This window comes from Rhyacophila brunnea, unplaced genomic scaffold, assembly GCF_057557595.1.
Source record: "Rhyacophila brunnea isolate RB1 unplaced genomic scaffold, BYU_Rbru_1.0 scaffold_16, whole genome shotgun sequence".
NCBI lineage: Eukaryota > Metazoa > Arthropoda > Insecta > Trichoptera > Rhyacophilidae > Rhyacophila > Rhyacophila brunnea.
Window position 1 is genome coordinate 39,186,635 of NW_028232816.1, and position 72,089 is coordinate 39,258,723.

The 72,089-nt window shown below is 34.5% G+C and overlaps 5 protein-coding genes across 5 annotated transcripts; 1 reads left to right on the top strand and 4 right to left on the bottom strand.

Moving 5' to 3' along the window:
* Positions 1–410: 410 nt before the first annotated feature.
* Positions 411–6,546, bottom strand: Pex11ab (peroxisomal biogenesis factor 11ab). Its single transcript, XM_085943450.1, has 3 exons — positions 6,321–6,546; positions 5,313–5,428; positions 411–4,443 (listed from the first exon to the last, which is right to left on the bottom strand). The coding sequence occupies exons 1-3, from the start codon at positions 6,374–6,376 to the stop codon at positions 3,896–3,898; spliced, it is 720 nt and encodes a 239-aa protein (XP_085799576.1). The 5' UTR covers positions 6,377–6,546; the 3' UTR covers positions 411–3,895.
* Positions 6,547–6,786: 240 nt separating this feature from the next.
* Positions 6,787–12,951, top strand: mRpL13 (mitochondrial ribosomal protein L13). The gene is made up of 3 exons (XM_085944107.1): positions 6,787–7,029; positions 10,074–10,352; positions 11,402–12,951. Exons 1-3 carry the CDS (start codon positions 7,006–7,008, stop codon positions 11,633–11,635), a joined length of 537 nt encoding a protein of 178 aa, XP_085800233.1. The 5' UTR covers positions 6,787–7,005; the 3' UTR covers positions 11,636–12,951.
* Positions 12,852–36,594, bottom strand: LOC147074703 (leukotriene A-4 hydrolase-like). Its single transcript, XM_085944106.1, has 10 exons — positions 36,471–36,594; positions 27,385–27,500; positions 26,342–26,478; positions 21,061–21,172; positions 18,847–19,079; positions 17,716–17,914; positions 17,086–17,307; positions 16,592–16,736; positions 14,223–14,394; positions 12,852–13,414 (listed from the first exon to the last, which is right to left on the bottom strand). The coding sequence occupies exons 1-10, from the start codon at positions 36,514–36,516 to the stop codon at positions 12,964–12,966; spliced, it is 1,833 nt and encodes a 610-aa protein (XP_085800232.1). The 5' UTR covers positions 36,517–36,594; the 3' UTR covers positions 12,852–12,963.
* A 4,266-nt stretch (positions 36,595–40,860) lies between these two features.
* LOC147074704 (leukotriene A-4 hydrolase-like) lies at positions 40,861–58,910 on the bottom strand. The gene is made up of 10 exons (XM_085943480.1): positions 58,794–58,910; positions 54,870–54,985; positions 53,969–54,105; positions 52,824–52,935; positions 50,498–50,730; positions 48,768–48,966; positions 47,957–48,178; positions 47,585–47,729; positions 45,300–45,471; positions 40,861–42,006 (listed from the first exon to the last, which is right to left on the bottom strand). The coding sequence occupies exons 1-10, from the start codon at positions 58,837–58,839 to the stop codon at positions 41,559–41,561; spliced, it is 1,830 nt and encodes a 609-aa protein (XP_085799606.1). The 5' UTR covers positions 58,840–58,910; the 3' UTR covers positions 40,861–41,558.
* Positions 58,911–65,029: 6,119 nt separating this feature from the next.
* On the bottom strand, positions 65,030–65,972 carry Prosbeta6 (proteasome beta6 subunit). The gene has a single exon (XM_085943498.1). It carries the CDS (start codon positions 65,927–65,929, stop codon positions 65,123–65,125), a length of 807 nt encoding a protein of 268 aa, XP_085799624.1. The 5' UTR covers positions 65,930–65,972; the 3' UTR covers positions 65,030–65,122.
* Positions 65,973–72,089: the final 6,117 nt, after the last annotated feature.

Sequence of the window (72,089 nt, forward strand, 5' to 3'; positions counted from 1 at the left end):
GCCAGTTCCCATTATTTTTGTGTTCCTTTTTAAAACAAGAGTATGGTGTATCTCAAAATTCAGAACAAAACTGAAATACAATATTACACAGGTTTAAAAACATGTAAATTTTCAGCAAATACTTACCTATCATTCATGTCTGGATTTTTTTTCAGAAAGGTCTCGTGGTTTCTCTTATGCCTCCTACAGATGGCGTGATTTTTACGGCGGTCAGGCTGATTTAATCAAATTCTTATTATTATACATTAATTATTATATATTAACATATTATTATTATTATTCGGCCAACATCGGATTTATGTTTTTCCGATGATTTCTTTATAATATATAGATAAGTATATTCATAAAAAAAATTCAAATACAGAGTAATAAAACAACAAATCATTGAAAAAATTATATTATTCCTTATAAAAATATGTATTACATTCTAATAGAAATAGAATAATGTCAACACTATTCAAATAAATCCTTACTTGAATATGCTTATAGAAATAGTCAACAATAATTAAACGAATGAAATATCAATAGAATCTTATAAATGCAAATAGAATATTTTAAATGAGATGAGAAATCTTAAGCCTAGCACAGACCAAAATACACATTTCCGCAAACAAAATACAGTATAACCCCTACTTTACGTTTTTTAAGGGACTGAAGAAAAAAAAACCTAATTGGAGGGAAAATGTGAAAGGGGGGTATTGAAAAAAGAACATTTAAATTTTATGTTTCTAAAAAAATAACGTTTTATTAAAAAACAACATTCAATTTAAATTTTAATTTTTTTAAAAAATCATGTAGGTATATTAGTTTCTTGCATTTTTGTTTTTTTGTTATGTAATTCTCTTTCAAGACTATATAAACATTTAAAAGTGTCATCTTGAATATCAGTAAAGCTTATAAAGTAGGTTTTTAAACCCTCGATGAACCTCATTGCTTCTTCTTTTGTTGGAATATCAACCTCTTCTTCATCAGATAGTTCTTCAGCAGACAAGTCTGCTGGTGTTAAATGACTGTCAACAATCTCCAAACACCTTATGCCGTTCGAATGTCACGACCCAATCATTGTCAAGCGCGCGTAACTCGCATATTTTGAATATTTCCGACGTAAAACGTAAATGCGGGTATTAAATGTACTGAAATACATCGGGACTGAAAAAATTACACGCAATTGCCGGGAAAACGTGAATTCCGGGCACGTAAAAACGAGGTTATACTGTATACAATTTACTGTTGGTAAAGATTTCCTGCTAAAGAAATGCATGTGCACATACATTTGTTGAAACTCAACGAAAGTCCACACATGCAAACATTACTATCGAATTTAAAGTTTGGACAGCATTTCCAATCAAAACCACATTTCACGAAACCACTCTTAATTATTCTGATAAAAGTTTTTTTAAAAATCCCATATTTCTCATTGTACGTTTTCCACCCACGGCAGAATAAAAATATCATGTCAACAATATAAAACTACTATTAAAGTTTTTATACGTTTGTTTGATTCTGGCACATGGTATGTCAGTCCGTACTAGGTTTTACTTATTTAAATTCACCAATAATTCTGGAATAAGTGTTTTTTTTCATATTATGTAACATTTCTTTATAATAGAATGTGTTTTTTTTTACCTACAGGGAATAATATTATCCATCCTACGCCAATAGGCAATGTTTCATATCGTCAAATATTATGAAAATATAATAACCTTAATATCACAGAAATGAATATTAACTCATTCACCGTTGACTAGTTAATTACCACAATACGGTCACTGCTAAAGACATGCCTGGCATGTAGCAATTAGCATGATAATTAAATGTGGTAATTAACTCGTCAGCAGTGAAAGTATTAGTCTTTAGGGGTGTAAGACTTAATCTTATATAACAGCGAGTACTTGATTAATAAATTGTCAATCTGTGCTTTCAGCTAGGCACAATGTATTTTACCTTAAATGTACAAGAAAACATTGTTTAAATTTGTCAACCTGTAATGTTTCACATTATCAATTTTTTTTTCAAAAATGAGAGATACCTCATATTATGAATAGTAACAACGTATGATGGAGTTTTTAAATAAAGAATCAAGTCTGCCATTTGATATCAATATCAGAATAAAAAAGGTATGTAATATTAATATGTTTTACAATATCATATTATTATCCATGATTCAATTATGATAAAATTTTAAATGGATAGATATAAATGGATAGATATAAATGCATAAAATTATGATAACTAAATTATATCAACCAACACCAAGACGTATTTTAAAATAATTAAAAACTAGATAGCCCAAATAAGATTCATACAGATCTCATAGAAAAACCCAGACTGTATTCATTAATTACTCTTCCCCAAAACTCAAAAAACACCATTAATTCTATATAAATAATAAATTAATATCTTTGTATAAATAAATATTGTTAAGTCACCCTGTAAAATAACCAAAACAATGATAAAATAGATTAAAATAATATAATAATCGCTAAATAATAATAATACTTCACTATTGTACTCAAATTATTGTTGAATAAAACAACTAATACATTCTAATGTTATGTAAAATAATTGAGGTGCTGAATATTAAAGGAGTACAAGTGACAAAAAACAAGAGTATGAAACAGTTTTCACATCACCGCATACCAGTGATGAAGGATGGAGGTAAGCTGTAGAGATCCAACATAAATAGTGCACACTAACCCATTCACTGCGTCCAACGCAACTGGTGCGTTGCTTGCCCATCAGGTGGCCATTAGATATAATTAGCATGTTATTTAAATGTGGTAATTAAATATTAATTAAAAGGTCCGCAGAGAATGGGTTAATCTGTCAGTAATAGTGTCTGTATACGTGGATGGATTTACTTGCACCAATAGTGTGTATTTTAAACTATGGCGATAATAACTGTTTACACGTAAAAGTGGTGACTTGTCTCACCAATCTCATTCTTCAAAAGTAAGCGAAACACGATGTTGTCATTGTGTGGTGCTATTTGACAGGTCGTGAAAAACGGTAGACGTCAAAATGAGTCTCTGTGCGGTGTAGTTCGTTTTTTTCCGGCAGGTTCGCCGCTACCGTTCTACTGCGCAGGCGCAGATATCGCATAGTTCAATTGTCGCATGAAAATTCAGAAACTTCTGAACTTTTTTGATTCATGCATGCATGTAACTTGCACTATAATACGTGTTTGCACATGCATTTTTTTGTTATGGTTATAGTGAGAACAAATCTATTATGAAATTCACAAGATCAGAAACCCCAGTAAAATCCCACATAAACAATGCTCCCTACTTCGAATAAGTCTAAGCACACATGAATAATTAATTAATCGGCCAATCAACAATCGGGTAGTAACAATTGTAGGGTTATATTTTGAAGCGCGCATGAGCGATTGTAAATTAAACAGTTGATTTAAAAGTTTATGTCTAGTCACAGACTTTTGACTGATCGCGATCAGTAGAGTGCATTAATGTTTTTAAATGAGCGAACTTCATTCAGCTGAGTGACCTCATAACATGTAATTCGCATAACACAAAATGAACAAAATGGATGAAATAGTGTCAGAAAAATTTATTACTACCGTAGAAATTACCATCAGATTAAACAAAAATTAGCATATTGGCTAATTATTAATTAATAGTTTATGTTGAAGTTAATCGACCATGCTTTTTTTTCGACCATGTCCGATCCTAATAAGATCACATGGGCCTCCACAGGGTGGAGGTTTCTATTAACAGATTTTGTATTAACAGAAGTTAAGCAGTCAATAGAAAAAGATCCACGATCGGCCGTTGGATTAATCAATCATGTGTGCTTAGCCTAAAACTTATGATTTAAATGGATATTAAATATTCCATTTAGTATTTGATTCGTGACTATTTGGAGCTCCGCATCCATTTTACACTGGAGTAAGTTTAGCTGCAGGTTCTAGAATAGCAATAAGGGCTGCAACCGAAGAGATAGCACCCAATAATCCGACAGTACTCGGCTTGAGGTTCACCCTACCTAAGGCACTTAACGGTATCCACACATCACATGCATTTTTTATAACATCGGTCACAATGTCTTTTCGGAGGTGCACAACCGACACGGCTCGCTTTAATATTTCTAAATATTTTCTCAGTATAAATTTCCCATTGTAGAGTTTGTCATTCTGCAGGATAAAATTACGCTCACTGAACAGGATTTTTTGAACTTCATAGAAGTCTCGGGCGAGGTTCACTAATATGGTGATCAACCAATATCTGTTGGAGATGCTCAGCCACTTGTTGGAGTCGACATTTTTGAGGAATCCCGATCTAGCTAGCCACACGACATGATCGGCGAAAAGAAACACAGAGTTGGCCAGTTTGCTAAGGGTTAATGTCACTCTTACGGCTATATCTGGATAGTTCACTATTGATAAAATAGAATAAAACGCGTCTATACATTTGCCAAACCGGAGCACTGAAAAATAAAAAAAAGGTTAGTTTTGTCAGATTGAAGGTAAATTAAAATACAATTATTCAAAGATTACAGAATGATTTTGAAAAGTTATTTCTCTCTTCAGTTAGCTTATGAAAATGACTGCTGGATTTCATAATAATTAACTAGATTGAAAGCCCATCTATCGATGTACTAAAAATATCAAATTTTTTATTTTTTTTTCCGACCATGTCCGATCCTAATATGATCATATGGGCCTCCACAGAGTAGAGGTTTGTATTAACAGATTTTGTTTTTACGAGAAATGGATGTCAGCCACTTGCTCAACCTATAAGGTCCATACCCTGACTCACACACAAATTGAAAAATAGTATGTGTACTTGCCAGACCCAGGCAGGATTCGAACCTGGGACCCACGGCATGATAGTCCAACGCTTAAGCCGCGCGGCCACCGTGGGCGTTTTTTATTACTTATTAGGAACTTTATGTTGGTATCTCTAATTTAGAAATGAGCCTCACATAAAATAACAGAAAATATCTACTTAAGTCCCCCCATAAAGTTGGTAACTAATCCCATCATCATTTTTGCTGTGAGCACTTTGATTGCTACTGGCAAAATAACCATAATATGTACTTCTAGTATACGCTGCGATAAATGACTTGAATGTTTATTAAGAATGCAAAATGCTATGCATCGAGTGACGTTTTCTTATATAAATTTGTGAGGAGTACTGTGCACTTGTATGGTGTTAGAACAGCTGCCACTGGTTATAATACAAGTCATCCTTTTGAATAGCATATTATGATATCAGGTTTGATTTATATAATATAACATTGAGTGAACTAGAACGATAATAATGTAGTAGCAATATAGTAGCGAGTCCACTTACATTTCCGAAAAGAACTACAGGTTGACTCCAATCGTTTTAATTGATCAATCGAGTACCGGTCACATTTTGTATTTTGTAACTCACACCAAATGAACCTGCTTGAATATTGAACAATTCTGCAAGGAAATTAAAAGTAATAATATTAAAAATATATAATATATTGACTTATTTTAAAACTGGAATGGTTATAGCCCAATTATTGTACATAGCTCATTCAAAGACCAATATAAAATATGCAATTCAATATTTGAGGTAAACGATGGTTTTAATTTTAAAGTGACTGGCTTTAAGTTAATTTATTTTTTCCATCATATTGTATTTTCAAATTAGAACAATATGCTCATTTTATAACCGTTAACGCTCAATTACAATATATATTGGCAAAAAAATTACAAATCTGCATCTGTTTGTCATTGAGTTTTTAAACAATACATATTTTTATTGGATTTTCACCACAAGTGGACTTTGTATACCTGTCGATTTTTAAACAATAATTATATTATAACAAAATCTATTGTCATATTACCAAATTATACAACCAGTTGTGGTCGCTCGAAATGCCAATTTACCGCTTTGATTGTGGTATGCCTACCTAATAAAAAAAACTATTTAACAATGAATAATATCATGTAAAATTACATATCTACCTATAGAATAAGTACCTACGTATATTTGATAGATTTTGAAAATATGTACTAATTGTTTTTTTTAATATAAATAGATGCCTCATTTGCATTAAACAGTATCGTCAAAATAAACAACCATAAGTTCAATATTCAAAGTACATAAAAAATCACTCAAATTAGAGTGTATCATCATTTAATTTTCGTTTATCCTGAATGACAAGTCCTTAAAAGAATTGAATTAAATGTTCACAGTGAATATTGTATTCGATAAATATAAACTTTGATCGATTGCATGAATAAATTATGATACTTTTCAGTTTTGAGCAAGAATCTAGATCACTGAGGAAATTATTGAGTACACTGTCGATTTTAATTAATTTACCTGGCTAGTTTATCTCTCCCTGCCGCTTGACTATTTAGCTTTACAAGAACCTCCATTATTTAAATAGTCTTTTGGAATGTATTTTATTTACTGTTACATTAATTAGTTGTTAGGATTGTAAAAATAACAATAGCTTCGAAACGTCTAGTTGACATTGATTTGACACCTATCAGTATATAGTATGATATTAGTCTATGCACCTATCCAAAGGTCCATTTTCGAAAACGGCATTTAAAATGAAAGTTACAAGCACGCAAAGTGTATTTTTTATTTATGATTTTTTTTTCTGGAAAAATTCCATTAATGTGAATAAAAATTGTTTGTTTTAAATATGATGTTGATTGAAGTGTAAATTGCAGCTTTGTTTATATGAGTTATAATTAGTATTAGTGTATTTTTATAATTTCCGACCATTTATATCCATAGATTAATATAGGTAGGTACGTAAAATTTATATCTAGAGATTAATATTTTACCCTCACCGATTTGGCGCTTCTATATTGTGAAAGCCGCACACACAAAGCCGAAGATTTTCATACCTATTATCTTCAAATTCAAATAGTTTATTAATTAGCCGAATGTGGACTGAATAATAATTAAATTAATTTATACATCTGGCAAGACGATCGGATTGGTACAAAGTGAGGTTATATTTGCTACTGTCAAAATTAATTAAGAAGTTGAAATGTCTGCATTTAACAGAGTCCAGGTAAATAGAACATGGTATTCAAACATAAAAAATGTCCAAGACATTATGCTTTCATAGATACGTTGTTATTTTCACAGATTAGTATTTGGAATAAAATTCTGTGGTTATGTTGGTTCAAACATAAGTGAGATGAACACAGATCACAAATTTGATCTAATAGTAAAAAAAGTCGCCTACGGTGCTATTTTACTTCAATAACATTAATAGTTTAAAAAATTTGGTTTTACGATGCAATTTTTAACTGTGTGCCGATACTCGACAACTCCATAATTCAAATGGATGTACATATTAAAACTACAAAAAATCGCTAAAAATGTACTTTAATTTTACCGCGTACGCCATTTGGAAAACACTACTGCAGTGCGTCACACTGCCTTTACCCTTAGCGATAGGTAGGGAGGCCCGCCAAACATCCTAGCCTGGGGGCCCGCTTCAGGATGTGGGGTCCATGAAATGCATACTTTATAATTTTGTTGGTTGAAGTGTAGACAGTCTCATCATATTAAAATGTTTTAATGTGTACAATTCTTTTTTTAACTTTCTGTGCTGCCATCAATGATTACTTCTTTGTTTAACTATATTATTCAATGGTTGTGTCGTTGTGTGTACTAGACCTAACTTTTCGATGGATAATTTGACCGGACGTTATGGAGGTATCGCAAAAGTATTTCACAAGGATTGGTTAATAACCATTCCATTAACCTTTTACGCATGATACATTACAGTCAGGCAAAATGCACACTGAAGTTGTGGAAATACAATGCTTCTAGACCCCGCAGTGCGGTGGGGTCCACGCGAGCCATTTTTTAAAAATAAAATTACATTAATTCTAAGTATGTAGGTACATTATTATAATTAGTACAATTCCCTTACATCCATCGTGGGTAACTATGGGTTCTATTTTTTGAGGCAGTTTACGGTAATAATGTGCAATCCTCACTTCAGAGATAGTTCAAAAGGTAGACATTCTGAAAGATACAATATATTCCAATAAAAGTGTCCGCCAATAACTACAAAATAACCAAAGATGTTGAAAAAATTCTTCTTCAGAGGTGGAGCCTAAATGTATAAAATTGAAGCAAAAAACAACCTCTGGTCCACTGATTAAGTTAGCTACAAATGGCCATATTGCAGGTTCATATTATTTGAACACACTATTCCACTATAATTTCTGATTCACCCAATTAATTGATTACACACATACTTAACTGATTCTATGTGCAGATATTACCAAAAGAAACCTCGAATAGCTAAATTTGTTTCAGATTTTGTATAAATATATTATATCTCAATTAAGGCTATACTTCAGCTGAAGCAAGGTCTAAAACGATGCGTGACGAACAAAACATAATTTGTCATAAAAATTCAACATGCGTCCATTTAATGTTATGTTTATTGTTATTTAAGTAATAATAATAATATATTCATTGACATGTTTTGTTTTTCGAGTAAATACGTAACATTTTTTAGTCATCTTTACACGATTTAAGAATTAATTCATCCGACGCCATCACAAAACAAATTTACGTCCGAACAGTTCGACCATCGTTCTCCGACTGGCAACGCAGTTGAAATTATGTCCCACCTATTGCTGAAAATTATTTGCCGTTTCACTGAAGTATGCTCTTAAACATTTCATGCATCTCACATATTGCTGTATCAAAGCAGACATTTGATTATATAATTTAGCTATAAATAACTGCGAAAAGATATTCCCTCAACAATTTTATGTAGACAACCGAAAGCAAATACATTGACTGTTATTTTTGAGATGAATAATCACATGAAACACCGACAAATGCATACGTTGGTTATGTAAACAAAGCAACAGACTTCACACCAGAACGCATATCACCATTTTGTTTTTGGGACTGCCAATAGAAAAAAATAATGAAAAATTGTTTTTGCGCAATACTACATATTTTTAAAATTGAATCTTTTAGATCAGGGGGGGGCAAACTGCGGCCCGCCGGGTATTTTTTTGTGGCCCGCCATCATTGTACTTCTGATTACGAATAACTTTTTTAAATAGATTAAAATTTGAAGAATTTGTTGTCTCGTAAATGTATTATCTCAGTACGTCTTTCTTGCGCCTCGTCTCACACTATGTAACAATTATTTTCTACGTTGAAGATCGTGACACATTTAAATACTTTTAACTCCGCATTTTTAGGAAAAAAAATATATGCCCATGATATGGTAAAAAGTTTGAATGGATTTCAATTAAAACTCAAGTTATTCCTTCGACAAATATCGAATAACGACGTGGACCACTTTCCAACTTTGAAGTTGCTGAATATATCAGAATATAGATTTGAAGAATATGGTAAAATTATTAAAGCTCTGAATGACGATTTTTCACAAAGATTTGGTGTCTTCCAAAAAATTGAGACAAGTTCAGCAATAGTACGCGATCCATTTTCAATAGATATTGATAGTGTACCGACAGAGCTACAACTTGAGATTTTTGATCTGCAGTGTGACACTGATTTAAGAAAATTGCATCGTCGTGAAGAAATCTCCAAACTTTACAATGCCCTTAATTCAGACAAATTCGACCAACTTAAAGATTATGCAAGAAAAATGTTCGTTATTTTTGGATCAACCTACATTTTTGATCATGAACCTCGATAAAAATTCTTTACGATCAAATATCTCCGATGCCCATTTACAAGCAGTTTTGAGAATATCAACTACAAAATTAACACCTGAATTTAAAAAAATGTTTATTTTTCGTGATAATAAATAGTGTACGTATATCTAAAAATGGTATTTTACTTGCGGCCCGCCGCTCATTTTGAATTCTTGAATTTGGCCCTCCATCCAAAAAGTTTGCCCCCCCCTGTTTTAGATGGTTATGAAATGTTTTTAAGATAAAATTATTTGAAAAATTACTTTAGTTAAGATGTAAGTGTGGGTGGGTCAGAATTTTTGTTCGGGGAGTCCACGATTTGAAGTTCCGCTACTGGCATACTGACATTATTTACAAACTGGCAATAAAGTCTCAAAAACTTAATATTTATAACTCCATATTCCGCTTCTAGCAATGGGCAACGTTCGCTCGCACGTGGCACTTATTCGACTGCACCTGGCAGGACCCCTACATATCAGCCGAAAGAATCAAAAAATACCTCATGGGACTACATAAACCCATCTACCACCCGATGAACGACTGCGGCGATGTAGTGGTGGCGATTAATTCACAAGACATCGCTTTGAGAGGGGATGACTGGCGAAAGAGGGCTTATTTCCACGCAACTGGGCGGCCCGGGGGAGCCACTTGGACACTTGCATGGGAGCTGCATGACAAGGATCCGACGTTGGTAATTACTCGACAACATTCTCTACATTATCACCGTGTGAATATCAACCGCTATACGTCATACATAAGCCTGAGAAATCTTAATTTATGAAATCTTTCTTATTTTACACATTGAATGCCAACAAGTTTTACATAAAATGATTAGATATCAATACGACTGCTATGGTTAATTGCGAAAAATTTTAACTATTGCCCTTTGTAATAAATACTTTAATTTAGAATACAAAAACCGATCGCCTATCGTAACTCAATTTGGAGAGCGCTTATGAGCAGGTATTAAAAAGGTCAATAGTTAAAATTTGTCACAATTAAGCATGGCAGTCGTAGCATAGTGGGAATGCACAGGGCGCGATACCCAAGAGACGCAGGTTAGATTGCTGCCGGGTGTCTTCCTTTTTTCGAAAAAGATTTTTTGTATTGGCCATATTTTTTCATGAGTGTTTTCAGAACTATGTATGTTCAATAATGTTATTTTATGTCTAATACTATACGTAACTGAAAATTACTAAAAATTGAGATACATTTCTTAAATCTTAACCGGATGGCTGCCAATGACGTCTTAAGACGCAAACTTTTCCGTGAACGGAACGCCGCTCATACAAAAATGACGTCTTCGGACGTCCCGCTTTAAACGGGATTTTACCAATGTAAATCAATTATTTTAAACATGAAAATATGTTGAACACATAACAACATATGTTGGAAATATTGTCACATACTCAGAATTGAAACAGAATTCTTATTTACCACTTGAAACGTAAATTGATTTTTATTTTTGCAATAAAATTTGCGGCGTGCAAGGTACCGCCATACATACACCTACCGGCAGTAAACAGGTTAAGGGACTGTAATATGGCATCTTTAGACATGTGCAATGTTGCCATACAAAATGCTGCCATGTACATCCACCGAACTTGTTAGTCTATCCAACGGGTTTTATTACATCCCCGTGGCCGTTTAGTGCCCCTTGGGTACCACCGTATTTGTCCAGCGGTGGTTGTCCACTCGCCGAGTGACGCACTATAATAATTGTTATTTTTTTAATTGCAGATTGTTAAAAAGGCCGTGTATAGAAGCATGACGGGTAATTTACAGAGAAGGTACACCATGCAGCGTCTCTTCATCTATCCTGATAGCTCCGTGCCCGATGACATCTTACAGAATATTACAAATGAAATAAAACAATGCAGACCCGTGCCGACTAGATTAGATCAGATTCCTCAAGAGGTTATTGATAAGTTCCCCAAAGTGATGGACTTCCCTGTTAACTATGTTATGAAATAAAAATAGATTTGTTATTTTCTCCACTAGTCCCTAGATATTTACATAATATTAAATTTATCAAATAAATTTGTGTCTTTCTCTTCAAAATAAATTACATTCTCTTTGTTCTAAAACCATTGAAGATAAACATTCTTCTATACTAGAAGCATAATTTTTTAAATTAGCAGTACCATAAAAGATATCACAAGGTACTTGGAGCGATATCAGATAATGCCATAAAAATTTGGGGCGTGCATTTCTAAGCGCGTAAGATTTTGCATTATATTTTTAATATATATGTATATACATATTCTTTTTAACACTACAACTGGCCTAGAAGCCCAATGACAGAAGTGTAGTGAAACAGTAGTATATTTAATAATAAAAGTGAAACATTCACGAACACCCAGACTGAGAAAATCCCATAAATATATTGTGTTCTCACCGGGAATTAAATCCGGAGCTCACGGATGAAAGGTCAGCGCCTTACGCACTGTACCACAAGAGCCAATGTTAGTTATACTGTGAGTTCTCGAATTATGAGCATTCGCACTTACTACTCGCGTCATCTATAATTTTTTAAACAATGTGCAGTTAGTCACCTTTTGTGTGCGTTTCTGGACGGTGGATTACTCGCGTTGATAGATTTTCGAAGGTCGCCGTCTCATTCAGCAAGCACTCACCTGTTATAATGAAATTCGACTGACGACCTAGGTGGCACAACGGAACCCCGTCGTATGTCTCATACACAAACTAAAAAACAATGTGTTGCCAAACCCAGTTTAACCCTTAAGCCACCGTGGGTGTACGAATATATAACACATACAATGATAATATTTAAGAGAAAAAACACGATTAATAACAGGATGTTACGATATTAGACGAAGCAGTATTATAAAACATAAAATATGCTTGAAAAGTAAGCATGATGCTTCGAACGGTGTCAGAGTTTGCATTATTTTAGTATATAGACTCCATGACAGCCAATGACAGCTCAAGTTAACATATACGAGGCCATGTAGGACGGCGTCCTCTAAGTATTCTAGGACATATAAAATGATGTTAGGTTTTCTTCAATCATTTTATGCATTACAATTCCTTATTGAAATAATTCAACTTACTACATGTTATGTAATTTGGCCAAGCGTTTACGGACTGAAAAAAATGTACATTTAGGCCGCCGGTTGTTGAAAGAGTCATCGGTGGATATGTCAATATTATTAAATGAAAAATAACATTTAAACGATGGTAGAAATATTTATTTATCAGCTAGACATAAACAAATATGTATTTAATATACTTCGATGATAGGTAATAAAAAAACTTGATACAATTTTAATGAAATGTTATTAATCTAGGTGTAAATCTTTTTTGATATTGTAAACAGATATGTGCATCATAAATTGTTTGTTTTCTTGGAAATTTTGTATGGCCCTACTTCTGATGTCTTCCCAGGCGTAGAGGTCCCTGTAAATTGGTCGGACGAACTTCATACGGCCCTGATCATTGACAAACTTGAGGGCAGCGTCCACCTTTTCCGCCCAACGAGCCTTTATGCAAAGTCTCAGCCATCTAAATTTGATTTCAGAGTTTTTCACAGAGTCCAAGTCATACGCTATACCGAGAGCCTTAACGAGAGCAAGCGAGACATCTTCATTCAGAAGTTCTGATAAGAATTGCCGAATCTGCATGGATGTGAGAGATTTTAGGTCGCTTTTGGTAAACACTGAATATTTTCCGTTTGATGTGGCCCACTGTTTTGCCAGCGAGGTGCACGCTTCCGACATTTTCGTATTATATCTGAAACAGACATTCTCATATCAAGAAGTTATATTAATATATTTCATAATATCTTAGTCGTAAGTTTGGGATATGTATAAAAAATCTACATGGATCTAAAATATCACTTTGGCTATGATAGAAATAAAATATGGTCAATTAGTAAATGACCAGCCACCTAAAAAAGGACCACCATTGCAGCTTGCTTTTAAGAATTTGTGTTGTATTATGAGATGACAATTAATGACCGTAAATTAACATTAAAATTTGATGACTACGTTAAGATTTATTTGCTTTGTGCTCGGTGGAATGTGTAAATAATTATATTGGTTAGTGCAACATGCAGTTTTCACCTAAATTGAATACACAAAATGGCTGACAGTATGTTAGCCACTTGCTCAACCTATTAGGACCATACTCTGACTGCAAACACAAATTTAAAAACAATATGTGTATTTGCCACACTCCAGAGCCGAGCCTGGGACCCATGAAATTATAAGTCAACGTGTGAGTCGATATATATACATAATATTATGTTTAATTTTGATTCAGTTCAGATGGTTAACTTATTGTAACAATTAACCGCCTCAATACATAAATATGATAAACTACACTCGATAGCAGCCTTGTGTATAGAATAGATGCGTAAAACCAGATACCATACATTCGTTATGTATGTGTGAATGTGTAGAAGTGAAAAGAATTCAAATTTTAAATTAAGTTTCAGCTCTCCTATAAAATTGTATTTTTGGACTTAAAAGTCTTACCATGCCTACATAGAAATAGCATTTTTGGTATTTACAATCTATCCGTAGATGGGATTGCTTACTTTGGGATATGGAGAGGCATCCCTGGAGTGTGAAGCCACTTGTCCCATTCAATCTCGTTGATGGCTTTGTTATCTTTGAAGTAATCCAGTAGATTTTTCTTAAAATCATCTGTGTCGATGGACTTCTTCTGGAATGTGTTTAAATAATGGCGCAGATAAGGCTCGAAGACCGCTAAAAGTCATAAAATAACAACGTACATATTAGCAATCTTGAACTCGCGATTTTTGGCAATATATTGACATTTCTTTCATTACATTTCTAACACAGCATCATATAACATATTTGAATAACAATTTACAAAGAAAATCTAATACGTATGTATACGTGATAATGCGAAATTCTTAAAACTTGTTGAATAAAAAAATATTTTATAAATTATTAGCAAGTACAAAAATTTTGAGAAATCCTGACACCATCTATGAATCAAAGTTATTATTTTTAGCAAATTTCAGTGTGATCAGTGAATGTACCATTTATCTTTTTAACTTAACTCATTTAGTGCTGACATTGCGACTGGCGCGTTTGCACTAGTTGGCCATTAGATATGAATAACATGATATTTAAATGTGGTAACTAAATATTAATTAACAGGTCAGCAGTGATAGTGTTAATTGGTAAATCACACCGGTTTGTGATGGATGTAGGTTCAAGTCACATTCAGTGCAAATATCTATCTAAAATAATAAAACCTAATAAAAATAGGTAGATTTTAAAGGTTATTTCAAATTACATATGTGTTTTTAAGTTCTACTGTCTAAATGGAGATAATATTAAACATGTCAATTAATTGAAGAATCGTTTGGAAGAGAATGAATGAATCTCATTACAAGGAATATGAGTAAATGTCAGATTTATAAATGAAGGTCACAATCTAAAAGTGGGGTCACTAAATTAAATTATACACACAAGCTTGGAGCAGTCAAAGACCTCTAAACGACTTACAATTAATCACACATGGATGTTTAATCAGTTTTGCAAGGTAAATCAATGTGAATCGCATTATTGTCAAATTTTAAATTCATACACAGGTAACAAAAGAATTGGGAATATGAACCACAGACGAACTGTCATGGAGACTTATGTTCCACCATCATAATAATGCATTGGAAAAGCGAAATTCATCATTGCGATAGAGATATCACTTGATGTCAACATGCCCGGTTAATTTTATAAATTTGAATTTCGGCTACCTGAAAATCAGTCATATAATTACAACCCCTTTAACTTTATACAGTACTCTCTCAGTAATCTGCCACCCCAAAAACCAGACAAGTGTCCAAATTAGTGAAAGCGGCGGATTATAAGTGCATACATACAAAATATGGTAAAAATTAAAACAAGTAAGTATTTCGTAAAAATGGTTTTTTTGAGAAATTTTTACTAGCAAATTAAGGTTTTATTTATAATCAAAATCAATATTTATAAACAAAGTTTATTAACTAAATATTAATCAGTAAATCACTTGACACAACCAGTTGTTCAGTGAGGCAGATATTCTTGAATGGCTTAGGATTCCTGGCTTTCCATATGACCAAAAGTTTCAGTCTGTGTGTCCCAGTTGTATTGGAGCACGGCATAATTGTGATGCGGTCCTTGGGCACTTTCCTCCCTGGTACATTACTTTCTTCGCGATGAAAGTACGTTTTACGAAGGAGAAGTTTCCAAAATAAACCCATCTCATCTACGTTGTATACTTGTACGCGGCGGACTACTGAATTTGACAATCGAATACCGGCGAATTATAGAGCTAGATTTTGTGCTTTCAACTAGTAAAAATAACGGCGAATTATAGTAGTTGTCGGATAATCGAGCGGCGGATTACTGAGAGTATACTGTATACATACTTCATAACTGTATTTTTTTTGTAAATGGAACCAAGCCTTGGATTTCATTATACCCCAAAGCTCCCATCGTAATTAAGTAATATGTAATAAGATAATAAATCTTTTGTGTTCTTTTTGTTCTATTGTGATGTTAGTCATATTATAAATAAATCAAGCGATGTGCTTGAGAAAATTACGTAATCAATTACCACTCATGCCCTTGTAATGAAATCCCAACTCCCAGTTTCTATTGTCCATTCGAAAGAGACCTCAATTAGCAATAGACAATAAATCACATTTAAATTTATAAGCAATTTCTCTGGACATTTAAAAACCCTCGGTTATTAAAATTTACAACATTTGCTTGTGAAATGGGATAATTGTCATCGCCGTTTTATGTTAGTGAAAATGATGAGAAAATAAAATTATATGTATTTGCGTAGTAGGTATGAAGTTATTTTTCTGAACTATAAAAAGTTGCCAGTGCAGTATTTGTGACTCGACGAATCATATACAAATTTGGTAACATCTAGAGAAATTCTTACTCGGTCCTCCTAAAAGGTTTTCTAGATATCGCAGGAATGTGGAGCCTTTCTCATAAGGTACAGTCGAAAAGGCATCGTCAGGACTCAAACCCTTCAAGTTTACAACTAAGTTCGTCAGAGGATTATCTTTGCCGAGATGTTCGACCTGTAACATGCGACATATTATTTAATACCGTTAATTGGTTAAATTTTGTTTTAAGTTCAATTTAAGTTATTTATTATAATTAAGTTATTTGGTTGGTTAAATTGAATGTTAGGTTCTTCAGATAACTTTAAGCCCCGCATACAAAATGGTGCAAAGACTTAGATCGATAGGTCACGTTATTAGATGCAAGAAGGTAAGAAATTCGACCACTTATAAAATAATAATTCTGTTTAGATATTTCAAGTATTTTAACACAAAATTTTCAGAAGGCTCCCTATTGTTATAGTCAATGTATGACGATTGTGCAATTTTACTTTTCTTCACAGATTTAAAGTATCTTTTGCCTTACCTCATCAGCCAAGTCTGATAATCCCAGGATGGTGGAGAAATCTCTGAATTTGGTGTCGTTCACCGATTCACCGAACAGTCTTGCAGATATCTTCCTCTCAACGAATACGGTGAAACCTTCATTCAGCCAAAAGTGTTCGAAATTACGATTGGTCACCAAGTTTCCAGTCCAGCTGTGAGTTATCTCATGCACGATCACATCGGCCAATGAGCGATCACCCGCCTAAAAATCAGATTTATATTTAAATAATTTGGACTATAAATAATAGGAGTCTAATGCCGTGTCCACACTGGCAACAAGTTGCTGGCAACCTCATTAAATTTTACGATAATTATCGTAAAATCTAACGAGGTTGTCAGCAACTTGTTGTTAGTGTGGACACGGCATTATATGCATTTCATATTTCGATTGTCGAATCGAACGATTGTGTTTGATTGTATTACTTCTATTGGGAACCCCAAAAACTAAATATCAGCTCACGTTTTGGTTTGAAGTCTGTTGCTTTGTTTACATTATATACGGAGGGGAGACATTTCTCGGTATTTTATGAGATTATTTATCTTTAAAAAAACATCATCAGCTGCCACTGAAAATGAAATAATATACTTTGTTATGAAGTCGGTTACTAACCAATAATGTCGGTGTAATGAACGTAAGGCACGGATTCTCCATTCCTCCGAAGGGGAAGGAGGGTGGTAGCACCAGCAAGTCGTAGATACCCCAAATGTACGGTCCGCACACCTCTTCGGCCGTAGTTAGCATCTGGTCCGTCTCGGAAAACTCCCAGGCACTCTCCTCAATGATTTCCTTCTCTGCCCAAATGGTAGATCTGACAAAATAAAGACCAATTAAGGAATTCTAAATATACTCTGATGGGTAAAAATTTATATACTAGCCTTAATGGTGGATGGTGGACTTCAACTGGACTCATCAGTATTTGAAAATATGAAAATACAGTGGAACCAATGTTCCCTGTAAGGTGTGCACGTGTGCGCGCGCACACCTACCAAAATGTGTCCGGACACATGTTTTTATCCCCCACACAGTCCTCACACAAAAATATTGTAAAAGAAAGTTTCCTTTGTCAGATTTTAGTTATGCTCGAATGCACGAAACCATCACATGCACAATTCTTCGACTCATTTCTCGGAAGGCGAAGGTGAAGTGCGACTAACGCGAGCACGCAGGTGAAATTTTACGTCGAACACGATAACTATATCCGTCCCGTTCGATTCAAACATTTTCCGGTTTATTAAACTTTGCGCATAGTGATCCAGATCAATTTGATTTTATTTCAGTTTGGTTCTTGTTAGTGTTATTAATTTATAAAATCACTGAAATTAATAAATACCCTAAAAATATAAGGTATAATAAAAAATTATATGTGTGTGTTTGTAGGGGGGGTGTAAATTTACCGCACCGGGTGACGGCACGACTGCTTATATGCGTTGATGATCCACACACATAATAGAAAAAATAGAGGGAACGTTGAGTGGAACCCCAATTTTATGTGCCTGGAATTCACGTTTTTCTGCTAATTTAATGCATTTAATTCCCGGTTTTACATTATTAGTTCTAACTTTTATTTATGTTTTTTTTCATATTTTTGTCAGACCCTTCAAAAAATGTAATGTCGGGATTTCACTGTTATTGTGAAGTACACTTTACAATATTATTTGCTTTCGTCAGCAAAATCCATATTATAGATCCTTCGCAAAATACACAAAGATTATTTCTAATTGTCAGTTTGTATATTTCTACCTGGGTCCGAGGGTCCTAGCTTCCAGCGCTCCGACAGCGATGGCGAGAAGATACGCCGGAATGGGGGTGGGCTGATTGAAGGCGCTCCGCTTTCCACCCGGACCGTTGACCACGTCTCCCCGCATAGCGCTCATCAGCACGGTGAACTCTTCCGGAGCGGTCACCTCTGCGCTGTACGTGAACTTCACGAAGGGGGTATCTTGGCAAGGAACCACCGATCTCGCGTGAATCGCCTGGAATCGTTCACATGAGGACTTAAATTTTCTTCTATAATTGATGTATCCTCACAGTCAGTGGCAGTTGTTGCTATGATACCATACAAGTGCAATGCAAACCATTTTTAAAAGTAAATCAATGATGACTAGACTTTATGTCTAGATGCCAAGCTGGATTCGACATTTTACAGCACACTTTGAAAATTAATTTATGATTATCAGGATGTGTTTTGTCCAATTGCAACAAGCGCGCAGTAATTAAGCCGGTCATAATAAAATAATTCTTATGTGTGCCATTGGCGGCTTAATCCGGAAAAACCTAGCAGGTCAATTTTGAATATATTATTTTAATTTGCCTTTTCGTTGTATACTGAAAAGACGTATTGCAAATTGACTTTTTATACATTATAGAATAAGTGCTAGAAATTGTTATAGGTCGGTACCTACTAACCCTTCAAAAAATGTCCGTTTTTCATAACGCCAACCTATCGTTAACCGAAATTGCACACAACGCGTTATAATTTTTTGTAAATCAGGTCCACTTTTCTTTCTTTGCTTTTTGAAAAATCATCAATCAAACGATTATAAAAATTGTCTATTTTTCCCACATATTTTTTTTCAATACTGAGCATTGCAAGAGCGGTCAGTCTATCCTGGCCCTATTGCGTAGAAAGGTTTTTATTCTTTTGAGAGTGGAAAAACATCTTTCACTTTCAACTGTTGTCATTGGTATGACGCAAATAAATTGGAGAACTTTGATCGACTCGGAAAATGTTTCGTTGAAATTATTGCTGAGTAAAAAATGTAGAAGAGAAACTGCACTAATAGCGCCATGCAAATCATCTCGTTGATAAAACACCAATAATTCATTTTTAACTTGATTATGTTTATTTCTTCTAACAGTTTTACCAAATTTACTTGACGTGTGGGAAAATTATTTTTAAAATCAGTGTAATTTTCTTTATTGAACAAATCGGATATAATGAGATGATCGTTGGATGCAAATCGTGCTTCCATTTCCATTATAATTGTATCACAGACTTCAATTGCTACTGCGTGCGTACTAACTGCTTCACAAAAATGTTATAAATCACCAAAAACTCCTTATATATTATTAAAATAACCAAAGGCATTCGTCAAAACCTGTCAACGAATCCGAACCGCATACACAGTTGCGTCTTGAGACCAATTATCTAGTCAGTGTTATCATTCTGTTTCATTTAATTAGGTGAAAAAATCTTTTGTCTCACACTCGGGCATTGCCGATATTACAGTAATTCACGCACCGTTACAAGCTTCGATCTCGTATTTTGTGTTATATCGATCTCTGTCTTATGTATGAGAAACGAGAGAGAAAATTTTATAAAAATATTCAATTTGGGTCAATTTTCAGACTGCCGGCGAACACAATATTTTTGTTCGGGGAATTATCGCCCAAACAAAAAAAGCCCAATAGACTGGGTTGACACAATATCGCGCGCCCTATAATTTCAAATCCACCGATTATTATTAATATTATTATATATGACATTGCACATATTATTAATATTATTATGTCGATTGTAAGGTATTTATTTTGGCAGGTCAATGACCGAATGACCTATAGAGGGAGCCGCCAGTGATGTGTGCCGTGGTTCCCATTATCCTGTATCTATAAACAATACCCAGACTGTAGTTGTACCCCGTGTGTGTTCCCGTAAACATCTACTAGTAATAAAACTGATGAATTATCAAGAATAATTATTTCGAGCTATATCTTGTATTATGTGAGTTAGTCAATATCACACTTTAAAATGTTTTAAATAGTACACATTTCTTTATTTGATATGTTACAACTTAGCAACCATGAAATAATTATAAAATTATGTTCTTAATTAATCATATGATGTATATTGTCCATTTAATTCAATAAATATTATTAAAATCTTTAAATTAATTAAGAAGTTGGTACAATGTGTTTTTTTTAACGAGTGCAAGGGGTTAGGGATGTATAAATTACCTGACATTGTGAAAACAAATATGGCAGCTTCTTGCCAGCTGTTTGAGCAGGATCTAACCACTGCAGCCCACTCGCCTTTGGGGATGTTTGATACTGAATCAGGATTTCTACGCTGAAATAACATTTTACAAAATATTATATTATCATCTGATCACCGACAATCAAATAATATTGAAATACCAACACGAAAAATAAGTAGATATCAGCGGAAAAATACGAAGCTTGCAATATAAAACATATTTTTGATAATTTACAATTTCAACTGTGTTAATTAATAAATATGTAGGTATCTGAAAATATTTAAAAGAAAAATATTTTTTATTTTAAGTCAAAAATAAACTTACAATAGGTTGTGAATTTATTGAATTGGACCCCGTCTTATTATTACATATAATATTTTATGGTCATATTTATTATTAAAATTTAGTTTATAAAGGTTTCTAAGCATCGCCCAAGAGATTTTTGACTAATTCATAATTTTAATATTTTTTATATCTATTTTAAAAAACATCAAAATTTATAACATAAAAACATAAGCTATAGGTATGTTTCTAAGGTTGATATTGCGAATTATATTATATTATGTTCCTTCCAAAGTGTTTATTTAATTTCTTTTTCAGACTAATTCGGTACATTTGGATTAAATCAACGAAAGTGTTAATTTAATATTTAATCGCTGTTTATGTCAAATAAATTTAAGACGTAAGATGAAAACAAGGAGATAATAAATATTTTTCATTAATAAGATTAAAAGAGATATGGTCAGAAGATATTATTAAATATAGAAAAAAAAATGTGATATATTTGAAAGGATTTTATTATGTACGCTGTGGTGTGATAAGAAACCATATTTCCCAATGATAAGATAAAAAGCTGTGTTTTCAGATTAAAAAATGTGGTCAATGCATAAAGCTATATTTTGATTGGAAACAGAAATAAGAACTCTAATGATTATAATATTTTCTTATGTTTCTTAAGGCCCATTTAGCGAGTCACTGCGGATGATCATCCGCAGTGAATTGAATGCTGGCGTTAATTTTTTGTTTACACGTCACTGAAAGTGAAATACACAATTCATCCAAAATTGCGTCAAGTGAAATTACGCCGCAGGTTGGAATTCAAACAATTTGTGATTGTTTGTTATATGAATGCAGAAATTTCATCGAGAGAAAGACGAATAGGAAAAAGAGTCATCGGTGGATAAAACCATAGACTAATATACATGGTTAATGCGACGTAATATCACGGGGATATGATGACAGTTCTCAGGGGTGCAGTGCGCATGCGCAGGACTTTTGGAATCATCCGCAGTGAACACAAAATGATCGAAAAGTAGAACTTCATTCACTTTTGATTCTGGATGATCACTTTCGTTGATGAATGTGCGTTTACACGTGTCACTGGGGATGATTCGTCCACGATGATCGTCAAAAGTGAATCATGTAAACGGGACTTAAACTTAAAAAGTTCCCATTGACTAATATTGTTGACCCCGATTTTATACTTCAGATGTAAATTGCGGGAAATAAAAATTCACTATTACGATATACAGTACACTCTCAGTAATCCGCCGCTCGATTATAACTATAACAACTACTATAATCCGCATTGTTTTAACTAATTGAAAGCACAAAATCAAGCGCTATAGTTCGCCGTTATTGGATTGTCAAATTCACAAAGTCACAAGTATACAACGCAGATGAGACGAGTTTATTTTGGAAACTTCTCCTTCGTAAAACGTACATTCATCGCGAAGAATGTAATGTTCCAGGGAGGAACGTGCCCACGCATCACAATTATGCCGTACTCCAATGCAACCGGGACACACAAAATGAAGCTTTTGGTCATAGGGAAAGCCAGGAATCCTAAGCCAATCAAGAATATCTGCCTCACTGGTTGTGTCAAGTGATTTACTGTTTAATATTTAGTTAATAAACTTAGTTCATAAATATGTATAATTTAGTAGAATTTGATTATAAATAAAACTATTTTTACGAAATACCTGTTTTAATTTTTACCATATTTTGTATGTATGCACTATAATCTGCCACTTTCACTAATTGGACACTTGTCTGGTTTTTGGGGTGACGGATTACTCAGAGAGTACTGTAGTAGGTATAATTTTTTTTTAAATATTTTATTACTATTCATAGAAATGAATCGTAATCTCTATATATATAAAAATCTCGTGTCACGATGTTTGTGGTCGCACTCCTCCGAAATGGCTCGACCGATTTTGATGAATTTTTTTATGTATATTTGTTGGGTATGAGAATAGGTCAACAAGTATATTTCATACCGCTAGGTGATTAGGGTATCTCTATCCAGAAAAAATTTTCTTTTATTTTTTTGAAAATTTCTTTTTGTATTTTTTTTATTATTTTGCATTAAAAAATACCTATAACCCCAAATTTTCACCCTCCTACCCCCACCCTCCCATTTTTTAATCGCGATTTTATTATTTTTGTATGAACAAATTTAACCGTCGTTCGTATTTCAAACAGAACGAAATTATTTATGTTGTTGAATGACAGATGGCGCTACGTCCGAGAAGAATTCAAGAGAAGCGTCACGTCATTTTGACATTTTATTCGGCATATCACAACGCAGTGCGTGAAAAATTTTGTATGATTTATTTAAATTTATCTATTTTTGTGTGCGTGTATTACAGTGCACAATGCCAGCAAGACGCAAGGGGGCCATTTGGGCCGTCGAACGAATAAAGCAACAAACATGCGAAATAGTAGAGCAGAAAGAACAGACGAGCAAATCCAACAAGATAACAAAAACGTGCGTGTGAGCATGTCGCAATTGCGTGCATCTCAATCACAAGAGGCACGAGCTGAACAAAATCAACAACGACAATTGGAACGGAGCCAAGCGCGCCGGTTCGTAGTTAACACACACAGAGCAAATGACCGACAACGCCAACAAGTACATCGAGCATTTACATCCGCTTCGTTCCTTCGTCTCGCATTCGAGTACGAGCCAGATATTGCGCTCATCCGAAAGTGCTGATTGGTGCTATGGACAAAGAATGTCTCCATTGTCATGCGCTCAAATTCAAACATGAGTCAGCCGGAATGTGTTGCGCATCAGGAAAAGTGCAACTACCAGAAATTGAGATACCACCAAAACCATTGAACGGCTTGCTCATCGGCACGGTTCCAGATTCAAACCTGTTCCTGAAGTCCATTCGCACATTCAATTCATACTACTAAATGACTTCGTTCGGAGCAACAGAAATAGTTCACAATACTGCGGCAAATGGTCAACAATTCCATTCTACGTTCAAAATCAAAGGCCAAGTATACCACAAAGTAGGCTCATTGCTGCCAATGCCAAACGAACCACATATTTTTTTACAAATCTACTTCATGGGCGGTGAGGACATCAATCGTGTGGATGCACGTTGCGACTACAATAACCTCAATTCGCCTAATGCCAGGCGCATCGTCGGCAAACTGGACGCCCTATTGAATGAACACAATGAATTATTGAAATTCTTCAAAGCACACATGCACGAATTGCAAAGTGACAATCACGCTATTGTCATCAATCCTGATAAAACACCAGCTGGAGAGCACGTGCGTCGATTCAATGCGCCTGTTGTTGACGACATTGCTGGAATCATGGTTGGCGACCGCACATCGACGCGAGAAATCGTGATTCGAAGAAGAAACAATAATCTGGAGTTCATCGCTGACACACACCGTTCATACGACGCTCTCCAATATCCACTAATTTTCTGGAAGGGACAAGACGGATATTGCATAAACATTAAACAACGAGATCCTGTCACAGGTAATTCATTCATTATGAACATCTTTACTCATTTTGAATTGAGAAAATGAATGGTTGGTGTTTTTTGTTTTTATCGGCGGTCATCGTCTACAGCGCTCTATTTCTCTTTCTGTCATAGATCCCATCCCCACACACTTACGATACATTTGTTATTTTTTATTTAACAACCAAAATATTCACTAGAAATAATTTATATGGCAGAACAACGTTTGCCGGGTCAGCTAGTAATATTATATTTTTCAACGAGGTTTCATAAGCGAAAAATTGTCTCAAAAAATCGATTGAGTTCTATTTTTTTGAATATAATTAAGTTTCTTTCTAAAATTATTATTAGCAAACTAAAAAATATTTCGTTTAATTACAAGATAAGCGAGTCTTACAATACCAAGTTCATTCTTAATCAACTGATTTGATTTGAGATTTTATCTTCGTATGACAGAATGAAATATCTAAAAAAATACAATCAGTCAAAAGTTTGCAGATTTTAAATTACTGATCATATTATTTCATGCATTATATTAGTATTATAATGGGTGTTTATTTCGCTTAGATAGAACTTACGAAAGGGTTAACTTTACCGTCTCACTTTTTGACATTTATAATCAGTATAGTCTGGCAAATCATCATGAATAATCATGCTTAAAAGCCTCAATGACATTGAGCTACTTTACAAGCTGCTTGTTGGCGAATTGAAAAGCGGGCGAGTCAACTAGTGCGATTGTGATGATGACACACAAAACTTTCCACTCGCTCAGAGGCCAACAAGCTAGCGAGTTGAAATCGTCATTTTTTGTATTATTTTGACAGGACATATTGAGTAGTTCGTTTTTTTACTGGGAGGTCGCTACTATCGTTCTACTGTGCAGACGCAGTAGGCCCATACGCCAGCGTGTAAAGTTGACCGGCTTTCAACTTTTCTCGGTAGATTGTTTACAATCCGATTGTTAACTTGTTCAATGATGACACTGGGCGAGTTTACAAGCATCAATTGAAGCCTTGAAAACTAAGCCAGCAGTACTCGAAAAAGTGGTTCAAAATTGGAAGTCCAGAATGCGCTTTGTCAAGAACAGTCGTGATAGCCATATGCACGAAATCATTCTGTGCTATTTTTTATAATATCGACTTCTATCAGGCTAATAAAAAACACACTTTACATATGACTGAGTTCTCTTTTAACACACTTTTAAATACATTATAATATGTTATCATTATCGATTTAATCCTTGCTTTAAATTACTTATATAATATATTATTTCCTTGAAGCCAAGATTGCAAAATGTATGTTTTGTTATATTACATATTTCCATCGAAAAGATCAATATTCTACCACCAAAGTAAATGCACAATACGTAACCTTGTATCAGCAAATTTCTCGATCACATGGCATGTCAAATAATGATTTTTGTATACTAAATTCAAACTAATAGGACACTGATAATTTTTTTTTCAAATACAAACATAGCCTTTGGTGACTTACCATTGATCATGTGTCTTCGGAAGAGTTATAATCAGCATGGATCCGATTTCATCGACATGTTCGCCGATTTTGAAGTTCAATGGAGTTCCAGAAACCAATGATACATTTAATATGATTAAATAACTAATATCCAAGACCTGCAAAAAGGAATTATCACACGTTAAGATTAAGCCAGTAACAAAATGACTTTGGTCATCCCATAAACAAAGTTGAAACCTGAAATTTGCCACACTTGGAGTAGTTCACATGTATATCAATAATTTATAGTGTTAAAGATGTTGTTTGGTAGGCAGGCATAGTATTTTTTATTTACACGGGACTAACGTGTAAATATTTCCCACCACAAATGGGTAATTGAACTTGATTTTATCGCTTGTACACTATCGTTGTTTGTATATCTGGGATCAACCATTGGTGGAAAAGGCAGATGTGAAAGTGCACACAGATTTCGAAATATTCAATGACACATCTTACCACTATATGGAAAGATCGAAGAACATCAATTGTAACGAAAATGACACAAATGCAAACATTAGTGTTCTCCATATCTTTATACGGTGTCGAGTCATGGACCCTGACCCTGGGAGAAAGGGAGCAGAAGGCAATTGATACCAGGACATAGACAAATGCTTCGTATTTCTTGGGCAGAGCATAGAACGATCATGTCAATCATCCAGAGACTTCGTCGACAATGTCTAAGCCGCATTCTGCAGTTTTTTGGACATATTATTCAGCGCGGACCGGATAACCTGAGGAGACTGGTGGCTTAGGGTAGCCTAAGGCGAAGTAGAGGAAGAACATCGGCGCGCTGGAGCGACCAAGTGAATGGGGGCAGCTAAATTTAATAATGCTAAATTTCAGCGTAATCACGATCCTCAGCCATGAGGGAACAACCAAGAAGAAGAAACAATCATTGTAATCAAAAAACTTAAATAAAGTCTGAATAATGCTATAATTATTTAAGAAAGATTCTTTTATCTTAAATGAGTATGAATATTCGTTAAATAAAACTGTTGTTTTGAATTATATGTTATGATACTCACAAAGGCTTCAATGGTTTGGTCAACCTTTTCCACATTTAGTAAAGCTTTCCCGGTTAAAACGTGAGTGTCAAAGTCGACATCCAGCGAGAGGTGTAAATTCTTTACAAGATGGTGATCTGCAAAAAACATTGTGAGTAAATTCAATAGTACAATAATTTATTAACACCTGATTTCTATTAGCACTTCAATAATCCAGCACATATAAGTTGATAAGATTTGAAATGGAGCCCTGGTCATTGGCGGGCCTTGATCGGGAAGCTCGAGAAGGGCAAATTCCATTTTTCAGGACGTAATCAAGGATACAGACAGCAAATGTTCATTTTTATTAGATAATAAATAACAAATCTCACACCATACGACATAAGCTCCCATAGGGAGTGGACCTACTGACCGGTCGGCTTATAATGTTGAGAGTCCCAGGTTCGAACCCTGTGTCCGGCAAATACACATAATATGTGTATTTTGTAGTCAGATTATGGACCTAATAGATTGAGCAAGTGGCTAACATCCATTTCTCGTAAAAACAAAAATCTCTTAATACAAACCTCCACTCTGTAAAGGTTTGTAAGATCCTATTAGGATCGGACATGGTCAAAAAAAGTTATCAGTTAAAGTAGGTAAATAATTTTTAATCATCATTACAATCCATTTGTTAATACTACCAATGAGAGAGCTCTCTAGAATATTTTGGAAGGTTGAAACTATCAGTGTAATCGTAATGGACACTTAGTAGTGAGAAAGTAACTTAGAAAGTAAGGAATGACCCTGAAATATTTGTAAACATCATCAGGACACGTCTTAATAAAGATTCATCAGATTTATGAGACTAGAATCTGACCAATATACTACGGACTGTTCCATTGATTCCTTATTGCTTCTCCTCTGTTCTTCAATAGTTATACAATTTATTTTATACGTTGTATCTAAAACAGGGGTTCACAAACTTTTTCGTCAAAGGGACAATTTTGAAATCAAAAATATTTGGCGGGCCAGGCCGCCCTTTCTTTTGTGAATATTTTCTCAAAAAAATAAAAAATAATATATTTCATTGGGTAAACTTATATTTTAACTAAATATAAATTACTAGCTGACCCGGCAAACGTTGTTCTGCCATCTAAATTATTTCTAGTAAATATTTTGGTTGTTAAATAAAAATAACGAATGTATTGTAAGTGTGTTGGGATGAGATCTATGACAGAAAGAGGAATGGAGCACTGTAGACGATGACCGCCGATAACATATTCATTGTTTGATCTCTTAAAAGTTAAATGTAAAGTGAAAAAAAATTATAATTTTTTTATCCTAAAGTAGGAAAATGAAATAAAGAAAATCAATATTAATTTTGAAGAGCAATTGAGTGTACAATATTTTTTATCAGTCCGTCTTTGGCCAACACGAATAAGCTCGATGGTTTGCCCACGCGAGAACATGCCACGTACAATTGTCCGTGTGAAAAACATGGTGTGCCCAGATCTAAGCCGCAAACAGACATCGTTTGGCCTTGCGACTTATTGATTGTCATTGTGAATGCCAATCTAATAGGAAATTGAACGCGTTTGAATTCAATTGGCACGTCTGTAAGAATCATTGGAATTCGTGGCAGCAAAACATTTTCGGCTCGGAATTTGCTATTCAAAATGGTGGCTTCGATAATGTTTTTCATCAATTTTTTAATGACCAATCGCGTGCCATTGCACAGCCGTGGTGGGTTCAAATTCCGAAGTAAAATAACCGGAGATCCAACTTTCAGTCGTAGAAGGTGTGTTGACATGCCTGGTAAATCCAGTGAGTTCAAAAACTCTGTTGGATAATTTACAGCTTCGTTGACATCGCAAACTGTATCGATCGATTTGTATGATACCAAATCGCCTGGCAACGACTGCTGTATCTTGAAGTTTAAATCGTCAACGTCCACATTTTTTGCTGCCAACATAGGTCTTTCTGCTAGCCACGCATGTTTTATGTATTGTGTGCGTACATCGGGAAATATGCGGTCAATGAGAGCATTTTGCGAATCAACGATTCTGCAGAAATTAGTGGGCAATTTTATGCATCCAGTATTTTCATAGACAGCAACTTTTCCATCGCCGATATCTAACAATTGGTTCGAGAATGTGTCAGCAGATGAATCTTGTAGCATTTGCACGCGCATGTTTATTTTTAGCTGGACTTTTTCAACATTACGCCACAGTGGCGATGATTTCAAAGCGTTGATCTCATCAGCGTACGTTGAACGTGGAATGATGGGAAGTGTTTATCTGAAATCACCTGAAAGGAGTAACAGAGTGCCGCCGAATAGTTTGTCGTAGTTTCTTATATCTTTGAGTGTTCTGTTCAACGCCTCAAGAGAATGTTTGTGTGCCATAGTGCATTCATCCCAGATGATAATTTTGCATTGTTTCAGCACTGTGGCCATGGACGATTATTTTTTTATGTTGCACATTGCGTCTGGGTTATTAAGAATATTCAGTGGCAGCTTAAATGCTGAATGAGCTGTTCTGTCTCCATCCAATAAAGTTGCTGCAATGCCAGATGATGCAACAGCCAATGCAATGCCATTATTTGATCGTATTTTGGCGAGAATTAGCGAAATGAGAAATGTTTTGCCAGTTCCACCTGGTGCATCAAAAAAAAAGAATCCACCTTGTCCCGCCAAAACTGCCAGCATAATGCGGTCGTAAATGATTTTTTGTTCATGAGTCAGTAGTGGGACATTGCGAGTAACAATCGCTGCCATTTCTGCAGTATCGTACTGCAGTTCACGATTCATTTCGGTGTCCATTAAATCAGAAGTACTTCGATTTGGCGAACTCATACCGAAATGACTGAGTGGTAAATTGGCAATGACAACGCAAAGATCCTCGATAGTAATCAATGCTTCATTGTACATAGCGTCACTGAATGGAATCGTTAGATCGTTGCACCGTGTACGAATTCGATGCAATATATCGTCAGTCATTGAATCTTTGTGCTTATCCCACAACGTGTCTGCTCGTCCCGGGAAACATGTAGTCAACACTATAGCGAATAGTAGACGAATTTGTGTTGCTGTACAGCCCAATGCTGCTTCAGCAAGCATATCGTCCCAGTGATTGTCGTCTTCGAGCAAGCCGAGTGCAAGGCATGCATCTTTATATGTTGGATACTGTTGCCCATTCACTTTGCGTATATCTTGAAATGATAATGAGCCGGTGACATTAACCAACAACAGTCGCAGATAGAAACACTCAATCTGCCTTGGATTGACTGTATATACTCGGCCCAAAGTGTTTGATTTGAATAGGCCGGGGCACGCAACAATTGGTGTGCCTTGCTTGCGGGGCATCCATTTTTTGTTTGATTCCATGAGATAGAGATACCCGAATCACCTAGCGGTATGAAATATACTTGTTGACCTATTCTTATACCTAATAAATATACATAAAAAAAATCATAAAAATCGGTCGAGCTTTAAAGAATTTTTTTTCTGGATAGAGATACCCGAATCACCTAGCGGTATGAAATATACTTGTTGACCTATTCTCATACCTATCAATTATACATAAAAAAAATCATAAAAATTGGTCTAGTGGTTTCGGAGGAGTTCGACCACAAACATCGTGACACGAGATTTTTATATATATAGAGATTATTACTCTTATAGGTACTAAAAAATAATATTTAATTTTTTTCACTATGTGATTTATGCAATTGTATGTTTGAAACTAAATCCTGCAATCTAGGCTCAAATTTTATGGTGTGAATAGGCAAAACAGATGCAATATCTATGGTTGTCTGTTAAATTTGATTTATTAATGCTCATTGGAGATTTTTTTTTCACAATATAGGTACTTCCATATAAAGAACCCATTTGATGAGCATGTTTAACTATATTTGGATATACATCAAGTAAAAGTAGAATTCAATTAAATTCTTATCACGATAAGATGTTTTGCTTCCACATTTTCTTGCAAATCTATCAATTCAAACTGCATATTTACGGGAACAACGTCTAGGTTACATGAAAAGAGATCTTGAAAAATATTAAAATTCATTTGATGTTTTTTAAAATCAAAGAAACGCTTAGAAAATTCATCTAACACGCATTGAATTTTTCTGATCGCAGAATACCGGAAGCCTCGGTAAATTCATCATGCTTCCAAATGACAAAAATTTCCAACATAAAACTGTTGTTGAATAAGTCGAATCTTTTGCTCTGAAGCCTTCACATAATTAAAGAGAATATACACATTATTTCCTTGGAGTTTTATATTCAACTCATTGAGAATTCCAGTAATGTCAACCAAGAATGCCAGGTTACATAACCAATTAATATCGCGTAACTCTAGGAGATAATTGTGCTTTTGACATAGAAATTCTGCTACTTCTTTTCTCATATCGAAAAATTGTTTTAATGTGACATCTTTTGGCTTCATACTCATTAGTGAACTTCTGAAATTGAAAATGAAAAAATGTAATTTTTAATATTCGATATGAAGACTAAAAAAAAAAAACGGTGTGTGTACTTATGTACACGCGTTAGAAGTTATACTTCTTTGGCGTAACAAAACAAAAAAAAATTGCAAACCGTTATTTCGACCATCTTTGCTTAAACAGATGACTGTACAACTATTTTCGTTAACAATAATAATTTATTACAAATCAAAAGTAATTAATTAACTGTAAAAATATGTATTTTTGTGTATGAATTGTCTAAATATTGTAAATTTACAACATACCATTGTTTGAATTATTTACCAACCCAACATTCGCTAAATTTATTTATTTATTGATATATAATTTTACTCATAGATAATACTAACATAAATATAGTCTCAAATCTTAATGAATAAATCGAGTGCTTAAATTCAGACAACGTTATCTACAAAAAGTGTTTTTTTTTTTTTTAAGATAACGTTATTTTACATTTACGGCTACATGATAGTCAAACAACGTTATGTCAATTTTTTCTAATTTCTTATTAAATCGTCAGTAAAGTCTAACGCTAACTACATAAGTAACCCTTGTTTTCATATTTTTTTAAAACTATCCCTATAAATTTTAACATCGTCATAAGCAAGATAAATGTACAATACACAATAAATTATAAAATATTAACATTAGGTTTTAAATAAACATTTCCCTTGTTGAGTAACAAGAATCTAAAATAACGATTTTTGGCTCTCCTGTAAAGTTGAACTTTTGTAGATAGTGTTGTTTGACACTAAGCCCTCGAAATTGTGTTGCATCGATGCGCGCAACTTTCGCCACACGCCAAATGCGTTACATCGGCGTCACACACCAAAAATACGCACTGATCTGTTTTCCCAAACGCGCCAAAAGAAGTATAATAATAGAATAATACAGATTTAACATAAATCTCGCTGGACACGTCATAAAGTCATGCGGGACACACTTTGTGAACCCCTGATCTAAAGTATAATTTAACTTTGGGAAATATAAAATAAATATACAAATACTGTAACTAATCTAATTTTTAAATTAATCAAAAGCAAAATAGCTGTAAACATAGTTAAATATTATTAGGACACAGTACTTAGCTCTATAAAAAAACAAATCGATATTTCAATGCAAACGTGTAATAGTTCATTGACATGGTTTTATTATAAGTTAAAATTTATGTGAAAATAATCTCAACAAATTGGAACACTGCGATGTATCATAGACATAATTTAACGAAAAATTAAATAGCCATAAAAATAATTCGTTTCAGGCAGGGTTTAATTGAATTTTATATAAACAAACCAATACCGTCTGCAAATTGTATTATTTGTGTCAATGAAAACAAATAAGTATGACTGATAAAGTTTAGTGTGCACTATTTATGTCGGATATCCACAGGCTACGCTGTATATAATTCAAAATGATACATTCATTGTAAGATACAATGTAGTGTATAGGTACTATTTTTTTAAGATGGACCATATGGGCATTACAACTAGGGCTTCCAATTAACCGGGGGGAAAATACTTCCTATTTACCGGGTTTTTTATGAATAGCTGCGTACTGACTGAGCGAGCAGCCTTGTAAGGCTGCCTCTGGCATTTGCTTCGCGAAAATCGCTGCACCTTTGAGCATCGACAAACCGACAACGATTGGATCGGCCGTGGCAACGCTCGGGTTAGGCGGCGCATGCGTTTGCATCAGGTGAGTCGCGTACTGACTGAGCATTTGCCTCGGCTTTTACGTATATTATCTATAGCGAGGCTGCTCGCTCAATCAGTACACAGCTAATAACTAACTGGTTTAATCTGTCAAGTTTAAAAAATTAATGTATATTGCATGTTTAAATATTTGTAATAGAAATAATAACATCAAAAAATATGGTTAAAAATATGCCATGTCATTCATCGTCATCATTAGCCGGGATCGACCCACTGCTGGATGAAGGCCTCCCCATATCTCTCTCCACTCTTCTCGGTCCCTAGTTCTTTGCTGACACGTAACGTCCACCGAACTTTATAAGCTCATCTATCCACTGAGTTTTAGGGCGTCCCTGTGGGTGTTTAGTGCCCTTTGGGTACCACTGTATGACAGCATTTGTCCAGCGGTTGTCTACTCGCCGAGCGACATGTCCAGACCACCTGCTTAGCAACCTCTATCACATTGCATACTTTTGTCTTCTACCTCAAGGAAGCATTCCACATAAATAGTGCACACTAAACTTTGTCAGCCATACTTATGTGTTTTCATTAACGGCCCACATGCTCGTCGTAGGTCAAAATTGAGTTTTTATTGTATTTTCAAACTATGATCCTGGACACTCCTTAAACGTTGTAGATAATCTATTTAAATAATTTTGAAGCCTTATTATCCTTTATAGTTATTTTAAACATTTGATGACTGCATAAAGTATTTTTGTTACATAAAATAGTATTCTTTTAAACCTCTCGCTCTAATGTTTTAGAATATAGTCATATTTCGGTACATAACTGTGCAGTGGTGTTAAGATTTTTTACGTTTATTAATTTTTAAACGCATTTATAAAACCATAAGTATAATTAATGACGAGATAATTTTTGTAAAATATTCACGATAAAAATTATATTGATAATCTCTGTGATCCCAAATTTGACAAGAATTAGGCATTTTATTATTCAAAAAATCGGCAAGATTAACACATTTGAAGATGATTCTAAAGATACTTATTATAAGCTATGTCTTTGACCATTCAAGTGTGATAAACATCTTATGAATAATGATTGCTTTATAATAATTATTGACCTAAGAATAAGGTAGTGTTTTTTTGAAATACGCCATTTCTTTTGTCATTCCCCAGTGGTTAAGCTACAACATACGGCCGTAGCCATAAATTGACAAACTATAATTGAAGTAGGGTCATGTTCAAACACGCGCGTCAATATCATTTTACTCTTTTTGGAATATGTGGCTCCAGCACAATTGACTGATGAACAATGAAACCACTGGAACCAGGTATTTTTTAAGGAGTTCCAATTTTGGTTCAACATTTCCAAGATTTGGAATTGAGGGTTCCAGTTACAAAATAATTAAGTATTGGGTTCTCAGGGTTAGGTTACATTCCCAGCTCTGGTTAGTTTTATACCTCGTATTTAAAATATTTCTGTTTTATTATTTTAAATATTGTAATACTTCATAGAAATAATAAAAGTATTTCTTTATAGTCCCTTATCTCAAACACTTATCCTTCCTATTATTAAAACAAACAGTGAATTGCGGCCCATAAGCAGAAAAGGTTGCCGACCCCTTATATAGAGAATCAATGTTATAATATATAATATTACATTCAAAGCTTTCTCAAAGGACTGTGGTTACTTATTTTTGGTTCTTCATTACAATATACATAATATAATACTAAACTTGTGAGTTATCATTGTTATGTTTTACAAGATTAATAAAATTTATGACTAGGGCCCGGATTTATATGCTAGTGAATGTTTTGTTAGGGTGTATGCACAGCTATGAGAGTTGCACAGAAATCCGTTTTGAAAGACGCAGAATCCAAAAATAAAATTTTGTTGTGCATAAAAATGCATATTTGAGACGTTAGAGCATATTTGAGAGATTAGTGTATATTTCTTAAATAAATGCATATTTTAGAGCTTTTGCATTTATAATTTTAGTTTTTTTAAATTATTTTATCGAAATATTACTAAATTAGGTAGATAGATAGTTTAGATGCACTTGCATTTTTAATGGCATCCCCGAGCTGTGGATTTATCAGAAAAAATGAAGTCAACTCGGACGGGCACCTTTATTTAAATTTTGCGCAATCACCTCTGTGGACGTTGAGAGGTCGTTTTCCGCATATAAACAAAATACTGACAGATATGCGGAAAATTTAAATGCCAGAGCACAATATTGTAACTTTTTTTCAGAGAAAAAAAAACAGTAAATATGTATAGTATTTAGGAATAGTATCTACATACCTTCCTAGTTAAGTGTGTCGATTTTGTTTTTTAAAGTTGTGTATAGTTTAGGTACATTGCATTTCTTATTCAATTATTTGTACTTGTAAACAAACTATTTTGAAAATTGTAATTGATTAACTTTATATTGATTATTTGTGTTTTTTGTTATTGTATTATATTGATTGAGACTATTAATTTGTTATTCAATTTTTTATCAGTAATATTGGATGAAGTGGGTACCTATTTACAATTTTTAACTGCATATTTCTTTGGTTTTTGTGCATATTTTAATGACTTTAAGTGCATATAATCATGTTTTTGTTGCATATAAATCCGCTCCCTATTTATGACACATTAAAAGTGTAATACAGACAACTTTTGTTACCTATATTAATAATTTATTTAAAGAAAAAACAAAATTCACTATATAGTAGTCAAGAGAAAGTAATAAAAGCTGTCATACTTTCTATTGCCACAAACGAATAATTCGATTATTAATTTCTTCGCACTACTTTAATTAAACACAATCAGAAGTGATTGACAAAAATATATTTATTATTTCGTATTAGATGTAATACAAAAAAAGTTATGTTAGTATAAATAAATAAATTGCTGAGTAATGATGTACGGATATGTCGTCAGTGTCAATGAAAAAGCTCTTGAGAAATTGAGAATCGCGCAAGGCAAACTGCTTACCAGGCCTCGAATAAGACGTCGGATCCTGAACACTCAAGTTCTCCATATTGCACAAAAATTAAAAATCCCTGCCAAGTACAACTTTATTTTACCGCCTTTAGCGGTCGAATGTTTTCAATCGAATGAACTTGAAGTATTTAAAGGATTTTTCTTCTTTTTCTTATCTTTTGCAATGCTGCCATCGAAAAAAATATCTTAATCTACCTCTCAATCTCTTTGACCTCTTAATTACGTAATTATATTATTTTCAATTATTATTAAATTCATCATTACAGCATTAGCATACAGCAAGAAATGAATAGTGATATATATGAAATATCATCATCACCTCATTGGATTTAAGAAATTAAGAATATTTATTTCGTCTTCTTCTTCTTTGGGTACCGTCTTCTAAGTTCGTATCATTGAACCTGAACTGAACGAATCAAATAGTACGTTGGATTTATTTGATTTGGAACCGTTTGGTAGAATGTCCACGGAAACGCTTTTCTGACAACTAATTAGTGTTGCTAGTACTTAAAATTAATTCATAATATATTAGTCTCTAAAACAGAAACATATATTTTATTGAAACGTCAACTTGTTACGAAATTCTAACCTCCTATCGTGGTCTACAATAATACAAATTTAACAAACTGTCGTATTCATTCATTTTAAATACACAAAATATAAAGAATGCTTCATAAATAGGTAGCCATTTGGTTGATTTATAAGATTTATAGGTATGACGAGTTTTTAAAAATTACTTTTGATTAGAGCTTTTCATAATTGACGACTTGTTCATGTCGACAGTATGATATTGTGACTTAGACGACAATCGAACAAATATTAAATTCGTTAGGTTATTAGATTATTTAGTTAAATAATAAAGATCATTCCGGGTTGATTTAACACAGTTTGTAGTTTAGAATCTCCGTTACAAAATATAAATAAAATGAAAATAAATTCTTTGTCTGACATAATAATTATAGTAATGATATTAAATCGAACTCTTTGCATAGAAAATATGGCTGGATTTTGAGATAATAAGACCAAAAGCGGCGTCTTGTTAGCGTATGGTTACTTATGAATAATAGGTATTAATTATTAATCTACAATATACATAATTCAAGTGAACTCCTATGGTGTAAATGTCTAACATATTAATATGAACACCTCACGATATATAAATGCCGAATAATGTTTATCAACACTTTGACAGATTGCCATTAGTCTATGGATCGTCCGAATTGGTTTGACGTTTCATGTCAAACCATTTCTGATGGTCCGAGAACGGTTTGATTTTCAATGATACACTGAACCAAACGTCAAATCTCAAACCATTTCCGGTCTCATACAATTTGTATGTATATTGTCTATGGTTTAATTGGATTTGTTTCGTACAGGTTGAAAGAAACGAACCTTCTATCGAAGGTTGACAGTGCTGCCAACCGTACTATAATTTTGAAAATCGTACTATAATTTAATATAAAAGTACTATAATTTTGCATTTGCCATTTCGCAATCGAGTGGTCTTCGAAAATTTGGAAATCTGCGGCCCACGGCGAAATATTTTTCCTAAAAAAACAAGCCGACTATGAAAAATTGGGAACCTGCGGCCCGCGACGAAATATTTTTCCTAAAAAAAACAAGCCGACCATGAAAAATTGGAAACCTGCGGCCCGCGACAAAATATTTTTCCTAAAAAAAACAAGCAGACTATGAAAAATTGGGAACCTGCGGCCCGGGACGAAATATTTCTCCTAATAAAAACGAGCCGACTATGAAAAATTGGGAAAATTTCCATTTTCAACAGATGACAACGCGTACTATATTTTATCTCCAAATACTATAATTTTGGAGGCTCTGTACTATAATTCCACTTTCAAAATATGGCAACACTGAAGGTTGACCAAGTTATTGCAGTACCTACCTACATACATGCAAAGTACCTACATGACTATTATCCTGAACCAGTCGCATCAGCCAACTAATGCTTTGGTAATTAATAATTAATAGCCAAGAAAATCTCTTTTCTACCACCGCCTCTGCTGCCCTCTACCTTTCCCTGGATTATATTTGTTTCAACATATTATCGGAATAGCCATTTTTCAATGGCCTCACTCAATATATTATTATGTCTAGGTATTTTATTTTAAATGGTGAAGCAGCCCAAATCAAACAATGGCTTTTTTCAATTTCTATACTTAATATCTTTGGCTTTATTTTGAATGTCGAATCATGTCAGTATCCGTAAACTATGATTGAAACTAGATATTAATATTGGGATAGGATTTTCTTTGTAAAATTTCATTTTACATTTAATTGATAGTTAAGCTTATTTACTAATCTATCATTAGTCGAAACACTCCTGCAATTAAGACATAATATGTCTGGGCACCTGATAGAGTGCAATCAGGTGCTACATCATATACATACTGATCAATGAAGTCAAAGTTTGGACGTTAAAGGGACCGACCATGAGAATACTGTAGATTTTTGAGATGTGGCTGTATTGGCGTACCATGAAGATATCCTGGACAGATCACATAACCAATGAGGCGGTTTTAAGAGGAGGCTATAAGCTATGAGAACTTATGGCTACTCAAATGCAGAAAAGCTGCAAACTTCGGCCGTATTTTCGGCAATGAAATATTTGATTAAGTATTCATAATACAAGGAAATGTAGTGGGCAGCAGAAGTGTAGGACATTCTCTTGACTATACAGTTATGTCCAAAGTGTTCTGATACGACTGGCCCAGGATAAAGATCTGTACTGCAATCTACAATCAACCTTCAATAAAAGATTGCACCAAGAGCATGTCCCAATGCTCAATGAAAGGCTTTCTGTGGATGTGTAGTGCCATTGTATGATGGCATTATTTTGTCTAACGGTAATTCACTCACCAAAGATATTCCAAAGTGTAGAGACCCACGACAGCGTAAATGCACACATTACCACTCAGCCATGGCATAGGTACCTAGTCTTTAAAATAATGATTTCTTTAACTTCTAATACCTACTCATTTTAAACTGTTCCAAGAATTCCTGTTATTCACCAGACCCTCCCAGGTCATGCCAATGTTCCGTGGCTTCGCCATATACACTCTGTGGATTGTATTTAGCAGCCTTTCAAAACGCCAGAATCTGGTTGGCTTGAAGAAAATGGAAGCCAGGTTGAAATTCTCTCGAGGCTTTATATCTCAGCGTAATAAGAGGCTGCATGGTGCACTATCTCATCTCCTCGTTCCTCCGAAAGTTATAATATCGCACACCCGGTATCCGTTGCAAACACCTATTCACTACAGAGTTCCATTACCTGCTACTGTGAAGCAGCACCATCAGAATGCAAGCGTCGAAAAGGCGGTATTTGGTTTATCAAGTACAACCGTAAGTCTCAGACATTCCGCTTCTAGTTGAACGTTGCTCCAGCCATTCCCATTGCGACAATGAGCTTTCTTCGCAATGTGCTATCTCCCATGATGTGCACATGTATTTAAAGCTGTCGACACTCTCGATGTTTTGTCTGTCACTAATCAGGGGGAAATCTGGATCATGACAGGTTTGAATTTGGGCATTTTAAATTTTATGAGACCTTTTTTAAGAAGATTGGTTGTTAGACATTCACTCAATCCATCGTTCCATGCTCTAGATCAGCGATACTCAACCTGCAGCCCTTTAAGCTTTTATGTGCAGCCCGAAACACATTTATTATCTAGAATTTCGTATATCTTGAAATTCGTTTCGACTTTGACGCACAGATAGTGACACCCGAAGAGGATTGTCATTATGGTCCACATCAGATCTGGTATAAGAGTGTTGCTATTGCACACGATTAATTTAAAAAACACACATAATTTTTAAAATCTCAAAAATGTTTTGTAAAAAAGGGGGGGTTTCATGATTTTTTTCGTCACACCAGTAATGATGCGGCCCGCGTTACTTTACAAATATACTTATGTATTTGGCCCGAAGAAAAAAAAGGTTGAGTATCATTGCTCTAGATCCAACATACACTGATAAAACAGCAAATGAATCTGTGACCTACAGATTCAGAGAACATTATACTTCTTCATTGCAGAAGCATTCACAAATTAAAGTCACAATGATGTTAATTTTCTTTTCGCTTCACTATTTGCCACGTCTCCACTCACTATGGATGCAAATAATGTGATGTAATGAACATTAGTCATCCTTCGGTTGGTGTTTATGTACTAGGGTGTGTGTATTCCCTATTCTGGTTTAATTTATTATAGTCAAACCCCGATAAGAAGAGACTTTCTTGCATGCCATAGGACGCTACAAACTTTATAAAAGGTGAGAAATTCATAGATAGTTTTTTTCAACATCTTTGGTTGTTTACAATGCGGTAAAATTAGAGTAAACAATATCTCAATTAATAAAACATTTTAACATTAGTAAAAATATTTATTTGTAAGCTAGATAAAAATAAATAAAATTTGGTAATACAATAAAAATACAAATACAGACAATTCCACTTATTTGGGCCACTGTAATTGAGGCAGTCGCTTATTTGGGCATATCTCAAGGAAACCAAACCAGGGAACTAATATCGTTTACATCGCTGAATTGGGACAGTAAATTTAAGATCACAATAAATATTAGGATACTAGTGGTGAGGGGTGGATAAGATTCGACATAAATAGTGCACACTAAACTTTGTCAGTCATACTTATTTGTTTTCATCGAATCAAGAATACAAATTGCAGATGCTACTGGTTATTTTTTAAAAATCAATTAAACCCTGCCTAAACCAAACCACAATAGTTTAGGTATGCTATGTGCGATACGACAAAAATAGTGCGCACTTTTTCTGTCATAATTATTATTTTGTTTTGTTGCACTGAATAGCAGTGCAAACTTACAAAAACAAAAGACAGGTTACACTTATAATTAAACTGTATCTACTTATGTACTTATTATTTTATATGAGAATTTATTATTCTCCTTTCTATTGAATAGAAATAAATCTATATATTTTTTTAATATTCATTGTTTAGTTTTATGTGAATTTCGCTAAATTGGGCCAAAATGCCCTAGTCCCAATGTGTCCCGATTGAACGGAATCAATTGTACATTGAAATGTTATTAATCTAGGTGCAAGTCTTTTTTGATAGTGTAAACAGATATGTGCATCATATATTGTTTGTTTTCTTCAAAATTTTGTATGGCCCTACTTCTGACATCTTCCCAGGCGTAGAGGTCCCTGTAAAGTAGCCGACCAAACTTCATACGGCCCTGCTCGTTTACAAACTTCAAGACTGTGTCCACCTTCTCCTCCCAGCGAGCCTTTATGCACAGTCTCAGCCACCTGAATTTGATTTCAGAGTTTTTCACAGAGTCCAAGTCGTAAGTCGCACCGAGAGCTTCGACGAGATCAAGTGAGATATCCTCGTTGAGGAGTTCTGTTAAGAATCGACGCATCTGCATGGTGGTGAGACCTTCCTTTTTTGTGGCAAACGCTGAATAATTGCCGGATGATGTAGCCCAACGCTTTGCCAGTGAAGTACACGCTTCAGACATTATCATGTTATATCTGGAACAAAGATCAAGAAGTTGCAATAAAAGATTCTGTACAATCTACACCAGCGCTCCGCAACTGGTGTGCCGTGAGACGATGTTATGTATGCCGCGGCATTGCCCCAAAAAAAAAAATACAAATAATTTTGTATACTATACAATACTTACTTAATAGCCAAATTTTTGTACATGTCTGGTAAGATATTTGAGCACCTGTATTAACTTTAAAACAATGCAAGGTCAGAATGAAAATATATTGACGTGCTCTGATAAAGTAGGAGTTAAGACAAGGATCTCTACAAATGCACCAAAGGACCACCATTGAAAACAAGCACTTAATTGAGCGTAGTTATGCACAAAGCAGCCGAGCCACACAAACCTCAAACAGAGATAGAAGCACTTTTATGTAAATTGTGTTTCTTTAAATCAGCAAAGCCTCTGTATACTGTGTATACTTTTTGAATGATAGATATTATATATATATATATGATTTTGTATAACTTTGAAAGAGATAAAAGCATATAATCTATGAAATTTTGGTGTTTTAGCAGTCCAGGTGTTTTGAGTAAAATGATTTTTGTAGAATGTGCATTCTGCAGAATGCAGCCATCTCTTATTTTTGTAAGACAAGTCTTTATTTTTGATTATTTTCTTTAAAAATAGCCTTCTAAGTTACTCAATATTTAGCTGCCTGGCACTATTTTTTATATGAAAAATCTGTATATTATATTTAATAAAATGAAAAACATATAATGTAATTGAGAAAATAATGTTTATTAATTGAATGTAGAAAAACATACCTTACAGTCACGATTTAAAAAATTTACGTAAGTACGAGGGTGGGTCAATAATTCCTTAGAAAAAAGCATTAAAACAGTTTTTATTTTTGTATTTTTTTTTTTATTTCTCAACATAATCTCCTTGGAGCTCAATACACTTAGTTAGACGTTTCTCAATTTTTTTAAACTGTCAGAAAAATAAGTTTTCGGAAGGTCCTCAAAATAAGCATTTGTCCGATCGATGACTTCTTCATTTGAAAAAAAACGTTGTCCACTTAGCCATTTTTTTAAGTTTGGGAAAAGGAAAAAGTCACTGGGGGCTAAATCTGGCGAATACGGTGGGTGGTCGACCAATTCGAACTTCAATTCTTCAATTTTAGCCATTGATCGTAAACATGTGTGAACACGGGCATTGTCCTGATGAAAGAGGATTTTTTTCCTGTTTAAATGAGGCGGTTTTTTTTCAATTTTGTTTTTTAGCTGGTCCAATAAAGATGCATAATAATCCCCTGTTATTGTTTTTCCTTTTTCCAAATAGTCAACGAAAATAATTCCACGTGCATCCCAAAATACAGTAGCCATAACCTTACCAGCTGATTTTACGGTTTTCGTCTTCTTTGGACATGGTTCGCCTTTCGCAATCCACTGCTTTGACTGTTCTTTCGTCTCGGGAGTATAGTGGTGTATCCATGTTTCATCTACAGTCACAAAGCGACGAAAAAATTCATCCGGATTGCGTTGCATGAGCGACAACAGGGCTTTAGAGGCCACCACCCTATTGCGTTTATTGTCGACTGTGAGCAAACGCGGCACCCATCTTGCAGAAATTTTTTTCATGCCCAATTTGTCATGTAAAATAGAAATGACGCTACCTTTTGAGATCCCTGTAACCTCAATTATCTCACTCAACTTTAATCTTCGGTCACTTAACACCATATCGTGGATTTTATTGATCATTTCTGGTGTAGTCACCTCTACAGGACGTCCTGAGCGTGGTTCATCCTTTGTTGATGTACGACCACGTTTAAATTCATTTAACCAGTTATAAATAGTTGCAAGTGAAGGAGCAGATATGCCGTGAACTAAATCCAACTCATTTTTTATTTCCTTTGCTGTTAACCCTTTTATATTAAAATGTTTAATAACAGCTCTAAACTCAATTTTCTCCATTTTCCATTTTTCCATTTTCCACAAGCAAATTTTTTTTTAAATGTACGAGAAACACACAACAACCCGACCAATCTGATTGAAACTTCGCAGCATACTGAATCGGTAGTGCCGCTGCATGAAAACAAACCGCTTACAGTACTAGTCGCGCCACCTGTCGGCTTTTCTAAGGACTTATTGACCCACCCTCGTACATAATATTATCATTTGGCTGCTTTTTGCAGAACGAATATTGCATATTTTTAGAACGCATTTATATGACATTTTTGTATGACAGCAGCTTGGTTGCTTTATGCAAATCGAAAATGTCATATTCTGCGATTTGCAAAATCTTTAAAACGCATTTATATGAGATGTTTGTATGACAGCAGCATGGCTGATTTGTGCAGAACGTAAAACAAACGTGTGAGATTATGGAAATCACAATAACTCATTTTTTTCAAAATTGTGGCTTGGTTGCTTTGTGCATAACTACGCTCAATTTTGGATCCATCTCAAAAACATTTAACTTTGCTGCAAAAGAAATTTCATCATTACTTTTATACAATCAATACGACTGGATTCGAAACCCTTCTGCAACCAATTCTATGAAAGCGTTTTCCCTATAAATTCGAGAGGAATTTGTTGAATTTTAGAAACAACTGGACGCTAAAACGGAAGTACACCAATGTTCCATTGGTAATACAAATATGTACATTTAGTACTAGAGAGCACTTTAGTACATTCATACAAAATGCATCTGTTTAACCTTCGTTGCGCTGAATCTGAAACAGTTTGAGCGAACGTCGCGTCTATCATCCATCCTGAACTTATCATCATCATTCATCAACCTTATATTTCATCCATCAAAAGTGTACCGTCCGTTTACCAGTGCATGAGTGCGTGAACACCGGACCGGCTCCACCGCGAGCCAGCCCACTCAAGATAAAAGGTCAGTGTCCTTAGATCCGTAATCCACCAGCATCCTTCAAAATTACAGTCCACTGCTAAAAGTGCCACCAATACTAATTTCGTTGGCAGATTCTTACGACAATCGTCTAGCCCGACGATATGCCACAATCTGAAATGTAGCTTACACAAAGGCCATGCCAGTCACCCTACATAGGAAAATACACAGTATGCTGGCACGCCGGCACTGAATAACAACTCTACGGTGGATCTTACTTGTTGGTCTGAAAACGTACTGGCACCCCCAAGTAACCCCATGGTGAATATTTTATCGTATTTTTACAAGCTAGCAACTAAGTAGTTAAGCAGCCATTTTGAATTACAAAATTTATGTTAAAATTTTGAGTGATATTGTTAAACTAATTATAATTTTCAGTAGGTATAATACAATCTATCTATAGATGGCATTGCTTACTTTGGGATATGAAGAGGCATTCCGGGAGTGTAAAGCCACTTGTCCCATTCAACTTCATCGATTGCCTTGTTATCTTTGAAGTAATCCATCAGGTTTTTCATAAAATCATCCGTGTCAATCGACTTCTTCTGGAACGTGTTCAAGTAATGACGCAGATAAGGCTCAAAGACGGCTAAAATTAAAAAAAAATAGCATTCCTAATAATATAAGAAATCCTGAACACTCGTTTGTACAAAAGTATGAGAATAATATACATATTATGTAGTAATATAAAATAATAATAAGAAAAAAGTACATAGCACAATATCTGGTACAAGAAGTAATAACAATAACAACCCTATTCGTTATTTAACACATTCGCGGGCACAACGTCTATAAACGTCGTATTCTGTGAGATGTGATATGACAGGACATCCATTGACGTCCTCTAATGTAGAACGGAATACGACACGATGTTTATAGAAGTCGTATTTTGGATTAAAACAACATGTTCCCTGTCTACTTGTGTCACAGTGGGAACATATTTCCATTAGAAAATGTCGTATCTTAAGACTTCATTTCTATATTTAAATCGAAAAGATAAAATAAGTAAAACATTCTTAATAAAATAATTTCATCGTCTCATATCACTACCATGTATCAGTTAACATGTGTCTGCAAATGTGTTAACTGGATTTGAGATACCAATTTTGTGTTACCTTTATATTCACAGTGTACGAGGATTATCTAAATCGCAAAGTAACACCCCTCATACTAAAATGTACAGTTGTTACACATGAACTTGACAGAATGGGGCTATACGTGTGCAATGTCACTACTTTTATAAATCAGATGACAAAGTGAGTGTTTACTAATCTGAAAGTGATTCAATGTTTAACCGAGAAACTGGCCAGTGTATTTATGCAATCAGCTGTTGCAATGCTGCCATTTTGATCAATTCAAATCTTTGGAATTATTGAAACAAACAGCTTCTGATGTTGCACATGGTTCTAGTAAATTGTACGTATTACATTTCACCATAGCACAATTCGCCGTGAGCTTTCTTATCGGAAAGAGATGACGTATACTATACGGTCATCTCTATAGCACCGAGATGAAAAAGTTACGCGTTGTTCGTGGAGCATTGCAGACAATAATGTTCTAATTTTATTAGATTTAATATAAACATTAATTTGATATTGATTGGTTTCAAATATCTGATAATAACGCTATCATTATTTGAATTAAAGAATGAAAACCTAACCTAACCTAAAACATAATCCAGTATATCGGCTATTTTCTCTCTAACTCTGCTAGTACTTTTCTTAAGTGTATTCATAAAACATCAAATCCAGCTTCGTTTGTTTCTTAAATAGAATTAAATAATAGATTGCAAAGTTGTTTACATTCACCACCTGCCATTTTTTATGTTTTATGACTAACTTAAAACACGATTTTTTATTTAAATTTCAATGACATTAATGACAATTTATTTGCCTATTAGCTTTTAATAATTGTTTACTAATACAGTACACTCTCAGTGATCCGCCGCTCAATTATCTGACAACTACTATAATCCACCGTTATTTTACTAGTTGAAAGCACAAAATCAAGCATGTATTCGTATTCGCCGCGTACAAGTATACAACGCAGATGAGACGGGTTTATTTTGGAAACTTCTCCTTCGTAAAACGTACGTTCATCGGGAAGAAAGTAATGTACCAGGGAGGAAAGTGCCCAAGGACCGCATCACAATTTATGCCGTGCTCCAATGCAACCGGGACACACAAAATCAAGCTTTTGGTCATAGGGAAAGCCAGGAATTCTAAGCCATTCAAGAATATCTGCCTCACTGAACAACTGGTTGTGTCAAGTGATTCACTGTTTAATATTTAGTTAATAAACTTAGTTTATAAATATGTAAGTATAATTAGCTAGTACAAATTTCTCAAAAAAACTATTTTTTACTAAATACCTGTTTTAATTTTTACCATATATTGTATGTATGCACTATAATCCGCCGCTTTCACTAATTGGCCGCTTGTCTGGTTTTGGGGTGGCGGGGATTACTGAGATAGTACTGCATATTATTTGAAAAAAAAAATATTCTATTTGCAATCCTAAATGTGCTCTGAAACTAACCACCTCATGTTATGATAGTATGGTAAAGTATTTATGAGCCGCAAAAAAGGCATGTTAAAGCACGCAGGTTGCTGACCTCCACTCAAGATGACTGGAACACATTTGAATCCATCAGGTATCAACAGTAAACGTTGACAAGTGACAAAGGCTGGACAAATACTTACTAGGTCCTCCTAAAAGGTCTTCTAGATATCGCAGGAAGGTGGAGCCTTTCTCATAAGGTACGGATGAAAATGCATCGTCAGGGTTCAACCCCTTCAAGTTTACAACCAAGTTTGTCAGAGGATTATCTTTGCCAAGATGTTCCACCTGTAATAAGCAACATATTATTTGTACCGTTTACTTGGTAGCTGACATTTAACATTTTTACATATCGCTATCTGAAAGCAACAATGAAATAAAATGAAGAAAGTCAATTTTGAGATAAGTATGCCAATCGATTGCTGAAAGCTTTACCTACAAAATGAATCGCTGAGATTTAATCAGTACACCTACACTATTTTTTGTACGTATCTTTATAATAACCATCGCCTTACCGTATTAGTCAATTCTGATAATCCCAAGACGGTGGAAAAATCTCTGAATTTGGTGTCGCTGACCGATTCACCAAAGAGCCTTGAAGATATCTTCCGCTCAACGAATACGGTGAATCCTTCATTCAGCCAAAAGTGTTCAAAGTTACGATTGGTCACCAAGTTTCCGGTCCAGCTGTGTGTTATCTCGTGCACAACCACACTGGCCAATGAGCGATCGCCTGCCTGTAAACAGGATTGATAGTTAAAATTGTTGACCACTAATAGTATTAAGGTTATACAATATTCATGTAATGATTATATAAATACTCAATATTCTCTCGACTATGTCCGATCCTAATAGGATCATATGGGCCTCCACAGGGTGGAGGTTTGTATTAACAGAATTTGTTTTTACGAGAAATGACTGTCAGCCACTTGCTCAACCTGCTAGGTCCATACTCTGGACTCATACACAAATTGAAAAACAATATGTGTACTTGCTAGACCCAGGATTCGAACCTGGGACCCACGACGCTATAGGCCGACGTTTAAGCCGTGCGGCCATAGTGGGGTCACAGAAATATATTTATGTTTGAAACAATCATATTTTGTTATATTCATTTATGTTTGTTTTAAAAGTAGTGTCTTAAAACCCTGCGATTTTTTGTATTTCACTCACGTTTTATGTGTCATTATTTGATATTATAAAATTCAATTAAAAATGGTAAAGAACTTTGACTTTAGCCTGAGTGGTTGCAAAGATCCTTTCAAACCTGATATAAATAATATAATCTTAGAGAAACTAAACACACTTTGCTAGCTGATCACTAACCAACAATGTCGGGGTAATGAAAGTAAGGCACGGATTCTCCATTCCTCCGTAGGCGAAGCAAGGTGGTAGCACCAGCAAGTCGTAGATTCCCCAAACGTAAGGGCCGCACAGCTCTTCGGCCATTGTCAGCATCTGGTCCGTCTCAGAAAACTCCCATGCACTCTCCTCGATGATTTCCTTCTCCGCCCAAATAGACGATCTGCGAAAAATTACACGAGATTCAAAATAATTGCGATATGTCCAATTCTTCTTCAGTAAAGGAATTGTAAATATCCAATGCAAGTTTTGAAATTTTGTCACTGTGGCTTATGGTGATAGTTGTATATGTAAATATCATACATAGCCCTCTGTTAGTTTTGACTGCTACACAATGGTGATATTAAAGGCGAATCCTCTACCTACCAGAGACCACTAGTGGAAAAATACGAAGTTTGCAATTTGAGACATTTTTTTTAATAATCCGCAATTTCAACTGTATTAATTAATAAATATGTACCTATCTGAAAACATTAAAAAGAAAAATATTTTTTATTTTAAGTGAAAGATAAATTTACAATCATTGTAAAAAAATGTTATATAATGTCAATTTCAGTACCCCATCTTATTATTACAATTATATTTTGTGGTCACATTTATTATTAAAATTTAGTTTTTAAGTTGTCTATGTTGTACCTAAAGGCTTAATTACATTGGCAGACGCGCAGACCCAACCCGATCCAACAACCGTCGTGGCCAACGTTTAAGCAGTATTTGCAATTACATGCAACGAACCATCTCGTTGGTCCTTAAAATAAACATAGTGTTGCTATTATTAAAAATATAGGTTGACCGAAAACTAGATATTTCTTGTTGGTGGATTGGTGGCTACACTGAACGTATTCCCCGCAATTTTACGTCAAAAAAACTGAGCTGTCAAACCTAGCGAGCGGCCATTTGACATTTATAGAAAGTTTTGTATACTTAATGTTAATTTACATCATGAATAACTGGGCGAACTTTAATCTCCAAGCCAATCGATTAAGACTGATTGTAGCGAGTATGACTATATTTCAACTGGCGTGTATTAATTCGACGAGGACCGTGTCCTCAGCGCTAGTCCATACATTTTTTTGAGATTTCGCCATCTTGTAGTTGTTGAAATCGAGCAGTAGAATGAATGACCATTTGCGTGGCTCGCGAGCGGGCGTGTATTCGGCTATTTTCGTACGCTTTCGGCAATCTTCACTTGCTAATGAATGGATCGCATGACGGAATAATAGAAAATTTTCCCTTTTTGTCCCGATCGCTCACGATCCTTGAAAACCATAGTGAATAGAGTTTGACAGTCGTGGCAGACGATCGGGCCAGACGCAATCTGCCAATTTAATTTGAGCTTTAGAGATTTTTAAATAATTCATAGTAATATTATTTTTTCTATTTATTTTAAAGAGCATCGATTTTTATAAAAATATAAATGTGTATAACTTGAAATCCTTTTTATTTTCATGTTTGTAAACTGAAGAATGACAACAGGAGAGTGTGTTAGATCACTACCAATTTTGATACAAAATAGTAATCATATATATACGAAAGCGACCAGAGGAACAGAACCCTCGTTAAACATAATATATAATAAAATTTCTGTAGTAGAACATCCATATGGATATTTGCTTTTAATAGCTTCAATTGCTTCAACTATGTACAGCAAAATGCGTGCTATATATTGCAATTTTAGTTGGTTTGATTTCTACCTGGGTCCGAGAGTTCTGGCTTCCAGTGCTCCGACAGCAATGGCGAGAAGATAAGCCGGAATCGGGATGGGCTGATTGAAAGAGCTCCGTTTTCCGCCCGGGCCGTTGATCACGTCTCCCCGCAAAGCACTCATCAGCACCGTGAACTCTTCTGGAGCGGTCACCTCTGCGCTGTACGTGAACTTCACCGCAGGGGTGTCTTGGCACGGTACCATAGATCTTGCTTGGATCGCCTACGCATGAGGACTTAATATTACTGGCACTATTGATGGATTGTTACAATGGCTATGAAAGCGAAGAGATTCTCAAATTGGTCAAACAGTCGGTTTGACCTCCAAGTCATTGCAAATAGGTTTCTACGAGTATGCGACATATTTAAAAAGTATTATAATACTTATTATAAACAATTATAATAAGTTAGTTATAATTGTTATAATAAGTGCTATGTTTTAACAGCACCTTTTTTGGCTATGCTAAATTTTAGAGCGAGATAGACAGTTTTGACTATTTAAACGGCTAACTTATTGTAGTTGTTACAATAAGTGCTAATACTTCGATACAAAAAATGAAAAACTACCCTCGATAGCTGCCGATAGCAGTCTTGTGTATAGAATAGATGCGCAAAAGTTATTAATTATTATAATATTATTTGAACTGGCGTTTACGTGGTAGAACTCCATTATTTTTTTGTAAATTTTATGATATCTGGGTTCATAGCACGAAACAGCTGTCAACTTAGATAAATCAGATATCGTAGAATTAACAAAAAGAAAATGTTTCAAAACCACAACAAAGGTTACCATAATTTGGGATAAGAATTCTACATTAAAAGAACAACACTTAGAATTTACAAAAATACTTAAAAGGGTGACTTCAGAATAACGCCAGTATTTCCTGGACCCCAAAAAACAACGGTGGTGTGAATTTACATGATTACCATGTACTTGTATGTTTGGATGGAACATAAATGTAGTTACTGTTCAAACAATATGTCTCATTTGGTCAGCTGGCGGATACGGAAAACAACTGCTGCAATCCTGGACTACAGATATTTTGTTTCTTTTAAATCGAAACAGGCATACCGGCACCTATGACAATTATGTGAAACTTTTTAACTGATCTGCAATAAATATGATGTTTTAAATGATATTGTGTTTAGACAAATTAATACCCAATCATACTAATATACATTGTCACCTCCGAAAGGAAGGGGGGCGTAGGTTGCTCTGGACCCCCCCGTGATGAAATAAGGTCAAGGTTATCGTCTGCTGGCTTCTTCTTTCGAGGACATGCTATGCTTGATTGACAACGCGGATTTTAAAAATAACAGAGTATTTTATTTGACGAAATTCATTACAGTTTACAGTACAGCGTATAAAATATTAAACAAAATATTTATAAAATAAATAAATATAAATTGGCGGAGACGCCGGCGAGTGCGGCGCCACGGCCGACGTGTTGCTTGAGAGTCCAAAACCCGAATGAATCTTCTTTAGGGCCCAGGCCATCTCTCCGAAAAATAAAGTAGGTAATAAATGTAATACAATATTAAATTTATTCTGTCCTGATAATCGCAAAAAAAGGCGCATCGCACTGGCATATATATAGCTTGCAGGTAGCTTGGATCTTGCCGACGCCGAGCGTACCTAACCCTCCGCTGTATTATGAAATAATATTAAGTTTCAACTTTGTTGGCGGAGTTTTAAAAGGGTGACTATAAAATTTCTTACATCTAAGCTTACGGGCTAGAAATTTCTGTCTCGTAGTCGATCTGGTCATATCTGCATGAATCCGCCCAATGATGATTCAGGCCTCATGGCCTTGGATCCTCTGAGGATGCCATGGTTTAGGCGGTAACAACATCACATGACCTATGCATTATTATGTTGGTGAGAATATAATATAATACATATTTATATGATGGCAGTTGACGGTATACGCCCACGGTGGCCACGCGGCTTAAGCGTTGGACTATAACGCCGTGGGTCCCAGGTTCGAATCCTGGGTCTGGCAAGTACACATATTGTCTTTCAATTTGTGTGTGTCAGGGTATGGACCTAATAGGTTGAGCAAGTGGCTGACATCCATTTCTCGTAAAAAACAAAATCTGTCAATACAAACCTCTACTCTGTGGAGGCCTATATGATCCTATTAGGATCGGACATGGTGGAAAGAAGAAAAAGAAGAAGTTGACGGCATACAAATGATATGAAAAAGAAAACACTATGTCATGTAGCACAAACACAATCACCCCACCAGTTACCGTTTAAAAAAAAATGCAACTTTAAAAGTAAACCAATGACTAGACTGCTGAAATTGAAATTACCTGACATTGTGAAAACAAATATGGCAGCTTCTTCCCAGCGGTTTGAGCGGGATCTAACCATTGCAATGCACTTGCTTTCGGGGATGTTTCATATTGAATCAGGATTTCTAAGCTGAAATAACATTTACCATTAAAAAACTTTTATAATTCTAAATAAATTCAAAATCCAGACGCATGAATATTCACAGGAGTGCCATATCTCTACATGCAGAGTGTGCGGACAAACAAAAGGTGACTGCGGTGACTGCGGTGACTGCAGTCCGCGTCTTGAACTTGTCTCCGTAGCTGCGCTGCGCTCCGTAACGCTTGGACACATGGTAGTTTCTGCCATTCTCTGGATTGGTACAAATAATTAATCATAATAATCATTTTTACGTTTTGTTTATTAAATAAGGTAAGTTGTTTTGTATTGTTTTTTATTTGTTTACGTTCATTCGAATACTGTCGAAAATCTTAAAATCAACTTATAATATTGAAAGAGTTTCATATGAACAAGCCAAAAATACGCAGCAGTCCAATTTGAATGAGAATTATAAAAAAAAAAATATTTAAACACTTTTTTGTCAGTCTTTTCAAAAACATAAAATCGAGGTTTCATCGTATGTTATTTATCGTTAATGACAAACATATTTTATCATTAGAAGCTACTACACAGAAAGTGCTCTCAAACCTATAGGTTTTTTGCAAGCGTAGCTTACTTTTACAAGACTTTTCCTTATAAAAAAGAAAAGGTGGAAAAATGTAATCCATTATGAATTTATACATTAATAATTCATTAATTTACACAGTACTGTCCAACAAGAACTTCTTGGTTAGATGTTAAAACTGTGAACTAACAAGCTCCTCCCATTTAGTCGACGACAGCGGCCTTGGCTTGTGCCTAAATCTTGTTGGACAGTAATAAGTGAAAATATAGAGCAACTACAGGGTAAGCTGAAAAAGACCTTCATTCAGCGGTAGATTGAGCACAGCTGATGATAATATGATAAATATCCAAAAGCATTATCGTTAAAAGCTTAAGAGCGAAGCCACACAGGCGCTGCGTCGCGAGACTGCTGTATTCCGACTGCGAGTGGGAGTGAGTACGCAACCGCGGTGCGTATGCAGCGCCCGAGTGGCTTCGCTCTAAGATGTCGGTGACATACCATGAATCATTCGTCTTCGGAATGGATATCGTTAGCATGGATCCGATATCTTCGACATGTTCACCGATTTTGAAATCCAATGGGGTCCCAGATACCAATGATATATTTAAAATAACTAAATGACTGATGTCCAGAACCTGGAAAGAAGATAGGCCATATCACAAATTAGGACAGAAAAAAAAGAACTATCGCAATACCATGTACAAAATAGATAACTGAAATATACCACACTTAGAGAGGTTCACTTGTACACCGATAATTTCCAGTGTTGCAGTTTGTGGAGTGGGCAGGCTGAGCTTGTTTTATCGGACTAACACGTAAATAAAAGAAGTGATACTCCCACTCGTAGATGGTTAATTGAAATTGATTTTATTGCTAAATAAACTTCTGCAAAATGATATTCTTTAAAGCAGTGGTTTTCCAACCATCTTGTTGCACAACATTCTTATATATGTATTGTATGTAAAAATTCTTCCACAGGGCTCTTACTTCTTTTTAGCTCTTTCACCAAAAATTTTCGTTTTACCAACATTAATGTGGGAAAGCGTTTTGTCTTTATACAAAAAAATTCTGTCGAGAAGTGTGAAAAAACTTGTTCGAATGGCACTGGTTTAAAAGAAGATTCTATATTATATATATAAAACGTCTATGTTGTATTTATTATATACAGTTAATTAAAAATAAAGGTACATGTCGGTAAGCCAGGCGGGAACCGCGCTAATTGTCATAGCCGATTTTGGCAAAATTCATGAATTCAAGAATGAAAACCTAACCTAACCTAAACTAACCCAACCTAACAAATAATCCAGTATATCGGCTATTTCCAAAATGTGTTTGCCGCTGGCTTCCCCATAACCGACTTGTACCAAAATAAAATTTGATTGAATAGTTTGACACTTACAAAGTCTTCAACGGATTGGTCAACCTTTTCCACATTGAGTAAAGCCTTCCCAGCTAAAACGTGACTGTCAAAATTGACATCTAACGAGAGATGTAAATTCGTTATAACATGGTGATCTGCAAAAAGACATTGTATTATAATTCACAGTTATTGATTTTGTTTGGATTGTGATTCCCTATTTGTAAATATATTATAATGGTACCTACCTATATTATAAATATGGGCATTTTCGCCAAAGTTTGTACATGTTTGAAATTTGGGTAATATTATTTTTTCACTCAAATTAACCATTTTTATATAGCTAGCAGATTCCTTGTTCTATTGCTGAATTGGTGATAGCAATTTTTCAGCAAAATATTGATTAATACAATATTTATATCATTTTTTTTATGACATTGGGCATAATAAGTTTCCGTTCCGTGACGACGAAACTAAGCTTATAAAACATGAATGAGACACTTTTTATCACTTAAAAGAGCTCTATTAGATTAAAAAAACCATACACTTAAAAATAAAAGTACAAATAGTCAAAAAATATTATTGAATTTTAATTATTGGGCACATTTTGTTCCACTCCGTTACCCTATGTCTATAATGGCAGAGCATTTTTCCTTTAGTATTTGAAAAAACCAATCAATGTTCGTTCTGCTATTTTTTTAAAGACAGTAATCACTTTTACTAAATTTTATTGGAAAAATATATATGTTTCGTTATTTAATAATCAAATGAAAAATAGTTAACGTTCAACTTTTTTGGGGACATTTTCGGAATGGAACGAAATGGTAACGGAGTGTAATTTGTAAAGCTAAAGTTACATGTTACCATAAAAACAAATTTTTGTTTTATGAAATTTATTTGAATTTTTTGATAGTCAGATATATATTATTCAACGTGCGTCACAATAACAAAACAAATCAAACTTAATCACTAAAATAGACATATTTTATAATAAATTTCACAATACTAGTAAAATAAGGTAGGTAATAATTTTGACACACTATACATTACCATAACTTTTATTTGGCATTTATATTATTTGTAACTCAGATAAAAAATACTTTAAAGCAAATTAACAATATATGAAAAAAAAAAAATCAGCAAGGGATTCGGACGCGAGTTTCTAGCGCGGCACGGAGTATATAACTTTTACGAAAATAATTACAGTCGAACTCGGTTATTACGATCTTGGACATAGCGAGATCTCGGATGTAATAAGGAAACATTTGTTGACATTTGGTTTATGATTTTCGCCATACATTTAATTTATTCACTGTTATAACGAGCAACTTATCGGATATACCGAGCTAAAATACTGTTAATGTGTCGATCGTTTTAAAACATTTCGACCCTAAGCAATAAAATCCGATTGGACAGGATGCCGCCGGGGTCGGATTACGTTTATGACACTAGTAAAGTGTCTAAGTACCTACCTTATTGGTGTTTCGCCGACAATAATAAAAAAAGTATCCATGCATATGGTTGAAAAATCCAAGGTTTGTGAAGTTCGTAGGTACCTACCAGAGTTCATTACAATAAACAACTTATTTTGTAGTTTATGAATGCCATGCTCGTTTCGGGGATTTTTACGATGGTTTCCAAATTTTTTATTTTCGACTTTTTGTGTAATGTGACATGCTCATTTAAAAATACCTATTCTCTGATATAACGAGTAACGCTTATAACAAGCAAATTCAGTCGGTCCCATCTTCCTCGTAATAACCAAGTTCGACTGTAGGTTGTCTTGAAATTTACTTCAATTTTAATTTCAATTTTCAATTTTAATTTATTTTACATATTGTGGACATTACAAATTATAAGTTCAAGCCGTTCACAACATGACATTTAGAAACAAATAAATATTATTAAAAAAGTATTATGTAATATTGTAATTATGCAATATTAAGTTATTCTATAGTATAAATGTGTAAATACAAAAAATATGAAGTATATAGGTACAAGGAAGTACACCGGATGAGTTAAGCAGACCCTATTTTAAGAATTTATAAAATAACGTCCACCTATACTCATTCTCACGTAGATGGAATATATCAACATCCGAAGCAATTTGGTTGAACAGAGTTATTGCTCTACCAATTGGCATCACCAATGGCAGGTTAGTTCTGCTCCTCGGGAGAACAAACAACTGATGCTCCCGATTTCTAAGATAGTTATCAGGGACACACAAGTCAATATTACCAAGAATGGCAGAGTTCTCATTCACACCACGTATTAGTCGAAAAAAATACGTGGCCAAATATTGATATCTTCTAGCACTTAAACTACAGTATGTTAGCATACCTAAGAGAAAGTCAGTTGGATAAAGCCACGGATAGTATCCATATAACCTCAAATAAAGGAGTCTCAAAAATTTCTTTTGAACTCGCTCCACCATAAGGTCATATTTCAACTGATGCGGGGCCCAAACAATCGACCCACTCTCAAGCCGGCTTCTTACTAAGGAATTATAAAGAATTTTTAATACAGTAACATCCGAAAAGACCCGGGAAGTACGCAAGACGAAGCCCAACATTCGTAGCGCCTTTACTTGTATTCATCAACATAAAATGTAGCTATACAGGTTGATTGTAATCAAGACGTACTTTTCTGACATTTCGCGAATACCTACAGTTCCAGATATTAAATCTAATAGGGTACACATTTCTGTTGAACGTGACAAAAAAATACTTTTCATACATTTTTATAAATTTCTATGCCTAAAATGTATGGATAAGTTTTAAAATTTTGGTGGCGTATAACAGAAAGAGTATGACAGAGCTAGTGCTTGTCTCGCAATTATTTCAGTCTGGTGTTTTTTCTTTTCCTTCTGTTGTTTTTGTATCTCTCCATACTTTTATCTGCGCTAGTTTTGCGTATTCAGACATATCACATACTTTTTTAATCTTTATTATATAGTCAGGTTATTTTCTATATTTTTTAATGAAAATATTTTTGTTTTTCATACGAACAGACAAAATAAAACTTTTTATAATCTATGAAGAACTAAACACACAATGTAAACCCAACTTTATGCATTCCATTTCGTTACTTTTACATTCCACATATATGTTACCACCAATATAGTTTCGGAGTGGAAGTAACGGATTCTGTTTCAGAAGTGGTTGAAGCCAAAATTTAGCTTAGTTTTATTGTTAAACCTGCGATATGTTTTATTATATCTGTGGTATGAAAGATAAGCTCCATATGTATAGTATGTGAAATGGAAATATGTGATTTCTTACCTTACAAATCGTGGTAACAGTAGTGGAACTTCTTAAATGACCAACCCAGAAAGCAACCTGTTCCGATAGCGATACCGACACACACCAACAATTTAAATTGTAAATGGCGATCAGTGTTATACAAAAGTGTTGCTACATTAAAAAAATACATATTTATAGTGGAAATTTTTCGCCTTCATGCTAAAATCATGGTAACGGAATGTGGAATTCCACTTTTTCAAATATCCTGGAACACACTTTAAACGTGATTTTTTTCAATATTGGTCAAAATTTACGGAAAAACTGTATATTTTCCAAAAATATATAATGTAAGCTGTTGAAGACACTATGAATTTAATTTTACACACTCAAAATTAATGACGAAATCAGACTTTGTTTATTTGAATTTAGGAGTGGGACATGGTAAAAACACACTACCTTTCGATCTAAATAATCAATTAAAAATATATACAGGTCAGACAGTTGTATTTAACTGATCGAATAAAGTAAATTAATAAATTTGCATGTTAAAAATACATAACTTTCTAATATTCTATAATATAATAACTATGAAAAAATCAATCAAAGTCATGGGACATGCCAAAAATGCAATGTACAAACTTTGGCGAAAATGCCCATATATCAGAGAGTACCGCATCGTTAATGTACATTACAACATATAATATACGCAATTTAAACTACTTACCAGGCCTCGAATACGACGTCGGATCCTGGACACTTAAGTTTTCCATATTATTATTATAGAAAAATTAGAAATCACAATCTCTATCAGGCAATTTGACAGATTACCGAAATTGTCTATGGTTTACCGGTGAAATTATGAAACGAGGCGTTCTCTTCTTCTTCTTTATGCATCTTACAAAGTATGTTAGTCTATGCTTCTTACCTTGCGTTAATGCTGCCAGCAAATAAAATTTTTGTCATATTACCTTTTAAATACGAATACTTTTCTACGACTATTGAGAGCCATCACTCATCATGTAGGTAATTTCAAAGAGATTGAAAGACTGAATCTCTTTGGGTAATTTATATGAATAAAGTATCATTGGCTGTAGTGTAGACTATTTATTTCTACTTCTCCTATTTTCTGTCGAAGATTGGCGACCAAATTGCAATACATCCCTGCACTAATCTTTCTATCCTGAGTCAGCCGTATCGGATCACCGACACCCAGTGTTGCCAAGTCAAAATTTAAAATTTCAGTAGAATGTGACAAAAAAATTCAGTAGATTTTACAAAATATCAGTAGATTTCAGATTCTGAATACCTACTCATTGAATGACCAATTCTTTTCTGGATTTTCAAAAAATTACACGTAAAGTAATTAACGTCTCGTTTTTTTAGAGTAAAATGCCGCGTAAGGTAATTAACGTCTCGTTTTTTTTAGAAAAAATTCAGAAAGTTCAAAAATAATTAGCGAGGGCTTCAAGAAATATTCCATTGCAAACTTATTTTCCAAATTTTCATTGCATTTCATTTCATTTCAGTGCATTAATCATGTCAAGTTTACTATTAACATAATCATGAATTTACTCAAAAATATTATGGAAAACACAAATATTAGTAGATTTTAGAAAATGCAATAAGTATATCAGATAGCTATGATTTAAAAATAAGGAAAGAACTCACCTTGTGCAGATAACAAACGACCTTGATGCTACTTTAGAATATTATGGTCTTGTAATAATAATTATGAAATAAAATAACAATAATAAAACTATTCATCACCATCTATTTATTGTTTTATTTATTGTTTGTTTTCGTTATTATTGTTTTCTACACAAAATAATGTTAGTTTATAATACGATTTATCACTACACTTAAGTAGGCACCTAGTTATTTTTATATCACTGGTTTCACGATTACTACTAAGGACAATTTAAAATGTTTTCTGAATAACAAATGAATCAGGAAAAATATTTTAAGAAGTTCAAAAATAATAGGTATCAATATTAACGAACTTGTATTAATAATTTTAATATTGCTATAACTGCTGCTATCGGAGAATGCTAGAATAAAACTGATGACAATTAAGGGCACAGTAGAAACCATTTTCGACTGTCTAAACTCTAAACAATCTGATGAAAACAAAACTATAAAAAGTAGGTACTAGATAGGTACCCAGTTGTTCCTTGTTCGAGTTTCGAGATCCCATTGTTTGGTGTAATTAAAATAATTCCTGGTTATAGAAAGGAAATCTCTCCATTAGCGATGTTTTATTCAGTTTTATTTTCATTCTAAATATCATGAGAAAGTTTTAGTTATAGATATGCCACCATAAATTGTCCGGTTTTCGAATTTAGTACTAAGCTCACCACAGTATAAAAAATATTGAATGATATATCAAAATCAGCATGTGGCGCTCTCACTAATCGGAAGACTTATAAATTATTATATCATATAATTATGTACATTCACCTTTACTTGCTGAAAGGTTCTTGAGAAACCTGACCTAAAATTTAAAATTGCTATTCAGTAATTAATACCTAACCAAATTAAATGTTCAAATTTACTTTATGTACCTGAGCCGGATCCAAAAAGTATCATTCATTCGAACTTACGTGCATAAGAAAAATATTTGAAACCAGAAGAAAAAAGTTTTTTTGCGTTCTAAAAAAAATATTTGTGGACAAAAACCCTTTGTATGATTGAAATGTTTGAATAATGTCTCTTGTTCTTCGGTTTCCTTCTTATCAGCTTATCACTAAACTTAACAATGATGCAATTGTTCATCCCCATTAAATTTTATTTTTGCTGGTCACACATAGCATAGCATTAAAATATAATGATTATTGAGTCATGTTACGTTATGGTGTGACGTTTTACGTAATAAATAATAAAAGGTAGGTATTAATTTATTATTTTCTAAGCAATGATGATGTCAGTGGGTTAAAATGCCGGTATTGGGTAGCGTAACAATGCATCCTTTGTTAATTTAGAAGCGTGTATCCAAATCAACAAAGGCGTGCGTAAATCTTTTCAACTTTATTAATAAATTCACCATCGTTGACTTAAAAATATGGGAAATAGCCAAATATCAGTAGATTTCATGAATTTCGAAAAAAAATCAAAAATTCAGTATATTGGCAAAAAATATCAGTAGATCTAATGAAATTTCAGTAGACATGGCAACGCTGCCGACACCATGAATATTGGACCACCTACACAGGTTGAACAGCCGAAAGAATCACCTTCCACCTATTGATGCCCTCGTATATTAGTATATTAGTCTATGCCCTCGACCTTTTCCTGCATTATATTTTGTTCTCACGGGTCGGAATAGTTTTATGTTCACCAAAGAGATTGGAAACCTCTTTGATGTTCACAATAAGAAGAGCATGCCTTTTTCAAACAGTTCTATCAATATTATTATGTTACACACAATAACATTGAATCATGTGATTATAGAAAACTGTATCGTTGTTGTTTTAACTTGGAAAACAAGTCGAGAAGTTAAATACGTAGGTATATAATATATTCATTCCCTGTAAACTGGGCATGAAAATACAAAAAAGCAATTGAATAGTCCAATCCCAAAGTGATATGGGAAAAATTATAGTCTAATCAAGCGCTTTAACCAATTTCATCAGTCACACCTATCTTACATTGATACACTGACCCAAAGCCGACTCAAGATGTCGCTGACTGACCATATTATAGCTAACTTCCGACTGATTTAAACACATTTTAAGACAGTAGGGGGGGGGGTTATCTGGGTACCTAAAGTATTATAATTACTTTATTAACGGTCCAGGTTTTTTCATTTAACACTACCTTCACCACTTGACTTAGTCTTTTATTTTAATTAATATAATAGAAGTACATACTGATACACCCCTGTTACAGGCGGGCTTCTCCCGGTGTAAAATAATCGTTTAGTAGTCATAAGTCGAAACGTAACCCTAACCAAAAATTTTTTTTTATTCATAAGTAAAGGCCTTCGTCCGGTGTGTGAAAATCACATACTGGGCGGAGGTGTAATTAAGATAAATTTAATTTGATTTAAAAAGTTTAAATGATGATGGATGAGAGAGATAATTTTAAGACTAAATATAGGTATAGTAAATTTTGACGCGCTTGCCGGCAACGTTAAAATCTCCACGCGCCTGCGCCAGGGTGGTCCTCGTGATTCGTCAAATCAAAAGCATCACGCGATAAAATTTGGCCAATCACGAGAGTCCTTTTTGCTGGACGGCGTGGGTACGGGGAATTTGAAAAAGAAAGTTAGTAAGCGTCCTTTGTAAACCGTGTACGGACCTGCGTAACTAATTGTAAAAACGAAATATGTAATGGACTATAAAGTAACGTTGTCCAACCAAATATTAAAATATATAACGCTAAGACCGCACGAGAAAGACTTAGTGTTTTATTTAATTTTACCAACATATATAAATCCTTTTTTTATTTTTTTTGTGAATCCGGGGTTCGATGGACACCTGAGCTGGCCGCTGGAACCCCGGGCATCTCAATACCTTAATTTACAGTAGTGAGGACATCAACCATTACCTGTTTTTAATATCCCCGATTATTGATTTTCGAATACGGAAGTGTATCAATTCATGAAATCTGTATTCCATAAACATAAGTACTTAAAATGAGCACGAGAGAGAGAAATGTTGTACCTATATGAAGACAACGGTAGACTAGGAGTCATGAAATCATACTGTTTTCAAAAATAAATATAATCCAACTGAATTTGTAATTGTATTCTTTTATAGTTGGAATACCGCTATCTGGTGTTCTCTCCTTGCTTTATGCTGGCTGTGATTATATAAATTATAAACTTACATACTTTGGACAGCAATTTCAAAAATATGCTGAACGGGACTTGAACTCACATCCATCACAGTCCGTGCCATAGACTAGACACCAGTGATTCCCAACCGAGACCGTGGAACCCAACCCTGGGGCGCCGCGAGAATTCAAAAAAGTTCACCCAAAAATCTTGAAACCTTTTTGGTAATATGCTAAAAGTAACGCTTAATGTGTATTGAAGTGCCTATTTGAAACGTTTTTAGATTTGGAACTGAAACGAATTCTACATGTGCAGAGAATTTTTCTAACAGCGACATGTATGAAAGAATTCAGTTGTCTTGGAAACAGTTAATGTCCACTAATTATTGGTTATTAACCCTACTGGCAGTGACATACCGTCGCTGTAGGATTGATTTGTCGAAGTCGAATAGACCAAACGTCAAATGTTCAGGAGACGAAAAACAAATTTCATTATTCTATATTTAAATACATGCGAGGTTTTTAAATTGTTGTTTTTACAGTATATAAATGCTGTATTCATTACAAAGCAATTTAAAGAAAAGGATGGTTCTGGTCCATTTAGATACAAAAAACACATTCTGTATTAAAAGGTCGATTTCGACAAACCAATCCTATAGTAACGATATTGTGACGGTAAGCAGGTCCTACATTGCTCAGGGCAAGACATTCCAAGAGAGCAACAGATTAAGGAAGGAATACGTCTAATACAACTTTTGATTTCGTATGCTGCGCTAATATCCTGTAAATACTTAAGAGAAGATTTTCTATATCTGTTTTAAGATACCACCTCAAAAATTGTAGTAGTTATGCATTTAGACAACATTGAGACTAAAATAGTAAGGAGCGGCATTTCGACACTGCTAATGGTTGACTATGCTTATGCCTTGATTACACGTAACGAGTACAGTGGTAAGACAGCAAAATGTCACTAGGCTGAGTGTTTATACATATTTTTCTCTTTATGACTTTTGTGGCGAGTCAGTTCACTTTCAATCAAAAAGCAGGCTAGTTTTGTGTACCGAAACATGGATCATAAAACGTACAATAAAAAATATACCAAGCTGCTCATACCACACCACATTTGGACAAGACAATGGAATGGAGACCAGATTGTCGTGCAACATACACTCTTTTTAGTGAATTGGAGTTAGATGACCCTGATGAATTTAGAGCGCTTCTGAGAATGGATGTAGAATGTTTTAATATATTGTTAAAAAATATTACTCCAATTATACAAAGATACGAGTACACACCGAGTGCGTGTTTAAACATGCCGAGCGGGCTAGCGAGTCAGAGCTGGTAGGGTGGGGGGTTGAGCACTCGGTCTAGTAAGTAGAAAGGGTCTGAGTGACTGTCTCGCCATCCTACTAGGCCAAACGCTCAGTAATATGTTTATACCAACCGAGCACACTCTCACCACTGTACTCATTACGTGTAATCAAGGCATTAGGTATGTCACTGTCTACTTTTTAGGTTGGCAATTTTATAATTTATCACTCTGGACCTTAATGTGTTAGGCAAGTAATGTACCAAAGAAAATAAAAATGGGAATCGCTGGACTAGACTGATATACTTACTTTTATTAATTGTACTGGTGTTTATATGGTAGCACTCTATTAAAATGGTTTTTAAACAGTTATTTTTGTTAATTCTACTTTAATTTTCATTTTGGATTTATAGCCAGCAATGGCTCTGAACATAAATGACGCAATTAAATTAGAATTAACAAAAATAGCCTTGTTTCAAAACCATTATATCATACTTTTAAAATTTCCACATTAACATTATTTTATATGGGTATGTTATAATGACCAAAGAAAATCCTCCGTGATGCCCTGCATTTTTTTATCGCGTCGCTATTTCTCGTAAGTTGTTGGCCTGCTTCATTCAGTTGTATGAGAAAGCTGATTCCTGGCCCCTCTTTTTATTTAATACCTCTATGAGTTTAACAGCAGTGTATAATAATATAATTGAAATAATCGCAAACACCTAGACTTTGAGAAAATCACATAAAGGCCTATACTGTCTTCACCAGGATCGAACCCGGAGCTCCGGATGGGAGGCCAACGCCTTATGAACTGCACCATCTTATTAAATAATAGGATTTGAGTATAAGAATATAAAGTTTTTGATAACAAAGACAAGGGATAGAAAAAGAGTTTTATTGAAACCAAGGATACAAACAATATCATAGCATTATTACTATTGTGGAAAAGAACTTTATAAGTGTTATTTAATCTAATCTCTTCTCAAAGCGAATACTTCTTCGGTGACACCATCTTTTGTGATAATATTAATGAAAATACTGTCACCAGTGTAAATGTCTCTCTCGGCAGCTGAAATAAACACATCCTTGAGAATGTTTAAAGCCTTGTCTTTAGCTATGGGCGCAGCGGTTACACCTTGCATATTTTTCAATCCAATTTGGTTATCCAAAAGAGGCTGCAGCAAAGCGCCCGCGGATCCGCCTGCTCTGAACTTCGACATTTCACAATGCCCGATGGGGTCGTAACTGTAAACGCACCCTTTGCCTTCATTGTCTAATCCAGCCAAGACGTTCGACACGTAGTACGGGAAGAACCTCTTATAATACAGCATAGTTGAAAGCATCTGAGCGACCGCCGGGGTAGCCATGGGCTTATGGTGTTCGAGGAGATACATCTGCATGCGGGCTTGCAATAACCTCGTCAGGGTGAGGGTGTCGCACCAGCATCCTGTGGCGGCCAGCACAGTCACTTCGGAGAGTTTAAACAGCTTCTTCTGCTCGCGCGTGTAGATGGAAAACCCTGTGCTCAATCGTGTATCAGCCCCGACAATTACATAGTCATCGCCGGCAATAGCCACAACACTACCCCCGTTGTCGGCGTAAGGGCTAAAAGAGACGGTTTTAGCACCCTGGACGCGGTAATCAGCCAGAGAATCAGTGGCGCTGAGCATCTTGAAAAATGTATTGATATTATTAAGTGAAAATGGAACAAAAATAAACGCGAGACACTCAGTAAATGTACGAGTAGTATGACAAGTAATTTTTGATTTTTGAAACATCAATAAATGGCTAAAAAATGTGTAGCAGAATGGAACTGGCCATCCAATCATTTATTTATTTTATATTATTATCTATGATTTTTTAGTGTTATTGATACTTGGTATTACAGCAACGTAGTTTTCCTATCAAATGATAAAATATACAACGAAAATTAAGGAAATAAACATTATTTTGAATACTAAAAGTAATATTCATGATTATAATTAATATTTTGGAAGTGATAGTTTTTTTTTACATATTTTTTTTAGCTTTAACCAAAGAGATTGATTAATATAAATTACTAGCATCAAAAACAGCGACACCAAACAGGGCCAGGGGGCCTTGACCCCCCCCCCCAAAATATGAAAATCATCAGAATGATTTTGCATATTGAAATTGAAAGCCAATAAACTATACCTTGGTCTTAGACAAACAACACGGCAAAAAATGATTTGTAATTCTCCAGCACCGTTTTTAATAATATTTCTTAGATTTTAATTTCTAATACAAAAATTTCAAAACACTAATGTCAGGTTTTTTTAGAAACCCGTTCCCTAATGAAATTCTCGGTGTCCACCCGAATTCCGGAGTGGTATAGGTAACGGCTGGGGAGGGTTGACAGGGCTCTAGCCTGGGGCCCGGGCTGTGGGGGGCCCAGCGTGTCGGGTTGACCAGATAAGTGAGATAAACACACATCATAAATTAGCTTTAATAGTAAAAAAAAAGACGCCTGCGGCGCTATTATACTTCATGACTATGAACATTTTAATTTATATAAATGTCCAATATATTTTTTGATTATTATGTGTCGATACTCGACAACTCCATTATTAAAGTAGATGTATTGAAAATCACCAATAATTCACTGTATAAGTACCCTCAATTTGAACTAAAACACAATCCAGCGGTGGATAGGGGGCCCGTCAAATACCCTAGCCCAGTGGTCGGCAAACTCATTAGTCAATAGAGCCAAATATCAACAGTACAACGATTGAGATTTCTTTTGAGAGCCAAATTCCTTAAACTTAAGTTATATACGTTGGTAGTAAGTAGGTACACTGCTAATTTACTTAATTAAATTATAGGTAGGTACACTAAATAAAACTGAATATCAAACGTAATGATGATGTTATTTATTAATAAAAATTAAATTGTAAGTAAGGTATCCATAAAATTGAATCATGACAATGACTGACAAACTCAATGTGAATAATGGCCTTGCATCTCCTTGTAAACTTTGGGAAAGTCAGGTTCGTATGTTGTTGATTTAATTTTAAGCACGATTCCAGGTTCTCATCAATAAATCGATTTCTCAATTTACTCTTGATTTCCTCTCTTGGAAATCTTTTTACTAACCAAAAAACTTGCAATATTAACATTGTTGAAAGATTCTATTCAGTACCTAATTAAATACAGAACTTTATTTTTCTTGACTCTTCTCCTCAGCTGCTTTCTTCCTTGCATCATCGACAGAATATTTAGCGAAAATTTTTTTAGTTTTTTAATTTATTTTTAATTTTATATTTTATTCGAAAGAGTTTTTAGTTGTAGTATCTCTAAATTTGAATGCGCCAATTATTCCCAACACATAAATATAGGTCGGGAAACCATTTAAGTTTTGAATAAATGCGAAGTCTCGGTCTATTCAACATTACATTTACGGTTATCCTCTTCCATTTTCTTTGCTTCTTCTTTGTAGCCATGTCAAATATGACAGAGAGCATCTGTGGCAGAGCCGAACCCAAGGGGCCAAAGAGCCGCAGTTTTCCGACCACTGCCCTAGCCTGAGGGCCCGTTTCAGGATGTGGGGGCCATGGTGTAGGTACACCTAGTGCAATAGACAAAAGACCGATAAACGAGATATAAGGCTGTGTTGTATTGAGTAGGTTGTGTATAATTTAAATGCAATAATACTTTTTTTGTCCATTTTCAATTAATATGTTGGAACCTCATAAAAAACCAAAAATCTGCGAAAAAAATTCTGCGAAAAGAACGACTACACCCACTACGGTGGTGGTGTAAATCAAAAGAACATTTTATTCGGTGGAATTCGGAATAAATATTGTATTGTTGTTTTAAATTAATAAAACTTTTTTTTTTTTAGTACTTATTCCACTTTTATTAAATAGATTAGGACCGGTTTCGTCCGCCTCAGAGGGACATTTTCAACTAGTTGAAAATTTCCCTATGTATATCGCCATGTATTGTGAAAATATGTAAAAATATTTATATGAAGAAGAAAAAGAGCCTATGGGACTCATTTACATTCTCCTCCTTGCCCCCCCCCCCAATAATAATTCCTGGGTGCGCCACTGACACCAACACAAGTTTTATCATTAACAGCGAACCAATCGAACGTGTGACCCATTATAAATAGTTATTGTTTGTACATGGGTCAATGAGAAATAGGACCACACTCAGTAAATAAAAACTAGAATTGAGATCGCAAGGAGCGCCTTTCTCAAAATGAGACGCCTCCTTAGCAATCGAGATCTTAACCTAGGTCTGAGACTGCGTATATTACGTTGTTATGTTCTCTCAATTATTTCTATGGTATGGAAGTATGGACGCTAAGCCAAGAGATGACTTGAAGCTTTCGAGATGTGGCTGTATAGGCGCATCCTCAAAATTCCTTGGACTGACCGGGTGACAATAATGTTGAAGTTCTCAATCGAAAGGGAAGCACCGAGAAGTTTTACGTAGATCAAAACCAGAAAACTACATTACCTTGGCCACATTATGAGAGGACTAAAATACAGCATTCCCCAACTTGTCATTCAAGGAAAGATCAATGGGATGCGTAGCAGAGGACGGCGCCGCATTTCGTGACTTAAGAACCTCCGTGATTGGTACGAGTGCAGCTCCACTGAACTGTTCCGGGTAGCAGACGACAAAGATAAGAACGCCTTGATGGTGGCCGACCTCCGCTAGGGGATGGCACAATAAGAAGAAGAAAGAAATTGGACTCCTCCCAATCTACCTACTTCAGATGAATGAGCTCAAAATATAACTATTTATGTGCACCAATGGTAGGTACCGTCAAATCCTCCAACATTGCCACTAGGGCGATAACTTTGCCCAAAGAACAAAATTATATGTAATCGCTTATAAACAAAAAATGGCACAAGTATGAAAAATATAAAAATTTTAGGAAAAACATTATGATTTTTCTGACAATACTCAGAGTTTGGCCTGTTGCTTAGCTTCACTAATCCTATTTGGAGTTGGCGGGTATTTGAGTGGTGCCAAAAATAATAAAGTTCTAATATTTGCTACTGGGTTTACACATAATTCACGTAAGTTATTCTTGTTACATATTATTGATTGCTATTTAACAAACATTTATCTTAGGGTGTTATTCAATTATCTCGTCAGAAACTCAAACAAATCATCTGGACAATGTTACAGACACATTCTCAGAGTATCGTCTGTCAACATTGCCCACCTTTAGGGTTATCACTTTTGCAGTATATATACTTATATATATTTATAAGGTAATTTATTTAAGTTACTTTTTGTTGCGTGCTTTAACATTTGTTGTTTTTAGGATGAACAATACTGGAAGAGCCAAACCTCGTATTAAGAAATGAAATAGCAGACGCCAAATAGGTGCCCGAATGTACAAAAATTATTCAAAAGAAATGTTGGAAATGGTAGTTGAGCTGGTTAGAAAGAAAACGATTACATTAAGAGATGCAGAAAAACAGTTCAGCATACCCAGATGTACAATTTTAAACAGAGTCAACATGTGCCACGCAAAAGATGTTGGATGTCCGAAAAAACTCTCATTAGAAGAGGAGCGAAAGCTTTTTAAAGTTCTCATAGCTGTTGCAGACTTCGGAAGTCCATTAACAAAACTGGACCTTAGAAGATATTTTTAACGAGAAACCACCCGGAAAAGTTTGGGTTGCAAATTTTTTGACAAGATATGCTGCAGAACTAACTGTCAGATCTACGCAGAACATTAAAAAGGTCCGGGCTGAAAGAGGATTAGATGATTTAATGGAGTATTTTAATAATTTAAAGGAAGTTTTAAAAAACATACCTTCAATGAATATAATGAATTTCGACGAAACAAACCTATCAGACGACCCAGGGGCAACGAAATGTATATTTCGAAGAGGTGTTAAAAACCCAGAAAGGATCGTTAAATCAACAAATAAAAGGCTCCATATCCACAATGTTCTCAGCTACAGCTAATGGTACATGCTTGCCAACTTATGTTGGGTACAAAGCTCACAATTTGTACATAGAATGGCTAAATGGTGACCCACCTGATGTCAGATATAATTCTACTAAATCCGGGTGACTTGACTCATTTGTATTTGAAGACTATTTCAAAACAATTATACTTGATTGGGCTGAAAATCTGTCAGGTCCGAAGGTCGTAATTTGTGACAATCTATCCAGTCACCTGAATGTCGATGTGATAGAAATATGTGATAGAAAAAATATAAAATTCGTATTTCTGCTACCGAACTCCACGCACCTGGCGCAGCCGTTGGATGTAGCCTTCTTTGGACCTTTAAAAAAAGAGTGGAGCAAAATTTTGTTCGAATATAAAATAGAGAATCCACAACAGACGTCTCTAAATAAAAAAACACTTTCCAAGATTACTAAAGAGTTTGATTGAAAATATTCAGTTGAATGAAAGCAATAATATTAAAAGCGGCTTTAAATCAACTGGAATCTATCCATTCAATCCGCAGCCTGTTTTGAAAAAGATTCCTGAGTACCACGAAGAAGTAAATACATATGGGATTGATAAAACCTTATTGGAATACCTGAAGGAAACAAAATCTCCGAAACCTATGGAGTTTAAACGTAAAAAAAATCGTTACTGAACCAGTAATGGATTCGTCTTATGGTGAATTACAATTTTCTTCAGATGATCTAGAGGATATTTTTGAAAACAAACCCGAAGAAACTACCTGCTTAGACATGTCTGAGGAACCTGCAGTTGGCAAATATGTCTTAGTAAAATGTAATACTGATAAAAATAAAATATATTACGTAGGTAAAATTTTACGTGCACATGACAATAACTGTTTTGCAACAAAATTTTTAAGAATCAAAATAAAAGGTCATTTTTACTGGCCGGCAGTGGATGATGTGGCTGATATTTATTCCGCTGACATAGAGAAAGTATTGACGCAGCCTAAAATTAACCGTCGTGGTGTACTGGAATTTGGCTTTAATTTTATGAATTATTCAATTCATTAGATTTGTATTTGCGTTTTATGGGTATGTACCTACCTGTAATATATTTTTTTTATTCCGAAGCATTATTTTCATGGTTATTTTGTTACTCTATAAAAGCAGCATTATAAATACTACTTTACCTACTGCATTGAAATATGAGAATTTATGAAAATTTTAGTCAAATGCTACACATCTTCGCCTATTCTCAATTTAAGTATGGAAACAATAAATATCTCTATTTTTCAAGACATAAAATCAAAATCACTCACAATATGTATGTACCTTAGCCAAATGAAACCAACGACACCAACATTTGAACAAAAATTGTGAGTAGGGAAAGTTGCAGCATTTTCCCTTATAATTGTTTTTAGCCTGTTTTTTAAAAAGGTTTTAATTCTTATTTCTGTATGTGTTTTTCTATAAATACTGTACACAGTGACAATTTCTCTATCTAAATCAATTTTAAAATACCTAATCACCATACTGATAGTCTATATACTGACGTCCCAATTTATTTTTAAGTTATTACTTATTATGCATGTTCTTTTTATAAACTTTCTTTCCATTCTCTTATACTAGGTACCTGTTTTTTTTCTCTTGTCTCATTTTTAACTAACTTCTCCCTCTACTGTATTTATGCGATTTTAAATAACAGTACCTATTAATCGTTGGTTTAAATAATGCTTTATGTAATTGTAATTCAAATATTTCCTAAAATAATTCCTTGTGTTATATTTTAAACAGTTTTTCAAACTTATAATGATATAAGTGATCATTTTTAAATAAAAACGCCAGCGTACCATTTTTTTGGTAAAAATCTATGAGTAAGTACCTACATTAAGAAAGTGGGCAATGTTGAATGATTTGACGGTACTTATTTTTGCTTAAATTTCATACATTTTGGCACTCTATAGAAAGAGGTTTTCAATATCTTTGGTATATGTAGGTATCTACCTACTTATACAAAATATAATAATA

Excerpts from the sequence above, each read along its gene's own strand:
- Pex11ab (XM_085943450.1), bottom strand. The coding sequence starts at position 6,376 with ATGGAGGTTCTTGTAAAGCTAAATAGTCAAGCGGCAGGGAGAGATAAA. Across the intron at positions 5,429-6,320 it reads GGGAGAGATAAACTAGCCAG|AATTGTTCAATATTCAAGCA; the intron begins GTAAATTAATTA and ends ATTTCCTTGCAG. Across the intron at positions 4,444-5,312 it reads CTGTAGTTCTTTTCGGAAAT|TGCTCCGGTTTGGCAAATGT; the intron begins GTAAGTGGACTC and ends TTTATTTTTCAG.
- mRpL13 (XM_085944107.1), top strand. The coding sequence starts at position 7,006 with ATGTCTGCATTTAACAGAGTCCAG. Across the intron at positions 7,030-10,073 it reads CTGCATTTAACAGAGTCCAG|CAATGGGCAACGTTCGCTCG; the intron begins GTAAATAGAACA and ends TTCCGCTTCTAG. Across the intron at positions 10,353-11,401 it reads ATGACAAGGATCCGACGTTG|ATTGTTAAAAAGGCCGTGTA; the intron begins GTAATTACTCGA and ends TTTTAATTGCAG.
- LOC147074703 (XM_085944106.1), bottom strand. The coding sequence starts at position 36,516 with ATGGAGAACTTGAGTGTTCAGGATCCGACGTCTTATTCGAGGCCTG. Across the intron at positions 17,915-18,846 it reads GCTAGGACCCTCGGACCCAG|ATCTACCATTTGGGCAGAGA; the intron begins GTAGAAATATAC and ends TTATTTTGTCAG. Across the intron at positions 13,415-14,222 it reads ATGCCTCTCCATATCCCAAA|ATATAATACGAAAATGTCGG; the intron begins GTAAGCAATCCC and ends TGTCTGTTTCAG.
- LOC147074704 (XM_085943480.1), bottom strand. The coding sequence starts at position 58,839 with ATGGAAAACTTAAGTGTCCAGGATCCGACGTCGTATTCGAGGCCTG. Across the intron at positions 52,936-53,968 it reads CCGAAGACGAATGATTCATG|CTTAGAAATCCTGATTCAAT; the intron begins GTATGTCACCGA and ends ATGTTATTTCAG. Across the intron at positions 50,731-52,823 it reads ATTTGTTTTCACAATGTCAG|GCGATCCAAGCAAGATCTAT; the intron begins GTAATTTCAATT and ends CCTCATGCGTAG.
- Prosbeta6 (XM_085943498.1), bottom strand. The coding sequence starts at position 65,929 with ATGTTTCAAAAATCAAAAATTACTTGTCATACTACTCGTACATTTACT.